At 40.3% G+C, this 72,089-nt stretch overlaps 3 protein-coding genes across 3 annotated transcripts; all 3 read right to left on the minus strand.

Annotated features, from left to right (window-relative positions):
* Window positions 1-13,275: 13,275 nt before the first annotated feature.
* On the minus strand, window positions 13,276-17,884 carry SPTSSA (serine palmitoyltransferase small subunit A). The gene is made up of 2 exons (XM_054275546.1): window positions 17,732-17,884; window positions 13,276-14,552 (listed from the first exon to the last, which is right to left on the minus strand). The coding sequence occupies exons 1-2, from the start codon at window positions 17,832-17,834 to the stop codon at window positions 14,449-14,451; spliced, it is 207 nt and encodes a 68-aa protein (XP_054131521.1). The 5' UTR covers window positions 17,835-17,884; the 3' UTR covers window positions 13,276-14,448.
* A 6,251-nt stretch (window positions 17,885-24,135) lies between these two features.
* EAPP (E2F associated phosphoprotein) lies at window positions 24,136-29,120 on the minus strand. Its single transcript, XM_054275733.1, has 6 exons — window positions 29,026-29,120; window positions 28,380-28,561; window positions 27,652-27,741; window positions 27,194-27,317; window positions 26,244-26,363; window positions 24,136-24,750 (listed from the first exon to the last, which is right to left on the minus strand). The coding sequence occupies exons 1-6, from the start codon at window positions 29,097-29,099 to the stop codon at window positions 24,489-24,491; spliced, it is 852 nt and encodes a 283-aa protein (XP_054131708.1). The 5' UTR covers window positions 29,100-29,120; the 3' UTR covers window positions 24,136-24,488.
* Window positions 29,121-29,301: 181 nt separating this feature from the next.
* SNX6 (sorting nexin 6) lies at window positions 29,302-58,939 on the minus strand. Its single transcript, XM_054275954.1, has 14 exons — window positions 58,881-58,939; window positions 58,673-58,720; window positions 53,067-53,171; window positions 51,216-51,326; window positions 49,669-49,790; window positions 47,588-47,711; window positions 46,271-46,366; window positions 44,906-45,011; window positions 42,416-42,491; window positions 41,126-41,165; window positions 39,931-40,017; window positions 38,866-39,025; window positions 37,726-37,811; window positions 29,302-31,194 (listed from the first exon to the last, which is right to left on the minus strand). Exons 1-14 carry the CDS (start codon window positions 58,884-58,886, stop codon window positions 31,141-31,143), a joined length of 1,221 nt encoding a protein of 406 aa, XP_054131929.1. The 5' UTR covers window positions 58,887-58,939; the 3' UTR covers window positions 29,302-31,140.
* Between the last annotated feature and the right edge of the window lie 13,150 nt (window positions 58,940-72,089).

The raw sequence follows: 72,089 nt of genomic DNA on the forward strand, positions 1-72,089 counted from the left end.
GGAGCTCTTTCCTAGCAATAACATGAGGCAGAAGATGAGCAGAGAGATGTTCAGGCTTTATGGCACTTACTGTTGAGCCGGCTCTGTACCCCACTGCTATTTTCATTGTTGAGTCACCCAAGCACTGAGGCACTTCTCACAGGAACAATTTGTATAGAAACCTATTTTGAGAAGGGTAAGGTTCACTCTCAGAGGTACAGTGATTGCACATCAGGCAACTCAGGCCGTTCCCAAAAGAATCACAAAAATCTCCTCACAAGGGTAAATGTCAAGATAGGCCGGCCATGAGTCACAGCTGTCATCCTCCCTCTGTTCTAAAAGGTTTGAATCCTTATGAATTGTCATTGAGACTGAGACAGAAGCATGATGCTGCTAAACTTGAAACACTGAAATTAAACATTTCCACGAGTCTGTCCTGCACTATTTCAGGCAACTGAGTTAGCAACTGGACCAAAAAGGTGAAAATTTATATAAATAGCAAAGAGTGAGAACTGTCACAAACTCAGTATCCCACAACAGCAGTACATTTCAAGTCTTATATGCGATAAATCTCATTTAGAGGTTGTGGATTACTGTCTCCCTTTTTATTTTCCTAAACATCTAGTATAACTTAGGAAAGGGGATTAGTCTGAATATAAACAAGCTAATCAAAGCAAAAATTAGGCAGTGTGAGATACTGACAAGGTGGTGTTACATATTTTTCAATCATCTTGTAAAAAGGGTGGGTCTCATTCAAAAGATACAAATTAACAACCAAAGACAAATTTAGCAAAGTTTTGCTTGTTTTTTCAAAAAAAAATAGTCTGTTCATGCCAGCCTGATACACACAGTGATATACTAATGGAAACAAACTAATCCCACTGTCACATCATTTGTAGTTTTGAATAATTTGCAGCTAAATTCATTGACAGTTTACAATGAAGCTTAATTTGCTCTAGATTATTGCATTGTATTTTGTACACCTGGCTTTGTTTTAATTTCAATTAGCATTGCTGACATTGTAACCCCGTTATTGCTATCATGCTGGCAAGGAACAAGTGTTTACACATCGTCTATCTGCCTCCAGAACATAAGCTCCATGACAGGCTGCAATGTTCATCATTACTGAGCTGACCACGCCTCAATATTACATTCAGAAAGCAGTAAGCACCCAAAATCATGCGCAGATTCAACCTCCTCTTTTCAGTGCTGACAGCTGCGAGCACCACAGCCAGCCCACCTGCATGCAGCATCAGCACCCATCCCTGGGGATTGCAGGGTGCACCAACAGGAAATAAGCACTGCCCTGGTACAGCACCACCCACATCTGCTTAACTTCTCCAAGTCCATCACAAAATCTAAGGAGGTGACAGAGTCACCTCTGTTATTAATCAATCACCACTCATTAATTTAATAAATGCACATTCAAAGGGGAATAGATGGAGCAGGGATGTTATGAAATCAGCACTGGGGGTATCTCAGGTTAGACAGGCATAGGTTAGATAGGTTAGAGTCTAGTTCAACAAAGCAGATGCTGCTGATCTGCACAATGGTTCTGCACTTGGATGAGACAAGAGCAAAGCCATGTCCAGTGTAACTTTTTCTGTGGAACTCAGATTTTGCTGTCCTAACATTGCCATTTTTCTTTTGTCTGTTCATCAAAACAAAGCACTTATTGATTTTAAAACCCACAAACGTGCAGAGCAGTGAGAGTTGCTTCCCCCTTACATCAGACTAACTTAGACCCTGAGCAAGCCCATCATTACACTGTCTGAAGAAAGGGAGTTAAAGGGGACTGCACTGGCCAGTCTGCTCAAGGTCACCTCAGCACTGGAAGCACAGGCTGGAACAGCGTCACACAGTGGTCCTGTCTGCAATGAATAATGTGGGAGTATTGCCCAAGAGTAGCTGAGACACTTCAAGCAGATAAAATATCTTCCAGATTAGACATAACCACAGTGCAATTAGAGGTGTGGTTAGGAGCATACCCAGGCAACACTGTGGGTGCCCAGCAAACACATCTGACACAGTAAAACAACCTACTTCTGCCACGTTTCATCATGGAGGCAAGATTTACGTGGACCTTTGAAAACTACAAAAGCAGGTGTTTGTTCTTTCCCCACACCAAACACTCCTGATAAAATTAGCCAGCAACCTGGTGGTACAAGCATTCGTCGACAATTCCCAATTATTAATTCAAATTCCCCTCACAATTAATAATTATAGTTAATAATAACAATTATTAATAATTAGACCTCTGTTAATACCCAGAAGCTGTAGCTGGGAGACAGCACTAGGTAATAATCAGGAGTAATTTTATGGCAGACCAAGCCAAAACAACATATGGACCCTGACTCATCGGGGGAGCTCCTAAATAATCTGTAACTAGCACTCCCCAGTTCTTTCCTAACCAAAATATCCACAGCTACTGTATGAAAATGACTTCAGCAAACAAACACAACACAAGTGTAAACTGAAATGTTGAGAAAGCTAAAAATTCTAGGCTTTATTTGTTACAGAGTATGCTAAAAATCAGACCAAATAAAACCAGAACAGTACAGTAATAAATATGGAGAGGATATCCATAAGTATTACTATCCTTGGTTATTAATAGCCTTAAAATAAGGCTATTATTTTATAGCTATTAAAATAAGGAAGAGTATAACCAACCAAAGACTTAGAAAATGGGATGAATTAGGAAACAGACTTTCAATACAATCAGAAAGAGCACAAATTTAAAACAGCATGGAAACTGAAAGTGAAAACAGTAAGGAAAGAGGGAAAAGAGGGCCAACAGCAGAAAAAAAAGCAGGAGGACAACAGAAAGAGCAGTCTTGTCAACTTTCATCTTTATAAAAATATCAATTCTGTCTCCAAAACATCATTACATTAAACTCCAACAAACAAACAAACAAACCCTACAGGATTTCCCCCTCCTCCTTCTTTTTCTTCCTTTTCTTTTTTTTTTTTTTCTTTTTTTAATTAAGAAAGGCTTAACCTCACTCTGTTTATTAAAGATTTTGACTGTGCAGAGCCTGCACTTGGGTGTGCCTTGTTTGGCACTGAGCCACAATACAAACAAACTCCAGCTGTGATGTATGAAAAGCTTAGGAGCAGCAGAGAGCTTAATGTCTCTAATTAATGTCTGTTTGGACCTAAAAGGAGGCATTGGAGACTCCAGATAAACTTTGGCAAGTAACACATTTCAGAGGGGAATTAGGAACCAGATAAATAGGAGTTTGTCACTACTGTGCCCTGGATATATTTTGCAAAATAGAGATGGTGATGAGATCAGAGTATTTTCTTCTGTGCTGTGCCTAGGCATCGTCATTCTTGTGTCTCCCTTTTACTGCATGCCAGGTCAAGAAAAGGAGAAAGATGTGAAAGAATATCATGTTTAGCTTAGCTTCAAACCTACCTTTTAAGCACTGCAGCTATGTCCAGATTTGACTTGAAACAAACCATCTAAAAGTATGAGTTTGTTCCCCTGGAACAGGTTTTCAATGCCAATCTGCTTTTCAAACAAAAAATTACTGAAAGTCAGCTTTAAGTGAGGATGAAAAAGACCACGTTTATGAAAGGTTTCATTAATCCCACAAGCCATAAAATAATCATAACCTTTCTGGTCTCTGTGCATCACGAAGAAGAAAACACACATGGAGTGTGCTTCTGCCTCTGCTCAAAAGCAGAGTGCATTTGTGGGCACAGGTGATCCTCACTCAGGTGCACAGACCTTGGCTCCATATTCTCCTGCTGAGGTTTCACTGGCTGTGGTAAAAGCACAATTAAAGGCACTACACAAATACTATCTGCCTGAACTTAAAGTCCAGAAGCCAAGGTTTTCACTCCTCACATCAATACCCCTCCTTACCAAGCAATGCTACACACTTCCATGCTTTGGTCCAACACCTAGTTTCTCCTTACTGCCTGCTTGCTCAGGCTTGACCACAAATACATAGATCCATAACAAATTCTAGAAAACAAGAGTTGAGCCTGGCCAGGGACAGCAGGGTGGTGGTGGCTAACTAAGAAGATCCTGTAGAAAAAAGGTTATTTCAGCTTCTTGTGCTTAAGAAGAGACCCAAGACAGCCAGCATGTGGCAGCAAATGTGTGTACAGTAGATTCAGCATAGAAATAGCATGCTCACAGAATGCAAAAATTAATTACCACAGTGAAAAATAAAATAGACACAGAGTCTGCGATAAGTCAATATAAAACAGAATGTCAGTCCCTTCTGTTCCCAAAGCAAATCAGACCACTGTGAACAATCCACAAATCCTTCAGCAGAAACTGGCCAGCACAGGGTTGGCTCTAACTCAGCACACCCAGTTAAACAATTTCCTCAGCTGCCCATTGGTCTGGCCTCCAGAAGGGGCTTCTAGGAAAAAGGAGTCAGTAATGCCTTCTAGAAGGCGCCATCTCCCCTCAGAAGCAGTTTGTGAACAGGAAATGTTGACCTCAGACATAGATAATCATTGCAACTATCAGTGGTATACAAGTATAGTGGCTCATAATGAAAACAGTATCTAATGACCAAAATTTGAAAACAATTTCCAGTGGTACTGTCATAGTTATGAGCTTCCATTCAGGAAGACAGAAATATTCAATACCAGGTAATCCCATCTTTCAGATTATCACCAGTTTTTTCAATTCTGTATAAATAAAATGGCCCACACTTCAACTCAGGGTTGAATCATCCTATTACCCAACCAGAAGCAGGGAAAAAGGTATGGACTTAATTTGGATTACCCAATTTTTGCCCCTTCGTTATGTCAAAACAGATTGTGTTTAGCACCACTACAGGTCTGCAGGAATTAAAAATCTGGTATTTTTTCTTCTCACTTATCCCTGATTACCTTCCACTTCTTCAGCTGCTGCCAAGCTCAGCATTAAAACTCGTGGAAATCAATGTGCAGAAGATGAGCAGTAGGAATCTTTGTCCCCAGCTTTGCAGGGCATGCCCCAGTCCCACCCCTCATATCTGGGCTGTGCTGCAGGGTGTGCATGGGGTAACACCATCACCTGTGGTGCAGCACGGAGGTGGCAGTGCAATAAGAAAGGGGGAGACATTTAATAAGGATAAAATGGAGTTTCATCTGACTTTGAGAGGTCTCAAACAGTATCATAAAGCTTATGGGAGTAAGCCCTACTTGAACACCATCCCAGGAAAGGCAAGAAGCCTTTTCCACACAACTCCCTAAGCACAGCCTGAAGTGCAATCTAAATGGAGAGGAGCTTTTTAGGCAGTTTGCCAGAGATATACTCTTTATGAAGTACAGCAAATGGACTCTCACCAGAAAGTATATTTTAATTTTATTCTTCACTGAAGTTGTCTACCTAACTATAAGAAATAAGGTAAAAAAAATTTCATGGAACTGCTCTGTGCTGCCATAGACTGAACCATTTGCTGTACTGTAGTCAGCTCAGGCTATCTGAAGTTCTCAGCCCTGTGCAGAGCTGAATTGTTAAGCCAAGGACCTTGCATCAGAAGTCACCAGTTGATGTGCCCTAAGGATAGAGATCTTTAGCTTTTTAGCTTCCAAAACTACAGAAGATTCAGCTGATCATGAAAATAGTCTCCTTTCTCTCCAAAACCATGCACTGCATGTTGCTGTGCTGGCAGTCCCCAAAATGCATCTCTAATTGGAACAGAGCTCTGCAAAAGCCCACAGCTGGGAGCAGCTGGGGAATCAGCCACTTGCAGACAGACAGGTGCCACTTCTTTTTCACCAGTGTAAACTCCACGGCTCACTTGACAGCATCCTTGTTAAAGAATAATTCTTGCAGGGATGTCATTTGCTGAAGGCTTTGGGAGAAGGTTGTTTTGACTAGAAACCTTAGACTTACAGCTCATTTAGAAGTGTAGCAGTTGTTTGATGGTTTTAATCTACTTGACATCCTGGCTTGTTATACCAGAACATCAAGATGGTATGACAAACAGGCTAATTAAATGAAGAGCAGGGACTATTTTCACAAGCTTCACTCCACACTGTAGAGGTGAGCTCTAATTCCTTGAGTGCTGTCATTCAAAACAAGTCACTGAATTTAGAGCTGTTGCCAGGGGCATTGCAGGGATCAGGTGAAGGTGCCCTGAGGTATATCAATTGAGTTGTCAATGGAAAATCTGTCTCATTCCCAGAGTAAAATTTTCAATCAAGCTGTAAAGAAAAACTGGAAGCTAATGTACTTGAGGCCAAACACACAGTGTGATCAGGGGATACCTAGCCTGGACACATGCTAAGAAGGATGCTACAGTCTCCCTGACACTCTTCTAAATTTATTTGGATGTGAAAGCAATGACTGGAAGCTGGGTTTCCCCCAGGTGAGTGACCATACTACTGCATTTTAGCTACCTAAGTTAAAGCTGACATTAACTTCAGCTAGAAAGGGTAACCACATCCCATACCCATTAGACTGGACATAAAGACAAGAGGAATTCAGGTTACCGGGATTCCCTTGTTTGCCAAGATCTCAGAGACCTTATAGTCCAAAGAAGCTAAAAATCAGCTCTAGCAAGAAGAAAAGCTCTCTCTCTTTTCAACTACTGCAAAAAGCCAAAAAATAAAGGGCTCCTCTTCGACAGAAGGCATCTAGGTGGCATTTTTAAAGTGTTCTGACTCCTACAACAAAAGAGTTCTTTACAAGATGCTTTTTTTTCTTGCTAAGGAAGATCCAGGGCTGGGAGATAACAGAGCATTCTTTTTACACAATTCTTAACCACATATTATTTGGGAATTCACAAAAGAACATTAACAGCAATTCTATAATAACCAAAAGGAAAGAAAAAAATTAGTCCATAAATATTTACTGCAAAAACAATCGTTTTCCCTGGTTTACAGTTTTCGACCTTTCATGAGAAGAACAAACTCCCAAAAATAAGCTATTTTCAAGTCCACATGGAACAGCCTCAAACTGAATGAGTGGGAATTAGATTCTTCTTTTTGTTCTCTTCCAGAAACAATACTTTACAGAAAATGAGAGGAAATATTTTGATTTCTCAGCAGCAGAGTCATTCAAGACTATGACATGTTAAGTCTCAAATATAAAAGTCCTCAAACATGAGTAAGAATGAATCAATGTTGAAGCCCAGAAGACAACTCGGGACACACATTCCAAGGCAAAAATAACAACAAACTACAGGGCAAGTCCATGAGACACCTGCTCTGGAAAAAGAGCTCATGAGAAGGTAAATAACTGCTCAGCTTGCAAGCTGTCCAGTTTCATAGGAAACATACTTGCAAAATACTGCAGCAGATGCCTGTCTTGATTTTTTTTCATTTCAAGCTCAGAAAATAGTTGGGCTTGTTCTGTTGGTTTCAGTCTTATAATGCTTCATTGAGTAAAAATAGCATTGAGAGAAATGCGGTGTTGCTGTAAAGATCACGTTGGAATCGTGTCACCAGTGTCACCTCAGCACGTTCCCTATCCTTTCACTCTGTCATCCTATGAGTTTCTAACACTGGATTCTGTATCATTCTCCTAATGCCTACTCCTTCAGTTGCTGTTATGAGCCACGTAAATACTTTTCTCACACTCCTTCACCTGACTTCCTTGTCTTTAAAGAACAACAGAAAAGCTGTTTTAAAAGTACTTCCTGAGATCACCTAGTCCAGCCTCCCTCTGAAAGCAGGACTAATGGCAACACTAGTTCTCATCAGGTTAGTCATGGCTTTGTCCAGAGGAAGCCTTGAATACTTCCAAGGAGAAAGGTTTCACAACTGCTCTAGGAAACATGTTCCTAACTCCTCATTTTCTTTATAGTCTCTTCAGGATAGTTTCTTGCCATACTTCTGAAATCAAAGAGCCCAAAATCAGACACAGTATTGCAGCAGCTGCCTTAGCACATGATGAGGACAAAAAATTTTCCTCAATTTGGTGGCTACATTCTCCTACCATAGTCTAGCATGCAAGCTGCCATAATTGTATTGTGAATTCACTGCTGGCTCGTGTTCACACACCACTGATTCCAAGGATCTCTCTCAGCAAAGCTGAGAACTTTGCACTTCTCCTTGTCAAAGAGCTTGAGGTTTCTGTCAGCCAAATTCTGAACTCAGGCTCTATCTTGCAGCATATTAATTCTTTTCCCCATAGAGGACCATTGACTAATTATTAGGGTCAGCTATGAAAATACTGAACATCAGCCCCAATATCACCTTACAGGGTACTCTGCTTACAGCCACTTTACAAATTAACATTGAGTAACTGCAGCGAGTACAGTGATCCATCCAGTTCTAACCACCAGTCCTTTCATGTTACTCATGGTTCCTCTGGTCCCCATGCAAACACCGTGGAAGAGTGCGTCAGAAGCCATTCTAAAGGCAGTGTGTGAGAATATCCACCACTGTCCTTGCTGATGTAACAAGTCATTTAATCTTATAAAGCCATCTGGTTGCCTAAGCAATATTTTTACACATTTATAGCCTGTCCTTATTATTTCCACTGCTTCAGCAGACCCTCACCACAGTATCACAAGTGATACTTTCCAGGTCTTGTTTTCTTTTGTTAATGTAATTCAATGCTTTAGCCTTGGTAACTCCAGTCTCCAACAGTCAAAACACACCTGGTAACTCAGCAGGTGAAATAAAATGGACATGGGTGGATTTCTGTTTCTCTCAGCCCTGTTTCCTTGGCATGTCTGCTGTCCTGTCTAGGCCTGAAACTATTTAAGAAAGCATACAGTGGTTGAAACCACTTTAATGCACAATGCAAAGGGTTTATCAGTAGTTTTATGGAGTTCCAATGTTGCTGAAACATCAGACAAAAGCAGATTTTCCAGCAAGACTGCTTCTTGCAGCAAGCAGAGATATCTGTATCACTGATATATCATGGGCTGTATATATATTGGTTTCAAAAGGAACGAGTCATCATCTGTCAAATTAGAGATTACCAATCAGTGTAATTGCACCTGGTCCCCAGATTGCAGTCATCAGGCAAAGGAGGAACAAAAGACTTGAACTACACTTGCCACCCTTTTGAACAAGCCTTAAGATTTTTCAAAAGGCACAAGACAGAACATTTGTGCTCACACATGCATGTGGCATTGTCAGAGGCAACATGGAAAGCCAAGATGTCATGCAGATACCTACAGGCTGTCTGCCCCACCACGCAGCACAAGGCAGAGACCACAGCTGCCATGATTTACTTCCAGTTCTTCATGATTCCTCACAAACACTTGAACTTTTTTCAATGTAAGTATAGCTTAATATAACTCTCTTTTCAAGGAAATGTAGAGAAGTGGCATAAGTCCTTCTGCAGGGCACTTCTGATCTCAGCATTAGGCAGCATCACATTGTGCAGGCAGACCCTGCATTGTCCTGACCCAGAAAGCCTCACAGTCCCACAGAAGTTGTCACTTATTCTCTGGGTACAGATAGTCCTTTGATCCCCTTCCAGTGAAGTCAACCTTTCCATTTGATTAGAAAATCAAGAGTTCAACAGTCCCTCTTTGTGGTCTAAGACAAACAGACTGTACATTTTATCCTCAGTCACACTGAGCTGAGCACTACTTTTTTGTCCAACCTACTGAAATACTCTACAGCACAGAAAGGGTTTTGAAGATTTTTTTGAAAACAAGTCTAACAAAAAATCATCTACTAATTCTATCCTGAGTTTGGGAACTATTTGCTAATTCTGATTAAAATTCAGGAAGTATTACTTAAGTATATAAACTTCTTGGATCCTGGGATGTGGCACAGGAGGCTTTCTCTCAAAAATGCTTACTTTGAGCTGGTAACATAACATGAGCAAAATAATAAGCTGTGAGCAGTCTAGCACTAGCCAGTAGTCTCAACTAGGTATTCAACTTCAGAGTGCATGCATGCCTGTGGATCACTCCTCAGATGAGCTAACAAGACAGTCCTATTATTCCAGCAAGAATATTATTCAAAGACATCTTCCAGAATTTCACAACCTTACCAGTGTGCATTAAACAGCAACAGAGAGATAGATATGTGTTCTGAGGCATTTGTTTCTTCCTTTTTGAAGTATGTGCAGTAACAACATCTTGAATATTTTCTTGGAAGAGAGCACAACAGCCAATCACTGCAGAGGCAAGAAAGGAACATAAACCTTGGCCAGAAGACATTTGGTTTAAATTCCAGTGTGATCATAGCTACATGATTTTTCTGCCTCAGTAGACAAAAACAAATTTCACAGAAAAGACAAATAATATCATTGCCATGGCAATTTTTTCCCCAAAGAAGTTCTTTTATATAGGGGTTATATAGTGCATCTTCTTGTCATTGTAAAATCTGGGCCCGAGAGATGTTATCCATCCCAAATTGCAGAGAACACAAAATGCAAGACATGCTGAGACAATTCCACCTGCAGATATGGGATAAACAAACACCAGATACATCATACAATAGGTGATCAACACTTTGATCAGTTCCAATGATGTGATAAGATCTTTTACTTTAGAAATTGGATCACTGACTAAGGTTTAAATCAAGACCTGTTCAACTCTTATCCAGCTAAACTCTCAGACAAGGTTCTTCATACCTTCATAACTTCTTTGTGTTCCCTCATGCAGTGCTAGTTAAGATGGATTGATGTGGTGATGCACTGAAGGTTATGAAAAGCAGAGGGATTTCTGCCCAAATCCTACACTGGAATCTAGATCAGACCTAGACATTCATCTCTCTCCATTACAAGGAGAGGGCAGATCCAGCTCTGGGCTATGATGCCAGATTTTCTTCTTAAGTCATCACGTCACAAACAAAAGGCAGAAAAGACAGGAGCTATTGTGTTCAGTGATGACTACTGTTGAAGGCTGACCTAGCAGATCAAACAGAAAAACAATGCATAAAGGTTTCAGCTTCCTTTTGTCTGAAAAAAAAAAAAAAAAAAAGACAAAAGCACCACACTGGTAACAAGATAACATGTCAGTCAGCAAGTGGGGAAAACCTGTCTTCCTACAATAGCAGTTGTAGAACACACAAGCAAACAAGAAGGTGCAAGGAATTTCTGGCACAGAAAAGCTTTATTAGGGTGCCAATTCCAGAGTCCACAGCTCTGGTATTTTACCAAAGCAGGATGGCTACTCTGTCCACACCTTTGTGCACAGCCTAAGGTACCCAATTCTCTTCAAGGTGACTCTTCACCTCAGTATAACCTTTATTTGTTGTTAGTCAACAGCAAGTACTCCTTCTTCAGCATTTATAATGCACACTTCATTTCTTCACCTGAATGGAGCAAGGCAATCACACCAGTCTGCAGTTACACAATGCCCATCTATCACCCAAGATTCCCCTTTGCAGTGCTATGCTCCTTTCACGCCTACTTCTTTTTAATATTTATGGATATACAAAATATTTTTCTTACAAAATTTTGTAAAGAAAGTCTCACTTTAGGATTCTCTGGTGTTTTCCTTCATAGGGAAGAAACCAGAAAAGAAACTCCACTGCCTCTCACTGTCTCCAAACTAATTGCTACGTAATAATTTTTGACAAGAAATAAACAGTATTTACATATATATACATACACACATATACTGATAAAACAGAGTTTGTGCATATATATAAAAAGATATAACTGATTAAAGCCATACAGACACTACACAGGTCCTGGATCTGTTTCTGGCTCCAGCCTGACATTCTGCAATACAATGCCTGTTTTGGTTAGAGCAGCTCCTTCTGCAAAGGTTTTTAATAAATAATTGTAGAGTAGCCAGCCCTGGAGGCAGCCAAGGAGCCTCTGCAGAGCTGGCTCTGGGAGCCCCAGGGCCTCCAGCACAGCAAGTCACCCCGGCTCAGTCTGCTGCCTCACAAACTGGAATTATCAGTTCTGCCATATGACACACCTAATGCATTTTTAAATGCTTATTTCTAATGATGCAATCTAAACCCCAAGAGCTACTACTATTAAAAGATTAACAGACAGTCAATTGCATGTCTCTCAGGTAACTTTTTTTTCTCATTTCTCACAATTGTTTTTTTTTCCAATTTTACCTAAATTACTAATGCCTCAATTTTTATCAACATGTTTGAACAACAGCATGATTGACCAGCTGCCTCGAAATGATATTTAAACTGTCTTTGACCTCCAGCTTGCACAAAAAAAAAAAAAAAACTTATGGTTCTATCATAAAGGATATGACAGCTGACATGACAATAAGGCAGACTGCAGTGGGAAAACAACTTGGTAGTCTTCTGATTCATTTATTATTATTCAAATGTAATGATTAATTAAATCCCTACCAATACTCCTACGTTAAAAAAGAAATCTCTGCTTTGCAATTATTACCAGTTGAACTGTTTCTTCACTAGCTCAACCTAAACAAAAGGACACACTGCAAAAACTTTCTTCTAGAAATTTAAACTTCAGCAAACACATATTTTATTAATGAAATTACTCCATCTTTAATAAAGTATTCAGAACCTAAAAAGAACTGTCCAAGACTAATAGATTCTTGATTTATACTAAAAGAAATACTGAAAAAGACTGTACTCAAATTAGCAAATTGAATTTAAGTATGGAATCAATCAAGCCAACATAAGGCAAGTAAGTGGAAAATTATGGTTACTCTTTTTTTTCTCAACAAAAAGCAGCTAATAAAAGTCAGTATACCAAAGGCCTTTTAAAAAGTATTTTACAATTAAAAAATCATGCTTAACATTCCTAATGCCACCACACAGAAGGGATTTTCTCACCCTCATACAAATAACATTATCTACTGCTGGAAAAGAGGTTATCAACCATGGTAGTAGTTTGCAAAAAAACATCACAATCAAGTATTGATTTAATTCACAGAGAGACTGGATTTATGCTATGTTACTTCAAAACGAGTACATTAACTTATCAATATCTCCATGTATACACTTATAACGTGCACATACAACTCTGGATACATTTAAATAAAACCACAGTAAAACACCACAAAAAATAACAAAAAACACAATCCCAGAAACCTATCCATGTTTTGTTGCCCAGTTATTAAGAAGTGAAAGCACTGAATTAGAGGGAGACTCCTACCAACTTCAGGAAATCTCAGGTTCACCTAAGAAGTTTAAGGCTCACTGTTTTTAGTTCCCAAAACAACAGCAGGGTTTTTAATCAAATACATATGAAGTTTAAATACAGGGAAAAACACTCTCTTCTCACGAGTACACATTTGAGAAAATGAAATAATCTGAAAGACAATATCCCTATAGATACTGTAAATCTACAATTTCTGATGTCAACAGATGTTGCATAAAAGATGTCACAGTACTGATTATTGGGCCATTAAAATCACAGTTCTTTGGTCAAGTGTCACTTTAGGGAAGTTCTGAGAAAAGCAAGCACTCGGAAACAGATTAACTTCTCCAAGAAAGTTTTGCATCAAAGCTCTGCTTTTTAACTTTTATTTTTTAAACAACAACAACAAAAAAATTGTCCACTTAGCAAAGTTAAGTTGTTACCCTCTTACATTTCAGAATACAAAACTGAAAAAAATCCCTATTAAAAAAAAGACAGGACTTCAGCCAAGTATTCAGCTACTTATTGCTGTAGTTGTAACTCAAGTCCCTTGAAAATCCCTATGTTTTGGTCGTTTGTAGCGAAAACATGTTTGGAACACTAGCAGCAATAGAAAACTCCTTGAAAACCTAGACGTAGTTACACTGTTGAGTGAAAACCAGCAGAAACCATAGCCACTGGAACATAATAAAGCATCCTGTAAAAGTGAATTGGTAGCTAGAAAAATGGTTGGTTTAAAGTGCTATCCCAAAGCCATATGTGGGCCACTGCCAGTAAAGAAAAGTCCATTTCCCCCCCACCCAGAGCCCAGAACCACAGCACTACTAAAAAACATAATGAATGCAGTCTTCACTCTGCTTCAATGCCTCATCTCCCCCTCCCTCCTCCCACAGGTAGAATACAGAAACTTGAAATAACTGCTGATTCCAAATTTAGGTGATATGCACAAATATACTGTTGAACAAAGTTTGGACAGCGAACAGTACACCTGAGTTCAGTCATACAAACTAGCTTTTGTAAATAGGATTAGACGAATATATCCATGTCTCTAATATGAATCTAGATGTATTTTCTTACAAAATGCATTAATAGAAATATCCAGGCAAATACATACCATACAATAGCAAAAGCTTTAAGCCCCATTTAATAAGATGACTTTCTGATTAAAAATAGAAGGCAATTAAGATTTACTCAAAAGTACAATTAAGAAAAGCTTTCACAGTGCAATATTGAAACTGTCACAAAGTTAAGAAAATACTGATATCAAAGTACAATCACAATGTTAAAGTAGACAAAACTACTATACAAGGGCATATCTTGTAAAATTAAAGGGAATGAACACAACACAGGGGACATCTCACGTCCCTGCTCTACGCATCTCATTTCCTAGTCTTCAGAGTCATTATTGTGTCTTTCAGACATCAGTAGAAATCTTGGTAAAACTGAGAGGTTCATTCTTCTTTGTAGACCAGATTTCAAAGCCCGGTTACTTCTTGAAAACATGTTCTTCATCACTGCACAATTTCAAAGTAGTGCAATATTGCCATGATGTGCTGAGGCATGAACACATAACCTGTGTACAGTGCCATTCCAACAATGGAAACTAGCATGGAATCTGAACTACAGTTGAGGAAAAAAGCTCTTGAAACAGAAACCACAGAAGACATCACAAACTACAGCATTAAAACTTTTGTTGTTACTATCTTATAACATTATGTTTCTGAAACAGACACAATCAACTGTATTCAGCAATTACAAGCCTGAACACTGAAAACCCGAATGCCAGTAGAAGCAATCAGCTGAACTGCAAAGGATGCCTTGCAAGTTCCCCACTGCCTTGTCAGTGACACAGGAGGACAGACGAGAGCATGGGAAGTGTGATGGAGAACAGAAAATGGGCACTGAGAAAACACACGTTTTCACATTCATCTTCTCAGATGTTGAGCAAGTCTTGCAGAAGCCAGTCTCATTCAGCCAAACAGAAAAAAATCAACCACCATAAAAATAAAAAACAAAACTACAATAATATGAGCAGCTTTACTGAATAAGAGCAACACCATTCTTATTTGTGGATGACTGCCTTTTTAAGCAGACAGCATAAGATGCTTTCTAACTACTTCACTCACAATGCCTCAGAGCATCAGCATAGTTTTGAGGCAAGGTGTGTACTTAAATAAACACACTCATTAGTGCTTTACTATAGGAGGTTGTGCTGCAAAATAAACTTCATGTGAAGCTATCTGCTAAAAAATCTGCAGATAACCACTTTATTAGCTGAACTCATACCAGGGAGCTTTTGTAAAACGTATATAGAGAACTGAGACAATAGCTTATAAAGTACATGTACAGTTGGACTTCAGAGAACCTCTAGGGCTTTTGAAGTTTTACCTAAACAAATTTTGGCATCACAAGAGACAGGAAAGCCCCCCCCCCCCCCCAAAAAAAAGAAGGGGGGGAAAAATGCCTTAGGTTTTAGGTTTTATATTTTTTAGATTCTGCACTGCTTTTGTGTGTAGTTCTGAGCTTCATATCAAGGGATGGTAAGCTCTCTTCACAGAGTAGCTAGACAAAACAATTCCTTTTCTAGCTTGGGACCAAGGACAACTGATCCAAATTTCAGGCATAAACAATGTGGACTGAAGAGAGAAAAACAAGAAGGATGGGACTTCATAAACTAAAGCTATAACTGGACAATTAACTCCAATATGCTAATGGAGCAAAACTTATAAAAGTGAGAGACCTCTCTTTTGAATGGTTGTCCCTTTTGTGGCCATTTTGGGTTCATCTTGGGTGTAGCCCTGGCTGGGCTCTTGTACTGCCCAAGGTGTATCCATTGAGGCCTTTTAATAAATATCTGCTTTATTCTTTGACTCTGTCTAGCCTCTGTTCTAGGTCAGCCTTGACAAGGCAACACAAAATGAATAAAATAAATCCGTTGATTCCATCCAACTGCCTGCAGAGATTCAGTAAACTTAGCCCCAAACACTGTAAAACACACTGGAGATTAACAAGCATGATAAGGCCAGACAGCAGCACTCAGTTTCCACAGGTGAAACCCGAGGAGCTGTGCGTGCTCTGTGCGACCAAGCCTGCACAGCACAGGCGTAACATGCGCTCCACGCCCAACTCGCCCGCGGCACAGCACAGCTATGAGTGCACCTACTGGAGCTGCCTGGTGTATTTATAGTCCCAGAGGATTATACAGTGAGATACTAAAATGAAGGTCAGGCCATAAATCCACATTTCCATATCAGTGCTCGCTTCTGATACTGTAGCACAGCCACGCACCATCAGTTCCCAAGGCCACTGTGCCCGCACTGCATCCATACAGCGCCAGCCATGACCCACCTACGGCCAAAGCATCCAGCTTGGGGACAAAAAACATCTTTGCTGATCTGACATCAGAAGTGATGTTTGTGCCACTCTTTACATTTGTACCTTATGTGGAAATTACAATATGAACATCTTATGAAAATAAACATCCACACGCTTTCATTTACTTAACTATTTCGCACAAGGTAAAAACGAAAAAAAAGTACTCAAGACTAATATAATTGCAAGGAAAACAAAAATTAGATTTTCTCAGGGATACAGGCATGGCATAAAAGGAAGAAGGTACATTAACACAGAATACAACATAAGAGCCCCTACCTGCACAATTGTGCACAGTAAGTCTATAAAACATACTACTTCTCTTTTCCAGTAATCGCCATTTCTACTGACTAGAGACAGGAAAAAAGAGACTGATCACACTGCTGTAACTTGGGCAACCGCTTTTACATAAGAAATGTGAGTTTCTTTACAAAACTAAGCAGAATCTCAGCAAAAGCAGCTTCTTGCTACTGCTTATACCCATCTCTATGTTCATGTTTTAATTAATTTCTCTCTCTATCGCTCAGCATTAACTGGAGATGGCTCACGGTCACTCATATTGCGACATCATTTTAAGTCAAGAACAAAAAAAACAGAGAAAAATACTTGTGATGCCACAGCAATACTTAAGAAAATGCACTGCCTGTACGAAAGGGCCAGGTAAAGGAGCAAACCTATAAACAGTCTTTATAGAGACGCCTTTACATGAGCATCTGTCAAGTTCTTCCACTGTAAAACAGCCAAGCAAACTTATCAGCTCGAGGATTAAACAGCCACGTAATAAAAGCCACGTGACAAAGCAGCATGAAAGCCTAGGTTTGCAAGGTCTTGCAGCGTGCACATTTACTTTCCTCTAGGCAAAATACAAAAGAAATCATTAAAGACACTTATCCTTAACAGAAAGGTCGGGATTTCAGTGCAAAAGCCACAAATGCCGTAAATCCAAACATATAAATTTATGCCGGACAAGAAACTGACTGGGCTGCCCGACGCCCGGACACAGCATGTGAAACATGCCGGTTTATTCCCAGCGAGGTTTACTCCCAGCCCGGGCAGGATGTTAGTTTGTTATGGTGAGGAGCTGAGTCCCCGCTAGCAAGGGGAGGTCAAGCCTCGGTCCCAGGCGGAGGCTGCCGCTCCTCCGGCCGCGCTCGGCGCCTCAGGCCGGCTGCCCCCGGCCCCGCTCCCCTCCCGGCCCGACTCTCCGCCGCCCCCAGCAAGCCCCGCCGGCGGCAGCGCCCCCAGCAGGACCCCGGCCCTGGCGCTCCCCGAGCTCCGCGCAGGGCCGGCGGAGCCGCCACACCCGCCCGGCGGCCTCGGGGCAGCCCCGGAGCCGCCGCCGGACACAGCGCGGCAGGGAGCGGGGCAGCCCCGGCCCCGCACTCGCACCCGCCCCGCCAGGCCCGGCCGGCAGAAGGATACTGAAGACGGTGCGCTCCCAGGGCTCCAGCATGTAGAGCGCGGTGACCAGCAGGTACTGGTAGTACAGCCACGACATCTGCTTCCACGCCGAGCCCAGCGCCATGGCGCTCCCCCGCCCGCCAGCGGCCCCGCGCCGGGCCCAGGCCGAGCGGAGGCGGGAGCGGCGCTGCCGGGACCGCCCTCCCCCGGCCCCGCCCCGGGCCCGGGCGGCCGCGGCCGGCGGCGAGGAGGCGCCGCGGCCTGTGCGGCTGGCGCCGCGGCCTGTGCGGCTGGCGCGGGGCGCTCCCGGAGCGGGGAGAACGGCAGGGACGCGCACCGCTTCCCTGTTCTCCCCGCTGAACGCCGACATCGGGCCCGATCTGATTAAATTATACGGCTGACCCTGGAGCTGGTAACCTCCCGGCCCGAGTCACACCGAGGAGATGGTGCTGCAACCTACTTTCTCTCATCCTGTTTAATCTGAATTGACGTTCTGGGAATCGCCAAAGGGCCAAAGCCAGTGCTTGGCAGGGCCTAAGGAAGACATATTAAAAATGATCTGCACGATTCTTCAACTTCGTTCAGTTGTCAGAGGGTAAAACCCACCCAAAAACGTGGCTCAGATAAATGCGACCTTAAGACAGGCCAGCCTTGACGAGATTAATCCATATGAATACCTAAGAGGTGATGAATCAGCTGTTTACCGTGACTGTTCCTAACGTTGCGCTACCCTAAGGCAGTGGCAGCCAGAAACCAGAGATTCCCAGAGACTGGTTTGGGACTGTGTGGTTAGGAAGGCCCCTGGCAGTTGATGCTGGCACTGTGGAAGGCACGGTTTGCAAACCCGCTGGAAGGGGATGTGCACAATCATCAGGCACCTTGAATGAGCAGAGCGCGTGCTGCAACTTCCAGGCCCTGCGTCCAGGCCAGTAGTCCAGACCACACATTCCAAGTGTGCACAGCACAGAGCAGAAACTGGAATTGACTCACTTTACTTACTCTGCTTAGTAAATCAATTTACAATTATGTCACTGAGCGATGTGATTCTGTCCTTGTAGCTGTCCCACCCCTACCTTCACCTGTGCTATTTATACAATGAAAAATAAGGAAGTACAACCGTAGGAGAATGCACTTTTGAGTTACTTATACAGCTGCAAAATACAACTACAGGACCAGGAGATAACTGGAAAAGAAAAGCAGCTGGCAAAGAAAACTAAAGAGTGTACTATTTTGTGTGGCAGAATTTGAAGTAGGATTTGATTCACCCTGAAGACATTTAGATACACCTTATCTATGGAGATTTATTTGAACACGAGGAGATTACTACCCTGACATAACTGCCTATGGGAGCTGTGGCCACTATCCAAGTCTGCTGTTGCTTGTTGCAGTCTCTGCTGGAGGAGTCCTGTGTTGGTGTTGCTGCTTGAGTAAACTGGTAATCATGAAAGGTGCCTTTCTGTATAAACATGCCCAAAGTTCAAGGACAAGTTCAATAACTAAAGCATTATTCCCATTCAAAGCTGCAGGAAGGGTATCAACATGGAGCACAGGGGTCCAGTCCTCTCTGTTCCTGTGATTCCTAACAAGATGCTCTGCAATTCAAGTGGTAAGGCAAGCAAAATTAAGGACCTGGGATGAGAGGAAAGGTAATACCTAGAGGCATGCCAGCTTTACAGTCTTGTACACCTATCCTAACCCACCAGGTAGGTGGCCCCTTACACTTTTTTGGTATGGTGCATACTCATGAGAGTTTTTTTGCTAGTTAGCCCCTTATGGAAATAGACATTATTCCTCTGTACAGTTTCCCCTCCTTCACCAGCTCCATTCTACCCCTGCTTAGGGACTGTCATCATGTAATTGTTTTTCCTGATACCACCTGCATCAACACTTGAGCCCTTGAACTACATTCTCACATGCTCATGTTTCCAGCAGGTCAATGCAAACATCCTTAACCTGGCACTACAGAGAGCCTTTCTGTTTCATCTGGAATGCAAAGAGAAGTAAATCAAGGCCAGCATGCTCCAGAGCACAGTCCATATTACCTATTACAAGTATTCCTCCACACTTCTACCAAGAAACAGTTCTTCATATATTCAAAATTTCCTGTGTACACCTCTTGGCTCGTGGCACACAGTAAGAATTTATCCCACAGCTATCTGATACTGCAAGTTAGATATTTCACTCTTGAGTCTCAATGTACCTACATTCAACAGCAAAGATGAGATTGAAATCTTGTCTCACGCATCCCCCAAGCCTCAGAATCAGTAGAGCTCCATTTTGTTCCCAGGTTGCATATGCAGAGGAAGGCACATCATACTGACCAACCACAGGTTCAGCAGCTGCATCAACAGTTCTCTACTTCATCAAGCAGAGGTTGTTTCTGCTGATTTGAGAATAGTAATTCTGTGTTTTTCTTATGTAATCCTGACAGAAGAACCAGCATTTTTATTTCTTCCTAATCTCATGTAACAGTATAGAATGACTGTGTAGATCAGTAAAATACCACATCAGGGACTACAAAAGGTAACCAAATAGTTACTATAATCAATGGCACAAAAGATGTTATTCAGGTTTCTACCTTCTAAATTCAAATATTTCTGACAATTCCTTAAAGCACATATAACTAGTTATTCCTAGTACTATAACAAGAAAAAACACAAAGATGAGATTTTTTTTCACAGACCCTTGTTTAAAGTACAGTTAAAAAAATATCTGGCTATAAGAGATGCTACAAATAAAAAGTAAGAGTTTGCCTCTAGGGCACACACCTGAATGAAGACAGAGAAGAATCCAGAATTAACAATACAGTGGCTTCATAGACATAAATACCAAGTACAGAAGCTCTTTGTGCTTCCATAAGGAAGCTGTAAATGTACTAAATAAACAGAAAAAGCAAACTAGTTTTATGGTAATAGATCTGACTGTGAATTTCTTCTTAAAATGTATCATCAAAAGGAAAAACAACAATAAATCCAGTACTTTCTTCTACTACATGTATGTAAATATACATATTTGTCACACCTTCCGGCTAGATGGTGACAGTGGGGTGAGGACAGTCCCCCTCTTTCAGGGCTCTGCAGGATCCCAGCTACCAGTGGAGGCACAACGCAGAACAAAAAGGCCACAGCAGCAGCTCGGGCCTGGGGTGGCACTGGGTTCCTTTATTTGATGTTACACTCCCCGAGCCTCAGGGTCCCAGGCATGAGCTGGGGCAACCAACAGCTTATAAAGGGGGGCAGGTCTCAAGGGAGGACACAATGTTCAACTAATCAAAAGCACTGGGGGTGGAACACAAGGGCAAGGGATACAAGGGTTAAAAACTGCTTGGGACAGGAGGGGTCAACAACTGGATGTGGGAGGAAGGGGTTTGAAATTTGGCAGAAAAGTAGCTAAGTAGCGAAGAGATAAACCAACACCTGGCTCAATTGAATAACAAAACAAGGCTGTGTCACTCTAAAAGCAGGGGGAAAAAAGGTCCAAAAAACTACCAAACAACAAATCAAACAACAACCTGCAAAATAAAAACACACTGCAACACATATTTATATGTATAACATTTAGCTGTGTTACTAGGCATTACTAGGCATGTTGATTTACCTGATCAGTGGCAGAACAGTCTATGCCAGCAAAACCAATATAAGCTCATCTTCCAATCAGTATAAAGAAAAGTCTCTTTTTTTTGAGATCTTAATGAACCAAAAATCCAAATATCACGACAATTCTTCATCAGTGTCCTGGTTTTGGCTGGGACGTGTTGTTGTTATAGTGCAAGAGTTCTATTGTCATTACATTGCAAGGGTTCCATATTGCTAGAGTTTCATACCTCCTTGATGTTTCTTGCAGGCAGCTCCTCCAGGCACTGACTCCTCCTTGTCCTCCCCTCAGCCAACCGATCCACTCTTTCATAGCACTCTTCTGATTGCCTACAGCTGTGGCCTGTTAACATCAGGCCTGCTCCTAATCCTTAGTAATTGGCTCAGCTGCAACTCTTTAGGGGGGTAAGTTTACTTGTTTACTTTCTGTACTACCTTTATTTACTTATGTTCTATCCCCCTACAGGGACGGAGTTCATATTCTTGTCAGTAACTTGGATTTAGTCTGAGAATAATGTTCTCATGAACACCAGGATGTTTTGGTTGTTGCTATGTTAACTACTACAGTCTAAACAACAGCCCCTGAGCCAAAGTTAACCTCTAGGTGAACAGTCCAGCCAAAAGTTATCTATATAAAAGTACTGTTATATGTATTCATTTATTTGCAAACCTTTCCATATCTAGAAACCTGGGAATGCCTTACTAGGGGTGTATAGGATTGAAGACAACTCCCTTGGTTCCTCCTGGAGTCCTGATGAGTGTCCCGTTCTCGGCTGTTTTTGATGGCCTGGAAAGGCTCGGGAAGGCCTTGGGACAGCCCGCGCTCCAAAGGACGAAAAGAGTCTTCAGGTTTTTTCTCGGTCTTCAGTGTTTATTAGTGTTTATCTACAAGATTTTCTCTCGGCCCGACAGAGGTCTGCACAGCACGCCAGCCATGGACACACTGTCTGCCTTCGGGGCAGTCACTTATCTTTATACCCAAAACTACGTATAAGATATTTACCTATTTTCCCCAATGCTTTTCACCCTTATTGACAAGTGCACTTTTAGTAAGAACCAATCCCAAAGTGCCACCACCACCACAGAAGATGGAGGCCAAGAAGAAGAAGAAGAAGAACAGGACACGCCCCAATTCCTCCATCTTACTTCTCTAGACCCCCCTGTACCGAAATTCTAAAACCTGTGTTTCACTCTATAATTAACCTATCCCTTCACCATTTATCCCAGTGTGATCCTCCCATCCTCATACAGGTGTCGTCTCCTGTGCAGGATCAAAGTCCAGCCACCAGACACTTCTGGCAACATTCCAGGACCTCCGAGCCCCCCAAGGGTTATCTCGGTGTCTCTGCACATCAGGGCCAATGTGCTGAGATCCCACAGGTGAGGCTTTAGGGAAAAGCCAATAGAAGAATGAAATTAGAAATTATGTCAGCTTGTTTGTTTAACAGCATACAATCTGGGCTACTTTCACAGCAAAGTCAGGGAGCCTGGATGCCTGCAAGGTGGACACACCACTGGAGCTCTGTTACCGGGCATGGTTCTCCAGTCCTTGGCTGTGACAGCTTCTCCCCACAGCTGATGTTTTGAGGACTCAGATGGTCAAGTAACAGGGTAACTAGTGATGTATCTTAATCACTGTAGGCATTCTTCCATAGTAACAATTAGGTGCATTGCTTATCTTCTCCTTTTGTAATTCTTTGCTAAGGATTATGTGCATTGCATAGCCTATCCTTTTGTGATTCTTTGTAGTTTTGCATTATAGTAAATTACACTGTTCCTTAAATTGGTGTTTGTGTCTGTGTTTCTGACCCTGCTCACTGGCAAAACACTAAGAGGCACTTAGGATAAGTCAAGGACTTTTCAGTGTCTCATGCTCTGCCAGTGAGGAGCGCCACAAAAAACTAGGAGGGAGCCTCGTCAGGACAAGTGAGCAAAGGGATATTCCATACCCTGGAATATCATGCCCAGTGTATAAACTGGGGGAGTTACCTGGAAGGCAGATGATCACTGGTCAAGGACAAGCTGGCTCTGGGTCAGCAGGTGGTGAGCAGTTGTGTTGTGGTGGATTGACCTGCCTGGATACCGGGTGCCCAGCAAAGCTGCTGTCTCTCCCCTCTGCAAATGGACAGAGGAAACACACACAAAGGTCCATGACTTAAGTATTGGGAGAGCTCACTCACCGAATACCATCATGGGCAAATCACACTGAACTTGGGAGCATTACCTGAATGTATTACTAACAAAATCAGAGCAGGATAATGAGTACAATAAATCTTAATTTTCCCTAACTCACCCTGCTTCTTGGGCTCTACTTCCTCTCCCACCAGAAGTGCAGGGAGACAGGGAATGGGGGTTTTGGTCAGTTCATCACCCATTGTTCCTGCCACTGGTCCAGAAGTCCTTCCCCTGCTCCAGTGTGAGGTACCTCCCACAGGAGACAGTACTCCACTAACTCCTCTAACGTGAATGCATCCCACAGGCAACACTTCTTCCAAAAATGTTCCTTTGTGGGTCATTTTTCCAGAGTGCAGTCCTTCAGGCACAGCCTGCTCCAACGTGGGCCTGCCACAGGGTCACAAGTTTTATCAGAACACCTGCTTTAGTGTGGGCTCCTCTTGCTGTGCATCTGCAGGTCCAAATTTTCCTCCCCACTGGGGGAGGGGGTGGAGGGGAGTGAGCAAGCAGTTGTGTGGCCTAGTTGCCAGCCAGGGTAAAACCATAACACAGACCACGTGTGCAAACCTACCAAGAACAACAGCCTATTGACATCAAACATTCTGACTGAATGTTGTTTATCCCTTGCTAGAAAATAACCAATGCAGCTATGGAAAATCAGTTACTATAAAGTGTTTATTCCAAGAAGCATTCTAATACACACTGAGATGATGAATGGATAGTATATATACAGGGAATGATCATAATATACAGATCTTACATGGTATTTACAAAATATTTCATCCCCAATGACACAACCTCCCAACGTTGGGAATGAATATTGCTCTCATATACACACAGTTAACTGTATGCCTTGTATAAACGTTGCAAAAAGTCCAACCATTATAAAGTTCTCAGATGAAAATGCACATTTTTAAGACCACATTTTCAAAAAGGCGAGTATGCCTGCATTTCTAACACTTCCCACGCTCTTAAAAACAGTACAGGATTTTCCCCCCTGCATTTCCACATTAGGAGTGGCTGGCCAGAACATTGAAGAAGTGAAAAACTTCATCTTTATCCATTACTGCTACTTCAGTTGAGCATTCAGTACACAATACTGGGTGATATATTTCCTCTTCTTCTTGATTTGATTGTATAGAGTCAATTTCTTTGCTGTGTTTCCTTTTCTTACTTCTCTTCACCTTCTTTCTGTATTTCAGAATTTCCTCTTTGTTAACAACGCAGTTCATCACAAACATTGCTCTGTACTGTGTTTTGTAAGATTCATGTCTATGGAGAAGAGAGAAAATGCAAGTCATACCATTCATACAACACTGCTTCCAAGAAATCTGTTACCATCACTGGGTATGGGATTAAAGATAGGAAGTAACATGCCAAAGGGCTGAAAGCCAAATAAGCAGGAATTTTATAAACAGAAGTCACAGCTACAAAAATAATAAAAACATAGAATTGCAGCCATCTGTTGTTTTTTAAGGCATTTTTAAAATACTGTCTGTTGCTGAAAGAAACGCCCTGGAGTACAATGGTATTGGTATTGCAGAATTATGCATTGCTACATATACCTCATATTAGTAAAGGATCAGGAAGCTGTGAGTCTAAATGACTCATCTGCTGGCAGTGACATCCTACAATGTCATGCAAGTCTGAAATTCCTTATTTATAAGTAATATCATTGACATATCATGCTAGAAGCAGCATGTCTATAATAAAACATAAAATTTCAGCTGTCATCAGTCTTAACAACTGTATATCTGGAGTATGTAGCAGAATTCAGTACTGTAGTTCAATTTAACACAATGTCCCTCAGGCTGCAATTTCACAGCAGCCTGAATGAATACAACAGTGGCTGCAGAAGTCCAATCCGGAATTCTGCTGGCTTATTGCTAGTATGACACTGTGCTGAGCTATTGCAGTGGATTAAACCCAGGAAAGACCAGTCTGACAATAAAAATACAGTTTTCTGTTAGCTTAGCAAATTGAAATGCTTAACTACAGAAAATGGTCAAGGAGTACCAGAGCCAGCAAAGCCAAAACAGAGAAAAACAGCAGTCAGTACTTAGATGATTTCAGGCTGCTGTGGAATTTCATCCTCTATCACCAAAAATACTCAGTAAATGACAGGTATTTTATTCCTCATTTCAGAAGATTTCTTTCTACTTTACTTCCACTTCTAGAGTCCTTTACTTAGCACAAGTCAGCAGCACTAACTACAGTGCAGTCAGATACTGAATAGCAGCAAACCATACTGTGGACTCTCACCTAAATACCTTCCTGGCACTTTTAAATGTAACTGCACTCAAAACCTAACTGCTGAGACTCAAACCAAGCCAGAATACACTATCTTTATTTTGCTTAATCCTCCTTTAACAAGACATTTTTAGACAAAAATAACCTAGAATAGTTTTATGCCTCCAAACATCAAGCCAAAATATATATTAGATAGGTATCTCTAAAATCCCCAATCTTCCTGAAATGCCTGTTGAGTCTTCACAATTATTGTTTTTTTTAAAAATTTACCTACTCCACTATGCTAACGTTCTACCCTATTCTTCCCCATCTCCACACTGCAGGTTAAACTGATCATCACTCTTACAAACCAGCATCTAACCCTAAATCTGACTCACATCTACCTGCCTTCTCGTTGTTAGGGCTACCTTGTGAGACAGAGTTGATAAAAATCCACAGATCAAACTGAAGATGCTAACAATACTACTGACGGAGAAAAAGAAATGACAAAAAGACCCCTTATTGTTCACTGTTACCTCTGGCAGTCCAGGCATAGTGTTGTCATGCAGGCAGGGCAGTTCAGAACAGCATCACTGTTTGGAACAGCTGCAGGCTTTGCCTGCCTCTGCTGGGGTGCTCTTCTCTGGTTCCGGTACCTACCAATTCGAGAGAGGAGGAAGCAGAGACAAAAAGTGAAATTACATGCCCTTGCTGTTGGTCATAATAATTCAATGTCAAACCTCTCTTTGCATTAAAATTCACCAATTAATACTTGGCTCATTCTGGACACCTTTTGCATTAAGTCAACATAAATGAGAAGGTGAGGGGAAAACACACACCAGTATCTTTTGATTTACAGAGTATTTTCATTTGGTGAGGCAAATACATCTAGAATGAGAATTTGTGCCTAACAGCCCTCTCCTCTGAAAAAGCAGGTATCTCAAGTACCATCTCTGCAGGCAACATTCATTATCTTAATCAATAAATTTAGATGGAAAATTTTACTTCTGCTGCAGCAGTCATTTTTCTACTTCAACCTTCAAAAAACCCTCAACAAAGTACCTTTGTATTGTTCCTGTTTTCTCTGCACATTTTGTGGCTTGCTAAGTTCAAAGTTTTCCAAAACCAGAAATTCACTATTTATCAGGAACAAATATTAATCGGCAATCAAATTATCTTGCAACAGTTTAATTCATAGCATGGTTGTTTAGATGAGGTCTACAGAAAAAACTGGCTTAGAGAATTTTGAAATCTTGATTTTAAAAATTTTAAAGTTTTGTGTCGTTTTGAAGACTCAAGTTCTATTACATACACCCAAAACATTTTACAGGCTTTTAAGTTTCTTATGCTTTAAGTTTATATATAAAAAATAGTTTCATATAATGGATTTTACAGCATTGGCTTTTTCTCTACATTTACCATGTTCATTTTAAAATTTTCAGTTGATATTAAGTATCTTACAATTCAAATATTTATGGTTGCTTACCCTCTCCTCTGTGAGTCTACCCACTCTTGGTCTCTACTGTCTTCCTCTGGGTCATACAGCAGCTCATCATTGGAGAGAATCCGCCGTTGCTGATGTTTTCTGTTTTTCCGGACATCCTGTGTATCTGGAAAAAATGTGCAAGAACATATTCCATCCATCAGACACAGATTATCAAAATATACAATTTCCGATTTTCAATTTCCATCCTTGCAATAAATCTAAACTGAAACTTACATGCCTGGCTCACCTCTCCTCCAAGTGCATGACCCCAAAGCATTACACTGGGATACATCATAAAATTGCAGGAGCTATGCTGAGATGATATAGGCTGATAATAACCTCAAAAATGCTGCCTTCAAAAACAGCCTCCTGACCCCTCATCCCCTCAGAGAATTTTACAGGATCTGAGAGAGTACGCGGCAGGATAAAGATGCCCTCCCCTTGCCTCTGTCATTTACCTATTTTATCTTCATCCTCTGAATCAGAATCAAAGTAAATGTCATCATAGTATTTTGAAGTGCTGGCAGATCCAGTACTTGAGGAAGTACCTACAGGTGAAATTAGAAGTGGTAAGAACACCCTGCTAAAAGGACAGCAAGCATATAGCCACAACAAACCCTTACTTTCAAGTTACTCTGTTCAGAGTGCTCTGTTCTACCTGGGTGTGTTAAGTAACAGCGCTCCCAGGTTATTCCCACACCCCTATCACTCACATCACTTGTGTTACTTCATTTACAGGCATTCTCAGAGCAAAGCTACTCCCTTCTCCCTCAAAGATGACCTCAGGTACCATCTGAAGGACAGTTTCTCCCAACACTTCTTTTAGACACAGAGAGCACCACCATCATTCTGTAGGGCCTGTCTGTGCCCTACAGAATACACAAGACATTTTTAGTCATGTGAAAGAAATACAGGTGTGGCACATTGTTTCACAAACTTTGATTACAATAAAATTCACTAAAAAAGTCCCCCAAAATTTCAAGGCCACAGGAATTCAAAAATGCCAACATGAACTGCCAAGCAGTCACAGCCACTCTGCATCACAATTCCTATTCTGTGCTATATGGATGTGGTGATGTAAATACTGCTACATAATCTTAACTATACAACCAAAACCTAAAGATTATTTGGCCACTAACACAAAATTCAGTATTTCATATATAAGCAGAAGTTAAGCTTGATCTACCCATTTCGGGTGATTTCCATTTGCCTTCCATAGTCTTCATGGTGGTGTTTAGTTCTGCTTCCATCTCCTTTTGGAACTCATCGTCGCTGGAAGACTCGCTCTCGCCAGTCAGGCACTCCCGTATCAGCTTCCGCTTCTGGTCAGGAGTGCCGTGCAGGAGCACGTCCACCTCATCCTCGGAGCTACGAACAGCCAAGCGGTACACACCCAATTATTACAAACAGGCTAAAACGTGGACATAGTCACTGGGGAATGAACATCCGAATTGTGTGGGTGCACGGGAAAGCCCTTACTCCTATGCTTATGGGCAATGTACATATTGAAACACTTTATCAGCTTAGGATTATTAAAACTCTGGTTTAAACGCAAAGGAGCTAAAGCCGACGGCGCGCGGCCTGCCACAACGCCCCGGCAGCTCTCGCTCCGCGCAGGGAGCAGTGCAGTCAGAAATATAAATACGCCGGTTTCATGGAAATCGCCGCGGATGATGGAGCGAGGCCGAGGCCGGTCCTCCTGCACTCAGCGGGCCGCCCGGGCTCGCTGCCCACGCCAGCGTCACTGCGCGCCCGGGCCAGCACAAGCCAGGCGGGGAGCGGGGCCCGCCGCCGCCGGCCCGAGCCCACCCCCGACCGGCAGCTCCAGGCACCTGCTGAGCGCTCGCTCCTCGTCGCTGGGCTCCTCCACCACGTACGGATCATCCTCCTCCCGCAGGCGGCTCATGGCGCCACCGCTGAGCTCGGCCCTGCCCGGCCCCTTCCGGGAGGCCGGCAGCTTCCGGCGGCCGAGCCCCGCCCCGCCCCGCGGGGAAAGGCGCCCCCGCCGGCCCAGAGCGGCGCCCGGCGGCTCCCGGGCCGCCCCGCGGCGAGGAGCGGGCAGGCTCCTTCCCTTTACTCCACCGAGCTGCAGGTCCTCGAGTCACGCTTGAAGCACTTTTTACCAGAGTTACCGAGCCACAGTTAGAGCTTTAAGAGACACACCCAATACCAAGAGGCTTGGAAAAAATTTAATGAGCTAGTAACACTCAACAGCGAGGACTAATCTAAAAACTGTTCCCACATCCTACTTAAAATATTTACAGTATTGTTAACTATATATACATTGTCATCGTTGTCCCTTGTAGTCTATTTATAGATGAGTTCCTTAGGAATTATACCTGTTATATCTAGAAGATGAACAGCACAGTATTGGTGCAGTAGGCATTGCTGGGAATACTCTCTGTACTAGCTAAGTTGCCAAGACCCACTGGGCACTGGGCATCGAAGCCTGACGTGATGGGTACATGAATCAAAGCACAATGCAAACTTCTCTGCCAGTGCAATGTTTTGATGTGCAAGGCAGCAAGGTAAGTATACAACACTGTGCAATTTACCCTATCTGAGAGAAACAAAACAAACCACACGCCTCTGTGTGGCAGTACAGGGCATCTGTAATTGACTTACAATGATCTGCATTTTCAACCATACCATTCACCCAAACTTTGCTGCTCCACTGAAGGCCTGCAAACAGCATATATTGCTGATAAAGCAGAAATCCCACTGTGAAGAGTGATTCATCAAGTAAAGCCTCATTTTATGACATTGTGAAATCACACAACATAGCAGCACCTCTTGGAAAAGGGTCATAGTTCAAGGAAGAGAGACCAATCAAGACAACTAACAATACTGGATTCATAGCTCTAAGTCTTAAGTCCAGTTAGCAGAATGAGATCCTCTTAACACACTCCTTTACAGGGGATACCTTCACTTTTTTCCTGAAGCAAAACATTTTATCTGTGTGACAGTGGGGCAGTATTACTTTTCACTGATTTTTTTATGCACCTTCTGAACTCCCTTCTGCTACTTTATTTCCCCTTTCTCAGAAGAAACCCAGGAAGTTCTCTCAAATCTATTTCTGCCAAAGAAATTGCAGAGTCAGCCACCAAGCTCAAAACAATTTAAGTACAACACTGGGTAGGAAAGTCACAGACAAACAGATAAAACCTGAGAATGCAAGTGAAAAGTACTGGGCGAGTAGTGTCAGACCAATCCAATACTTAATCAATGGTTTTTACACGATGAATAGAGAAAAAAACAAATTAATCTAATTTACTAGAAAATACTAAGCTTATATATGATACAGTGTCTGCATCATTTTAGAAAAATCACTGATTTCATGGTTTATTTTACAATAATTGGATTAGTCTACAAGTTAAGGCAAACATACTAATGCATCTGCTTTTCTTTTTAAATCATAGTTATAAAGGTTACACAAAGTTCTCCAAAATTTCTAAGAAATGTTCACAATTGAAAAAAAGATAAGTTTTTTGATATAAGTACATGGAAAAAAAACTAAGACAGTGTATACAATGCCATTATAGTAACAATATTCAAATATCTAATGGTAATATTTAGGCCATTTGAACAATGTGCTTCAAATGGTGATCTTCAGAAATTACTTACAAAGGTAAATAAGATTGCAGCCGTATCATAGTATTCATAACATGAACATTATTATATTGGCTATTTTCACAAAACCCGAGCATTTGGTTTCTGAACAATGAAAGCGTATAATGATTAAATAAACATGAATATGTATGTATAACAAGTATGCTGTTCATATAGTCTGGAGCTACTTTCACATGTTTAATTCTTTTGAAAGAAGAAGCTTGCTTATGTGCACTTTATCAAATGTTTTCTCCAGGGAATTGTAAATGCCTATTTAAAGTCATGAAAACAAAATCCAGAGGAGGGCAGCCCTTGTTAGTGGGAGGACGGACCGTAGCTTATGTGTCACCATTTAACACTGCCAGGCAGCTCTGCAGAAGCTGTAAGTTACCCTGTAAAAATAAAGAAAAATATCACCACATTTGTCTTCTTTCTTTTAAGCTTGTGACATAACAATGTTTTTTAAATAGCAATGACAACTAAAGAAGAATGGACAGGTTTTGAACTTATGGAAAAATATGTGTAACTTTTTTATTGAAAGTTTTTTTGAATGTAGGAATATAGTGTCATGGAAATAAAGAGAGCCAATCTGAGATTCAAAAATAAGCACTTAACACCCTTTCACATTTCTTCCTAGAGGTCTAGTCTGGCCACAAAATCTATTCACTGCAGAGCACTCTCTCAGCAATGAAATTCACAGTTGCAAAGTTTAAAATATTTTATATAGCAGGGCCATTGCTCTGTTTCTAGAATGAGATCCCCTAAGTCTAAGTATTCACGTGTTACTGAATACTGTGAATACTGTATTCATCAGCAAATATTAAACAATTCATAGCACTCGGGATCTCCTCACTTACAGCAGCCATTTGAGCTGACAGCTTTGTTCAAGGAGGAGGCCCTGTTAGAAAGACAGCAGACTGACTGACATGCTTAGCCAGGTGATTCAGCCATCGAGTTTAGCCATTACAGCTGGAGCTACAGCAGTGATTATCAGAACATTAACTCAACTCTAAGCCAAGCTCTGGCCGCCTTTCCAAACACAGTTTTTAATCTTATTTAAAGCATTCTGGCTCTACCATAAAAATATACACACTGGTTTTCAGGTATCTGAATGAATTTAGAGAACTGATACTGTTTTGATTTAAGCAGATGTGATTAATAAGCCAGAATTTACTTTGCAGGAAAAAAACACCACCAAAACAACTCAGTATTCGTATGTTCATTCATGTATGCTTAGATCACTTTAAACAACTAGCTATTCACTATGAAATACCTGTACTACATTTGTTCCCAAATCTGAAATCTCTATGTAAGAAAAAAATGTTGGGCTGTTGACAGTGATAAGAGTAATTCCTATCAGGTTCAGATAAAACGCAGGAACAAAGCAGTCTGAATGCCCAGTTATGAACATGGAAGAAACTGCTGACTTCTAAAATAATTTCTGGAACAAAAAAGAAACGTATAAAAAATTCAGACACACAAAAGCATGTAAGTATCTGTGATTTCCACGCCTTTCATAAACAGTCCACAGAAGTCCTTAAGAATTTGTAAATACTCCTTCAGTTAAAAGTGCTCCAATGACTTGTGATAGATAAGCAGGACATTCATCTTTCACCCCCAAAAGCTAAAATCATAATTCTATGCCCACTTCAGGTTCTTATAATCCAGATTAAGCAATTAACTGATTTAAAGGCTTAAAAACAGATTCCCAGTTATGCCTACTAAATCCTTCTCAGTCTTATCTAGAAGGCAGCAATATCAGTTACAGCTTCAACAGCTTTTTTGTCTCTTTATGTCTAGACTGGCAGAGGACAGTGACAAGGTATTTTTCAGAATGCCTGTAATTTGGTGAAATGAATAAATTCTATATAAGCAAGATACATGAGGACATGTACCCATCTTTGTGGTGTACAGGATTCATAAATGTAAGGTCTCTGCTACTGAAAAGCTGATTCTTGACTATAATGATCTAATGAATTGAAAAGAATACTTCAATCTGAAGTCTTCAGTCTTCAAATGGCATTCAATCTGAAGTACACTTATGGGCTGCACACATCACCTGTAACTAAAGTGTGACAATAACCTTTTGGCCATCTTCTTACAGAAGCATGAAGCAGATTTGTAATTTACAGACCATTATGTAGCACTCTAAAAAAAACAGTTACCAGAACATCTGTGCTGGGCTGGGGTAGAATTAATTTTCTTCTCAGTGGCTAATATGGGGATATATTTTGGATTTGTGCTGAAAATTATGTTGATAAAATAGAGATGACATAATCATTCCCAAGGAGCTCTGACTCTGCCTTTCCTGCTTCTTGTACTGGCACGCTGGAGAAGTGGCTGGGGGTGCACAGATGGGAGGGGACACAGCTAGGACAGCTGACCCCAAGTGACCACAGGGATATTCCAGACCATATGACATCATGCTTAGTATATCATGTGGGGGAAATAAGAAGGAAGAGGGAGGCATTCAGACTGTTGTCCTCTCAAGTCACTGTCACACATAATGGGGCCCTGCTCTCCTGGAGATGGATGAACATCTGCCTGCCCATGGGAAGCAGTGAATAAAGTCCTTGCTTAGCTCTGCTTGTGTGCATGGCTTTTGCATTCCCTGTTAAACTGTCTTTAACTCAACCCACCAGTTTTCTCACTTTCCTGAGTTTTACTTGCCAGCTGAGGTTAAACCATCACAACATCTTTTACACCTCAGTCATTTCCAGACTAAGCCAGCCAGTCTACTCAAATTTTCCAAACAGGCACATAATTCATTGTCATTAGATCAAATTTACAAAGTTCACAAGAACCACCTTATTTAAATTATAATAAATCAAGGACAATAGAAACTGTGAACCATTACTCCTTGTGGCTGCAGTATATGACATACTTGACTTACATCACTACAGCTTGAGAAAGTCCAATACATTCAGATTCAGAAAAGTGTTTCTTGCCAGCTCACACTCCTAAGCTGTAGATACTAAAATTATTGGCAGAATCACAGTGACACAAACATCCTTTTCAGGAAAGAAAGAATTACTGACAAAACATTTCAGCAAATCCCTTAGCACTGCATTTTGCTTACTTCCTTCTTCTATTGGCTCCAAACAGACATCTGTTGCTAGTACACAAGAAATTCTTTTTCCAAAAAACGCAGAGAGGCAAGAGTATATATGTTAGTATTTGTGGAAAATAAATGTTTCTGTTTGTTTACATGAAGGAAGTGGCTGTGTTACTCAGTTACAATTCAATGTCAAAAGACTCCAAATGTATAGCCAAGGCTATGAATGCTATTTGATTGTAACTGTAGCAGTTTCAGCAGCTATCAAACCTCCCTTCCTGAACACAAAGTCCAGCACAGGAATACCTCAAAATCCAACCATTTAAAATGCTGAACTGTGTACACCAAATTCAGCTTTTGCACCAAAATGACCAAACACTGACTCAGGTCTTACATGAGCTACAGCTGCATTAAGTCAAGAAGAAACACAGAACTAGCAAAAGAGAAGCTAAGCACTACCTAGCGGGGGTGATCAGCCAGAATGGCCACAGAAAAAGAAATATCAGCATGTTTAGAGTAGGTCACTGACCAATGATAATCTAAAGCTTCAGTTTGGCAGCTGTTCTAAATAGATCTAGTGTACATGCTGCTGCTAAGAAAGCAGCTCTCTTTTATTACCAGACCCTCCCAGACAAAACTGTGTGTTTTGATACAAGGGATGTTGTGAAAACAAGACAAAGAAAGCTTAGGAAAACCCAGAGCAACCTTCAGCCCTTCTTACTATGCAGCTGCACACATAACTGTGCCAACATAAGGGAAAGGAAGAATCATGCATCATCATCCTTCCTGGCAGCAGTCTGCCTTTTCATCATCTTAAAGCAAACCCAACCCACAGTCTGATTTTTAGCTTTTTCAAAAGTCTTGAGTTGTTATTCAAAAGGAGAAGAGGATATTAATACTTCCAAGAAGTATGTTATAGGGAAGTAGTATGAACATAACTGGGCAGGGAGGGTTTACTTAGAATTTGTATGTACAGTGTCCCTGATTTACTGAGTTTATTTCCCTATGGCCCTCAAGTCTTCTAGAGCTACAAGCAGGTATAGTTCACAAAATGCAAGCTGTGCCTCAGAACCTTCTCTCAATTCTTTGGTCACTCTTGACTTCTTCTGTGCAGCAACCTCTGTATTTTAGGATTTGTGTTTTTCTTTCCACACAGAGCAAGTAACTTTAAACTGCAAGTCAAGCAGCAGCCTTCATTGTGTCCAAATTCCTCCAAAAGAGCCTCTCAGGTGAGTTCAACACACAACTGCTACATCATATTTCAGCTCTATGTTTTTTGTGTGAGGCAGCTCCAAGTCCAGAAGATACACAGCTAAGACTGATTCAGAAACAGATGCATCTGCATGGCATCTAGTCTGGAGGCACTCACTGCTGAAAAAGACAGCCCATAATAGAAGACTTCTAGCAAAAGGCTGCAGCAGTATATCCACTGTCCCCAGACCTCCTCCCTACTTGGCATTTTTGCTGGAAGCACACACGTACATACACTTGGGCAATAGCTCATGTTGCAAAGTTTGTCAGCACTGTGCTCCACACTCCATTGACCAAGCAATTGCCATTTTGCTGCTGCTAAAACTTCACATGTCTGCCTCCAGGAAGTGCAAAAGCACAGAGACAGAGACTGCCAGCATCAGGCAAAGTATTTTGCCAAAAACCAAGAAGCAGGAGGCTTTTAGGCTGATGTAATTAATTGACTGCCTACATGAAAAACACAGCTTTCTTTTATACTTCCATTAGTCTTCCAGAGCAATTAGGTGTCTAGAAACAGCCCAGCTTAGCCCAGTCAAAACCAGGGTTACCTAGTCCTTGAAATGGAAGCATTGCTCATGATTTGCATTTCATATTCCTCTAGCACTGCTCTTCCCACATCAGGGCACAATACTATATAAAAACAAAACAAAACACAACCCAACCCAACAAACAAGTCTTTTAATATCTTATTATCTTCTTTTATGGAACTAACCTAGAAAGTGTCCATCAAACCATTTCATCCTTCAATACTCTTATAGACTAATAAAAATTAAAAATTTATCCATAAGTCCCTCTTCAAATACCTTGGTTACTGCATTAATAAGAACATTTCCCATTATATAATGTTGAAAAGTACAACCCACTGTACTTGTAAATTTTGCAATAATCAAACTCAGAATTCACAGAAAGAAAAACATTGCAACCAAACTGATCCATCTGTAGCTTTGCTTGTTTTTAAATTTGAAACAGTGGCATTGAAAAAGAGAATCTTCAAACCTAGTGAGAAATGAAACATCTTTCATTCAACAAGTTACAGCATTTGTTAATGTTTCAAGACTTATCATTCTTAGTCAAAATGACCTTTTATTATTGTAAAGCTTTAAAGATTAAAAACTGTCTGGTGAATGGTGTGCTCCATGATAAAGTAGGTGAAAAGGGTCAGCAAAAAAAATTCATCTTCAAAAGCAGAACTACAATTCAGAGGTTCTATATCCAGTTCATGGACTCCTTGTTATTAAATTTACTAAGACAAGGTAAGTCACAGAGAGACTATTCATAAACACAAGCTGTGACAACAAACTAAAGCTAAAAATCTTCAAGAACTTCCAGGTACTGAGGACACAGGAAACATGTATCAAGTTGAAAGCTACATAATTTAAGCATCTTCCCCCTGCATTCCACAGTTATTAGCTGTCAAAATTAAAGAGAATATTATTCCAACATTGTGACTTGCATAGTTAAAAGAAGTGATTCTTTAATAGAAGACAGAGACATTGTCTAAGCATTCCACTTCAAGGCATGTGGAGACTTCAGCAAGAGTCAGTTACAAGAGATGATGAAGAGTCAATGACTGAAGCAGGACAGAAGCACTCCCTTACTAAAGCACAATATGGCAAATCAATAAAAAATGTTCAAGGAAGATTGCTAGGATAATTTAAAGTAAGGACTGTTCATCTGAAAAAAAGAGTGCTGTGTTCCATACATTACTGATTGCTTTACCAGCAATACATAAATATCTCAATTAGCTGAACTTACACCTACAAAGATCTTTAAAAAAAAGTTCCCCAAACAACTCTTATTACTGCACATGGGTTTTACAAGCAATGGGTTTAGCAGAAGGAAGAATGACACCATCAACACTACTGAAAAGAAAGTAAAGCAGCAATACACCTCTTAACAAGTCCTTTCAACAGATATATTCTGAGTTAATTCACAGCTTCCTAACCAATGCAGTTTCAGATTTGAAGAGAAATGCTAAAGAAATGATTTTTAAAAGAAAGCTGCCTCCAGCTGTAAGACTGTTCAAATAAGAGACTGTTGTAGTCATCCATGAAACCAAATACATTGTGAAACTTAAGGGCAGTACAGGCCTCCTAAAGTTATTTTCCCACAAAAATTTTTGTTCCTGAAAAGGCTATCTGCAACATGCCTCTTTTGTTAATGGTTTAGAGCTTAAAGGCAAAAAGGTTGAAAAAGCATATTCATCATACCAGAGAGGCCAGTGTGATCTCATGCTTAATATCCTATATATCAAGTCCCAAAATCTGGCTAACAGGAGAAACCACTTTGTTTCTTATAGTGAAATGGAGAGATGAAGTTTTAAAAATAGGTAAGTTTTCAAATTCTGTAGATGTAAATATCATCAGACAAACACAAAACTGAAGGCAAAATTCTCTTCCAGGATATGAGTTTTCCAAAGGCGCCTCAAGCATATCAATCTCTGAGACACTTCACCTATACTTCATTTTCTCTTTATTAAAGAAATTAATCTTTCCGGACAAAACTTAAAATTCTCCCTCCTGAATGTGAAGTGTGTATCATACAACAACTGTAGCCATTTTGGTTAATCAAATATTCAAAATCACTTGAAATATAGGCCAAAAAGGATCACAGTTACCTTAGCATGCTTTAATTCCAGTTCTGCTAGTTCCACCAGATTTTTTCTGAATGCTGCAACTCTTCTTGTCTTAAAGTCTATCAGTTCTACAGAAAATAAAAATGGACTCATTAACAGTATCCCTGCTAGTGACCTCAGCTATTAACAGATAGATATTCCTTCAGGATGGAAGAGGTAAAGGGTGAGAGAAGGAACAAAGAAAAACCTCAGGTTTAATCTCAGCACATTCTGGGCTCACAAATGCTGCCACTCAGTTGGAAGAAAGGAAACCACCACGGCAGCTCCTCACCTCTAGATAACCTTTTGTGGACACTAAGCTCTTTGGAAAAAAAGACTGCCAAGTGGGTGCTTTTAACGTTTATTTCTCTTATTCCACTGCACTGTTCTTTCAAGGCTGCTACTTGAAAGTCTTCAGGGAATAGCTAAGCTAAAACTAGGGTGAACAACAGTATGCCTTCTGCATATACCATTGTGGCTAACAGGATCACTCATTCTCCACTGTCTCATTTACAGGAATCATTAACCAGGTTTACAGGCTCAAACAACTCTTCAATGATAAAAACAGGAGAGCATAGTGTTTAAACCTTGAACAGATCTGCCACAAATGATGACTCAGACACCTACTAACTCACTGAAGTTTAGCCTAAAAAAGACAGTAAGTTTCCAGAAAAGTAACATGTAAATAAGGTTCGTTTTCTCTACTAACTCTGTAATTCAGTGAAATCTCATTTCATTATTTCTCCCTCCTCTAATGTAGTATTGTATCTGTGACAGACTGGTCAGACTGGTGCCTTCACAGAAGAAAGCATAATTCCCCCCAAAAGGGGAATTTTAACACTAAAATATTTGTTTGCTATTACTGCTAACTGTTATCATTTTATATCCTAGCTTATGTATGTGGGGAAAAAAGCTTAACAAGCAATTTGCACCTAGACTTTGCTCTACCTATCAGAGCTATAAGAAGCCAAAGAAAAATAAAATTTGAACTTTCTAAAATAAGTAAATAATAATTAAAAAATAATATTCCTGCTTAGGAAACAGTACAAAAATATATTCTTATTAATTACATTAATTCTCATTAGTAACATACTATAATGTTAATTTCAAGTAGTAACATAGGATCAAGGACCACCCAAATACCTTGTTTTGCTGATTCAGAAATTTTCTCAAACTTCTGACAGCATATTTGCTGAGTAGTTTCAGCTTGCAGCACATCTTTATTTTTTGCTCTTGCTTTATCCAATGCCTTATTAGCATTTTCATAATCCACCAGTGACCTAGATCGTCTATATAGGAGATCCTATTAAAAAAACAAAGGTTGTATGGAGTTTATAAGACTCTACCCAAGGATTTTATTATATTCCAAGTAATTTAAAAAATCAAATTAATTTTAGTCCTTGTTGCTGTATTTTAGTTCTTAGTAAATTATTTGCATTCACTGTACTTCATCCTCCAAGTCACAGGAATGTCCATACTAGATAGATCCACAACATAATACTGTTTGGTCTCCATCTTGTCTGACAGAGGCTAGCAACAGATGGCTTAGATCAAACTCCAAAAAGCCAAAGAAGGCAAACCATGGGAAATTTCACAGCTTCTCAGATTAGAAACAAACTACATTTAGATTATGTATCTGAAATACACACAGAGCCCAAGAAGCAGTAGTAACATTTTTTGTGCAACAGTTTGTGATCTTGTAACTACAGATGTTTACTGTCAAATGCTTGCTCATTCTGTGATATAATTTAATCATCTCACATCAAACAACAGTAAGAATGAAATTTTCTGCAAGCACAGAATATCAAATTCAGCCCACGTGTTTTCGTATCAGCACTAGTAGATTATATGGAATATCCAATTTTAATATTTAAAAAAAAGCAGAATTGCTTGCAATTACAAACACCAAACACACTGCAAACACGAGAACAGCCCTTCCAGTGTTTCTTGTTACTGCATGATTTGGCCTTGACAAGTGGCTTACTCAGTTCCACACAGTCAGTCCCACATCAGCAACTACTTTGTTACTCCTTATATTCAACAGAAACAGGTTTTACAGCCAAGGGGAAAATTGCAGGCTAGAGGAGGCAGCATTTTAATCTATCTGTGTTGTGAGTTGATGAGCCCGTATCACTTTCTCTCCTTTATTTTTTTTCTTTTTAATGTTAAAAACCCCCAGTTTCACTGAACAAAAACCCATAGATTCACCTTAGCAGCTTGAGATTCCCTAAGGTAATATTTCAGAAGATCAGAAAGCTTAAGATCTTCATCAGCAGATACTCGAGCCTCTATTTTCTGGAAAAACAAAACAAAACACCACCATAAAACAAACAAACAAAAAAACCAGTAAGCAAAAGGATCAACCTAAAAACAACCAGACTTTGGGTATTCATTTGTATGATACAAATTAAATGTACAATATGCAGTACACAACAGATGGTCTTTTTCAAAAACTAAGATCAGGCTTTAATGATCAGATACTTAAAGATGCAAAGAAGCAGTATTAGGATTTTGTATTAAAATGTAAGGAATAAGCTACTCTGCGAGCAGTAATTGGCAACTGGCTTTCTGTATTAAAAACTGCTTTTTTTTCCCAATAGTAATTATATTTATCATATGCTAGAAAAGATGTAGAGAAATAAACTTATGTTAAGACTTGCATAAGCAGTTTTATATTGTTGAAATCAAAGGAAAACAAATTTTTAAGGCACCTTGGCAGACTAATTGTGTGACTGCATGTGCTAAGTGGTCTAAAAACCAATAAACTAATTTGCTTGCATTTGAAACAGATTAGAAAGAGTCTTCAAGTGCATTTTTTAAACTCTAATTTAAAAAAGATAAATTCTGAAATGCAACATTTTGAGTCAAAGCACAAGTAATTCTGTCAATTTTCTTTAAAGTATGTGTTAATGCAGATACAATTGCCAGTTTAGGAAATGCACATATTTTTCATTTAGAAGTTTTCCTGATACACGGCATACATCTTCTCTCTACCAAGCCAAATAAGTAAGGCAAAAGAGAAGATATATGAAAAACTGGTTACAAGCATAAGCAATATTACTTTTGAGTCAAATAACTGCAGAAACAGATCTTGCCTCCAGAAAAAAAGCAGCATGACCACCATTGTTTTGGATTCAATGTCTTCATTTCTTTTATCCATGTGACTCCCAGTAACAAGTATGGAAGACCTCAATGCATTTTAGAGGAACAGAAGGGTATTACAGCAGACTGCCTAGAAATGTTTGGACTGAGGAGTCCAAAGGTTCATTTTACAAAACATAACTGAAATCTTACACTTTCTCATTCCATACCACACATTGCTTAAATGCTCCATCTAGAAGCACCCATATTAATTCACATATTAATGCCTTGTTGAGACATGAGTCCATTTCACAGTACATACCCTTGTTTTGTCAAATAACTCTGACACCTTCAGAAAAAACCTGTGCAAAGGAAACAGCTCATATTACAACATTGTTTTGAACAGTCTAAGTTCCAGAACTCACACTATAGCCTGTGTCTGGCAATAAAGATTGCAAAGGCATTGCTTACAATTATAATTCACAGAACTCAGAAAACATACTAGTATCAAACTTCAAACATGTGGGAACTGGGCAATGTAAGAAAGGTAAGGGACAAACAAAGCATAACAGATGGATATTTTCAAGTAAAGAATAATTGCTCAGCTCCTCAAGGATTCTTTATGCTTCTGTGAATTAAACCCCTAACACCAGCACCATGGTCAATGGTCTTACACTATTATCAAGTGTCCTTTACAGAAATCTGAATGTACTTTTCTTCACCCAGTAAACCTGACATATGTCCTACTAGGAATTCAGGGATGCTGAGCAACAGTGTGGCAACATCTCCACTGCAGAGACAATACAGGGCTTCAGTCCTAGAGGAGACTGAATTACAGTCAAATGATACTATTTTGACAGAGGACAGATGTGATTTCTGACACACCCTAATGGACTACAACAAACATCAATACCATCATCAAAGTACCTGGTATATAAGCTATCACCACATCTCAGGTATATTAGAAAGTTAACTTTCATGTCCTACCTGTCATCACACTGACACCAACATCACACTAACTATGTGTGTATGTTGACAAGCACTGACTTCTTTAAGCTAGTAACTAAGTTTAATAGTCAGATACACCAGGTTTCATCTTCAAGCAAATCACTGAAAGACTAAAGGACAAACATCTCTACATAGAGATACTCTTCTAAAGTTCTGGGGATCCCTGAAGATTCCTTTGTTTTCCTAAGGGCAGTAAACTTACCAGAACAGCAGAACTATTTTTCAGGATGTTGGTACACTCAAAAAAAAATCCATATACTCAGACTGAGACCTGTGCTGCTGCATATATCAAAGAATTTGGAACATTTTTTTTAAATGGTGAAAGAATTGTGGGTTTTTTTCCTTATTTGATGAGGACTTTCCCATCTCAACTATCCAATTTTCTACAGACTTTAGAAATTGGCATTTTTTTACAGACGAATATTAAAACAAAACTGTTAAATGCAGCCTGCTAAAGCAATGAAATACTAGAGGAGAAAATGATTTAATGTCATACAGCTGTAATAAGTTCTGGTTTCCTCCTAACAAGAGTTACCAATCTCACAGGCCACCATTAAGACTGCTACACAGCAAACTGCCCCATAGGTTATTAACAATATCTTACTTGCATATATCTGTGGAGTCCTGCGTTCCTAATGCGTATAACGAAGAACCAATTCTATTGTAGTCATCCGCCACATCTAGAAAAACAAACAAGCACTTGTTTTACTACCTCATTCCTCTTCTTTCTGAAAGCCTTGAAATTCCTTTCTTCAAAAATAGGTATTTTTCCAAAAGAACATGCTTTAACACAGAAGTAGAAATAAAACTGCAATCTCATCACTTAATAGGAAGGATAACTTCACACAATAAAAACAGCGGTTTCACCAAATTGTGCAGTCTGTAATTTATCTAGGAGTATTTTATGCAATTACAACCTGCTGGGGGAATTAATTGTGCAATTTTTTATGTTTTATTTTGGTGGAAGATGTACAAACTTAATGGTTAAAGTCTGAATTTAAATATTATTTTAAAACCATTTGGGAAAAAAATCACAGTTTAACAGTAACAAAGCCTGTGTGCTTGAGAGCAGTTAATTGACTACAAACCCCAAACTACAAAAAATACAGCACTATATACACAACACATTTTCTAGCACATCTCTGTTTTTGGAAAACCTTTACCTCTTCAATAACCAGTTACTGGTTAAAGTAGCATTCGTGTTAAATCACTTTAAACAATAAATTAGAAGCAACATTTGTAAGAAGGCTGCATAATTTCACTAGTGAGGTATTGCTATATAATATAAAAAACATAAAAACCAATTCTTTGCATACAGACCTTTTTAAAAAAGCTTTAAATATTAACTCAATGGATGATGAAAACTAACAGATCCAAGCAATGAACAGGAAAATACATTTGTTTGTTATTTCTGAAGTTTATATGCCTTTAAGCAGAATTATTTTTTCCTAATAACACAACCTTAACAGATTGAGTGGGTCAGCTTGCACATAATTCATTACTCAATACGTTATCAATGCAGCTGGTTACAGTGAAGAATGGTATTAGGAAGCAATTAATCTCCCCTTCTATTCCTCCAATTTCAACATAAAAATTGATTTTTCTGCTGGAAATAGCAAGTTGGTGTCTTTGCAAGACCTGCAGCTTTCTGTTGATCATGTTATCCATAAACTACAGATTGCCCATTTCCAAAACAGGTTCCCCAGGTCATTGCTCTACTCCTCTAGCCAGAATTCCAAAAGGTGCCATTTGTCCCAATTCACAGTTTGGCAGAAGTTGACAGTAAACACTGTATGTGATTTGAGCCTGGAAACCAATGAAGCTTTGTCATGAGTTTGATCAATCCTTTCCCATCAGATCCTCTACAACCTAATTTCAAAGGATTTTCCCACTTCTACAGCCAATGTTAAAGCCTTTCTCATTCTGTAAATAAATCTTGGCACTTCATTACCATGAATGAAGTTCAGTTCTCATTTTAAGAAAGCAACCAAAACCACCAGAAACCACTTCAGGTGGGAACTGAATGCAGATACAGGGCCCTTAGCTCATTGAGCCATATCTGACTCCTTCCATCTTCTAGCACAGATACTAAAACTACAAAAGTCTCAGCATTCATCTAACAGCAAGAGAAGCATCTGAAGAACTCAGTAAATGCTTGGTTTAACATCTCATCCAATATCCATTTTAGAGATCTTATCAATGGAGATTCATGAAGGGTTTGTGACCTGGTTTTGTATGAACTATATTACTGTAGACAGCAAAGACAGTATCTGTAAATCAGACCCAAACTTCAAGGAACAGACAGAATCTGGAAGATCAATTTTGATTTATCTGGGCAGAAAAACTTAAAATCAAAGGCAACACAGGCCAATTTATTCTGAGCATCTCAAAGCACAGTAATCCTAAATCAAACACAATAGTCCTAACCCAAAGATTTTTCATTTTCTCAAAAAAATGAATTGCACTTGAGAAGGCCATCTAGAGCTTTCAGAAATCACAATGGCTAGCACTCAGCTCACAAAGACAAATCACAGGCAAGTGGTAAATCTTGTCTCAGGAAGAAAAGGGATCCTGCCAACCAGACTACTCAACGTACACATTGCTGTCTCCACTCTAAATGACTTAAAAATGGAAACCTAGTCAGAACCAATGGCCCAAACAGGAGTTTGCTACAAGCAAAGGTAACTTTGTTAGTAAGGTAATGCAATGCTCAGTTTGCCAAGAGATTGCCCTCAATGGAATCAACCACATCCAATCCAGAACAACTGCACTAGGAGTAAAATCACCTGTACTGCCATATTACCCATCTCTACACCTAAATGACTGAGTCAGACTTCAAAAAACTATTAATACTTAAAGTGTAATTCTTTTCAAGCAGACAGCAGGAAGAATAGTAGGCTCTTCTTACTCCATCTACTCTACTGCAGCAAAGCCTAAACTCAGAAATTCAGACTGAACTTCTTTAGATAGGGAAGGCTACACTTGGAGAAATGAATTCACTTTTTATATGCAAAAAGTAAACTAAAAATGACTTTTCCTCACTAACAACTTCTGTACACTTTAACCAGTACTATTTTCACCCTGAAAAACTCACTTTTATGTGATCTTGTCATTTTATCAGATTTGGCAGAGGCATCTTTGACTCGGTTGTGATATTCTACAAGGAATGTTCTCTCATGTTCAAAGAAGTCATCCACATCCTACAAAAAAAGGGAACATTTAAGAAAAAGGATTTCACCCACTCTCCACAGAGCAATTGCAGAGTAAAGTTGCACATTTCACTGCTGCTGTGACAGGAAATGCATCTGGTTTCATTCTCTAAAACACCATTTATATGAACTGATTTCTTCTCCACTTATATCATGACCTTAAGTTTTATTAAGAGTTTAGTAAGAATTAAGAATCTGCAACAAGTATCCTAAAGGTCTATATAACTAAACATGAAGGAATAGCAAAGGATCACCAAGGGTGACAGACAAATAGAATCCATGCAATCTACTCAGAAAAGGGGAGAAGGGATGAAAGTCACCCAGCAGCACAGAGGCTGAGGTCTCAGACAAGATGATTTGAACTCCTAGCTCAGAACACTGATCCTAATGACAGACTTCTTTCAATTTGGTAAACAAAGGTAAATGTTAATATTTTCCGTATTATAATTTGAGATAACTGGCTTATACTTATTTTTAAAAACCCTCTAAAATAACACAGATGCTCAATACCATGGAATAGCCTACAAATTGGGCTTTGAACAGTATCATGAAACTGGAAGTTATTTGGACTTCATATTTTTCTCCAAGTCATAATTAATCCATGGTCACATCCACTTTCCAGCAGTTTCAAAAAAAAAAAAAAAATTAACCTAGACATTTTTGACTCTTGTAAAAATTGCTACCAAATGGAAGGTCACTACTAGAAAGAAAAGAGATTAAAAATCATTCTCTGCAGAATTTCTGCTTGCTATAAAAGTATCTTGTAGCTTTTGGAAAAGTATAAATGAAATCGAATTTTCATTACTTTTTTTTTCCTCAGTTACATTCTTACATCTAGGAGATGGGAAAAATCATATAACCTCTACTGCTTCTCTTTGAAACAGCAGACAGATTCTAAAAGACTGGGAAAATTCACTCCATTAGTAACTTCTGAACAGAAGCAGTTGTCAGACCTAGTTCTTCTTTCCACTATATAAAATGGCAGGGCTCAACAAAAAAAAACCCAACAAGATTATCAGTTATCTATGTATTAAAAAGGTGATTAATTTCATAGAGTACTGAAAGGCCATAAGAAAGCTCTCAGTTCATTTCTATCCAGACCACAAGTTCTCACCCATGGTTTGCCACTAATCCTTAAGTTAGATATCACGATAAAAATCCATTTTTGTACCTATGTAAAATTCTGCTTCATTAAAGAAGGTGACAAATGTTAATACATTTTAAATCTTGCTATGTGAAGCAGTATTCACCTTTACTCCTGAAACAATGACACCATCTGCTGATTTAACCATATTTTTGAAGAAGTCTTCAAGTTTCTCTTTCTTATTTTTCCCACGAACACTCAACTGAAAAACAAATTAATTTATGTTAATTCATATTCTGGAGGTAATACAAGCTTTAAAAAATCAAATAGAACTACATACCCCTACCAGCTGTACTAAAATAGTTCTACTGTTCTCTGTTTATTCTTATACTCTGCACTAATGGGGACAGGGCACCTTGCATACAGAATGAAGACTACCTCATTCACTAGATTGTTTATCACCTAAAACACCATTCTAGGGAAAAAAAAAAGAAAAAAAAGAGATCAGCACCATTCTAGCACCTGCTGTACAGAGTGCACATTTCAGTTACCAATAACACAGTTTTTATCATGCACAGTATAGCTGAGTTGCTGTAACAATAGTTGAGTTAACACAACCATGTTTTACTCTCTGGTGAATGACAGATCTCTGACTTCCAGAGGATCGTGCTGGTTTAAGCCTCCTCACACTCTCTCTTCCTGTCCATCTAACTACTCCCAGTTTAAGTAAACTGAGTGCCTGAACCTGTAAGCATTTCTACATCAAGCAACAGAGGAACCTCTGTAACATATTTTGAATTAAGTATGCATGCAGTTGAGCCAGTCTGTGTAATAATTTCTTCCACTTAATGTTGATTCCTGCAATTTTAAAAAGTAACTGAAACTCTTTGCAGAATAAGAGCAAACACTGTCTCCAACAACAAAAGCTTATGAATCCAAAAGTACTCTCCATTATCTCAATTCATTGTTACATGTGGATAGCCACACTAGTCCAATATTCAGAAAAAAATTAACCCCATTTTCACTCACATCGTTAGCATTATCAAAATATTTCATCAGAAATTCTCTCTAGTTTTGTTAGCAACAGAATTTACACCGAAGTTCCAAATGCTAAAAAATTAGTGTTCCATTTTGTTACATCATTCTTCTCCACAGCAAATAAAAATAATTCAAAGAGTGGAAAAGTATACTATCAAGTGAAATCACCACCAAAAGCTAATCTTTTTAATCCAAAATATACTAGATTTCCAGTAATCTTTTTGATGCTGAGGTTAAAGCACAGAGTGCATTTGGTTCCCCAGGTGGCAGAAAATGAACTCCTACAGACTAAATGAATTTCTAACTTTTATGACACAAGTATGTCTGGCATGAAGGAATTGATGTAATTTGCTCCAGGAGGTAATTCCCTCTTAATCAGTTTTCCATCCCACCATAAAAGCACATCTTGATTTCTCTTGCCAGCAATTCAGTTTTCAATACTCACATCCTGATTATATTCCAAGAATACATGGAAATTTAAGTCCTTTCTCAAAATAGGATGTGCTGCCACACGACACAAAAACACTTCATGCATTGCAACTGTCTTCTTGAATATTGCCAAATATTCACTAAAAACAAGAAATAAGACAGACATAAGAATTTCATATGAAGCAATTTAGATTGAGATAAACCTAGTGAACAGCTTTAAGAGATCCTTAGTAAGGGTACAAAATTACAAGCCAATATATTGGAGTTTATCACTCCAATGTTTGATATAGACATAAATAAATACTGCAGTGTTAATACTAGGGAGAAATTTGAAGCCCAAACACATTACAGAGAGACTTTTCATGAAGATTCAACAAATACACTCTAATTTTTATGGTTAGCTAACAGACACTGGTTTGCTGAAAGTGTAACCTCATTTCATTGTCCTTTTCCAAGCACCCCAAAATTCAAGAAACTAAGGTACAGACTACAGTCCCTCAGCACTGTGTATTGATGTGCAAATTCCTTCCTCCCCATCTCCATCCCCTTGCCCATTTGCACCCTCCTTACTTATTTATATGTTTATGTAGTTTTGTTAGCTGTTTAGACAGTCTTTTATTTCATGTTAAAGCACCTAGTCTTTTTGAGCCAAAGCTTACATTGATGTCTCACTTCATAGTGGTTCTAGAAGTGAAATTAAGAGCTGTTTTTGGTAGGTACAACAAAAAAACCCCATTTAACCATAACAATCACATAGTTGCCCAGTTCAGCCAACTCAACTTCAATGCAATCACTCACTTGCAATTTAATTAAGAGGAAGGCACTCTTATCAATACAAGTTTGCTAGACTTCATTGTGCTTTGCAAATTCAATGAGTAAGATGCAACTCATCTAAAAATGAGGAAAGGGCTCTTTTTCCCATTCTGAGGTCAAACAGTGAAATTAAAATCAGTGCTTTTCCTTCCACTATGTGCAAGGAGGTTAAGATTTACATACCAGCAAACCAGCAGGGCCAGTGTTGGGAGATGTTTGATCTCAGTGAGAGTAGTAGTCATTCAGTGAAGACAAAAAAGGAGGATGCAGAGGATGGAGGTGGCAGTAGAAGAAACCCAAAGTTTTCTGTGTTATCCAACCCCTAACCAGACCACAAGAGAATCATGATCAGGGCCGCTGGAAAACCAGATTCTTTAAAATCTATAGTGTTCTGCTCATTTCCAGTTTTCTGCATATGAAGTGTATATCTACTCTGCTATAAATTATGTTGTACATATCACTAATACAGAGCTTTTTAAGACATTTGCTCACAGCAGCTGAAGTTCGGAGAGAAAGCAGCAGTTGTAAGAGTTCTATGTACTTTTCTTGCCAATTCAGAGCTCTTGATAGAAGCAGTCTAGAAGCAGCGTAAATATACACTTGAAAACTGAAACCAATGACAGGAAAAAGATCAAAGAAGTGAATGCATGATAAAGAAAATGGACGAAGCAAGGAGAAACTTCACTGTGTAACTCAATATGGAACAAGAAGCTTCAGAGCAGTTATTTCAATATAAATTAAATTCATAGTAAGGGAAAATAGTATTTTCAGGAAGTATATTCTCCTTGTGCAAAAATTTAAAAAAAAAAGTGTCAAAAAAGGAATCTTTGTATTTCTTGGGGAACAGAAGGTTGGCATCTATGTTTACAGTACCAACCACATGCACAAATCCCTACTCCCAATCACTGCGTGTATTACCCTGAAGTCTAATTATACTTATCAAATGTGGAATACCAGAACTAAAAAAGATAGAGGTTATCTCCTCCCTTTGCAGATGTTCTGTGAAGAACAGGATCTAAGCACTTTCCTTCTTATGAAAGAATGCTCCAGAACAAGCTAATTTATTTCCTGTTTCAGAAGATCTTCCATGAAATTATTTCTACAATTTTCCTAATGGCACTGATCATGATCACTAAGAGTAACCTTGGTTATACAACAGCTGGATTCTCAAGTCTATGTTTCACAGAGAACCATTACAGTGAGATCAGAAACATGGGACAGCAAACAGCACTAAAAGTTCTGGAATATAAATAAATTAATAAAGTAGTAATCAAGTCTACATACGCTTCCAGTTCTTGTTTCATCTTGGTGAATTCTTCTTTAGTCATTGATCCTTCCCCTTCTCCAAGTTTCTGCAGTTTCTCCCTGGAGGCATCAAAGTCAGGCCTGGGTGGTGCTGGTGGAATCTGGAATTTAATCCAATTTTTTTTAAGTTCTCATTTTCTCAGTGAAACAACACCCATTCACAGTACAGGAACTGTAGACTGCCTGCAGCTTTTTAATACATGTTTCTCTCTTTCATCATTCATTACAGCATTTCTGGATAAAGTCTCTTTTTCATGAGTTATTTGTGCTGCATTACTACACCAATTTCAGTCAAGTGTCCTTGAAGATTACTAAAGTATAAAGTAATGGCTTCAGTTTAATTACAACAGAAGTCAAATAATACTTCATTTCCCATGACAATGACTTAAAACTTGAAAAAAATATTTTTAATTTATTTTGGTTTAGCTTATTTGGTAAGGATTATTTCTCATTTAAAGAAAGAAGAAAAAAGAATTCCAGAATTGTTTTCACACCATCCATTTCTAACTCCCAAAACTTGAAACCAAGAAAATCATTCCCTATTGTTTGCAGGCACTAGCTCTTTCTTGCAGCACTGCTGACATTAAAGACATATGTGTTGAAGTAACAAAGCCCCCAGTCAACAAGGCTCTAGGTTAATTTTGTAATACAGTATATTAACACTGAAAGAGGAAACATCAGAGTCAAACTAAACCTGAATTGGTGCTGGGAAAGGAACACAGAACCAAATATGTTTAAATTTTAATTTACTGACATGGGCCCATTACAATAACATATTACAAAAAAAAAAAAAGAAAAATCCATCTAGACAGTCAACTGTCTGGAACTAGTTATTACCACACTGAAGGTCTAGTCACTTCAAATAGCTTTTCTGACTAAGAAAAGACCAGCTCAATAATGGTATGACCATCACAGATTATACTCATTATAATTTACCCAGTAATCAATTAGAAATACCTGTTTACCCTCTGAATCAGCAAATACCCCCCAAACACAAAATGAATACCAAACTTTCACACCAAGATGAAAAATATTCCTATTTGCAATTAACATATGAAAAGCAGCACCATTTTTAATATGCAGTATCATATGGTGCCTGTTTAGAGACCTCTGTTCCTGGAATGCCTGAAATTAACTTCAAACTGTAAGTTATTGTATGTTGAGGTTCCCCATGTAACTTGATTAAACATTAGCTTGCAGAAACAATACCACCAAGTTATACAGTTCAGATATACTCTCCCACACTTTTAACACAGTGGCATAAAAATACACTTGGAGACAAATTAAACTACTCACTTCTTAGGAGTAAAGGGCAAGAAAGTATGACAGCTACTGTAGCTTTCTTCCAAGCTCGCTTCAACCATTAATTTTGTGTAATTGCATAAAATGACGTATTAGAGAAGCTTATCTGATTTTATAAGGAGTGAATACCTGCTGTTTCCACTGCATTTAAAAGCAGTCTCAAGTAGTTTTGATCCAGCCCACAGAAAATGGCACATATAAACCAAAAGAATACCAGTACTTACAATATAGCCAGCATAGTCCTCGTTCTCAACAAAAGAGTCATGAAGCCAAATAAACTCTTCGTGTTGCCGGACAACAGAAAATTCATTTTGTTTGAAATTTGGTAAGGAACTCTAGAAGGGTAAAAGGAGGTAGAATTATGGGGGGGAAGGAGATACGGAGGAAGAAAAGCTCAACAAAAAACAAGGTTTTTCATTACTACATGAGAAAAAACCTTGAGGGAACAACAAATGTTCATACCACAGTAACTACCCTCATCTTAATTAGTGCAGCAATCAACTGGCATGGGTTGCCATAAGAGGTTGTGGAGTGCCTGCTCTCATCAACACATCTAGTATGTGTTGATGAGAGCATCGTTATCAACTTAATCCTGGAGTTCCATTTAGTATCTTTATTGATGATCTGGATGAGGGGACCAAGTGCCCCTCAGTCAGTTTGTAGATGACACCAAGTTGGGTGGAGGTGTTGATCTGCCAGAAGACAGGAAGGATCTGCAGAGGGATCTGGACCAGCTGGATCCATGGGCTGAGGCCAACTGTAGGAGGTTCAACAAGGTGAGGAGCCAGGTCCACACTTGGGTGTCACAACCCCAGACAGTGCTACAGGCTGGGGACAGAGCAGCTGGAAAGCTGCCCAGTGGAAAAGAACCTGGTCCACAGCGGCTGGGCATGATCCAGCGTGTGCCCAGGTGGCCAAGAAGGCCAATGGCATCCTGACCTGTCTCAGAAATAACATGGCCAGCAGGACCAAGAAAGTGACTGTGCTGGGCACTGGTGAGGCCACACCTCGAGTGCTGTGGTCAGTCCTGGGCCCCTCCTGACAGGACAGACACTGAGGGGCTGGAGCGTGTCCAGAGAAGGGCAACAGAGCTGGTGGCAGCTCTGGAGCACAAACCTGATGAGGAGGGGCTGAGGGAGCTGGAGGTGTTCAGGCTGAATAAAAATCAGGGGTAGACCTTATCACTCTCTGCAAGTATCCGATATGAGGCCGTAGCCAGGTGGGGGCTGGTCTCCTCTCTCAAGTCATAGGTGAGAGGATAAGAGGAAATGGCCTCAAGCTCCACCAGGGGAGGTTTAGATTGGATATTAAAAAAAATTTCTTCACCAAAAGGGCTGTCAAGTTCTAGAAGGGGCTGCCCAGGGTAATAGTTGAGCAACCATCCCTGGAGGTACTTAAAAAACATGGAGATGTGGCACTTGTCCCTACATGGTTTAATGGTGGACTCAGCAGTGCTGGAATAATGGCTGGATTCAATCTTAGAGGTCTTTTCCAACCTAAGTGATTCTATGATTCTGTAATTGAAACCCAAATGCTGAGCACTGTGCTCTTGTGCACTCTAATTTAATGGTGAGAGTGAGAGAGGAGATAGGTTTAAATGATGTCCAGACATTTTATTCAACTTCAATTATTCTGTCACTCTGCAATCAATAAACATTCAAATCTAAAAAAAAGCCATAAACAACAGTAATTAAAAATGATCCCTGAATGTAATACAATTACAAAATAAGCTTTTAGAATCTGAAACTATAAGATCTAATCAAATTAAAAAACTATACTGAAGTATATTCATGTATATTACAGATTCTACCTGCAAACAGGCTAATTAATAGGCATGGGAATGGCATAACAACACATCAATACAAAAAAAAGTGAACATAACTTTCTTCTAAACAGTTTTCCAATTCTTTGTCACTTTTTTCTTATGCACTGCAGCTACACAGTCTCATAAACATGAGATAATTCTACTTTCTCATTTCCTCTGGATTGTGTTACACTTTGTTTCAACAAACAGTTTAAGAAAACTCTCTTTTGTACATAATTAAGAATTTTTGCATGTACAAACCCAGGTTTACCTTTGTATGGACTGTGAATTTCACTTTATCCCTCTCACTCAGTGCATCTGAGATATCCACTTGCAGAGCAGCATCAGTCTGGAGATCTACATTTATTGCTCTTAGCTGCAGAAAAATATATTTAGCTTAAATTTTTTTAAATAAAAGGTAAACTAAATTTCCATTATTCTTCCTTTGAAATGAACCCTGATCCTACAATGCTGAAGACAGGTCACAAAACCCCCCAACATTAAAAGATTATTTCCAACAGAAAAAGAAATTCCAGTAGTACTCCTTATGAACAGCCATACAAATAATAATCACCTTTACAGTATGCCTTGATAGTGCACTATTTTCATTTCTGTAGATTGTTAACTTGCTAGTAATTGAGATACTCAGGACAAAGTACATTTCCAAATAGCAACAAGTTTGCTAAGTTTTTCTCTTTATTGTCCCCATTCCTCTGAACTGACAAGCTACTGTAAATATACTTGCAAAGGCAATTATAAAGATATTAACAATTGGAAAAGTCCTTTTAAGGGGAAAAGTGGTTCTATATTTCAAAGAAGCAAAAGCAGTTAAAGACCTCATTTACTCACACTGTCTTACACTATTCTGTTCAACATATCTCATCATACAATGAAAAAGCTTAAAAGAATATCCTGAACTTCACAGAGCTAAGTCTTCTTGGAAATATTGTTTTTCTGAAGAACCCCAAAGCAAAACACTCAAACCCAAGACTTTGATGTCTTCAAAATGAGCATGAGAAATGGCAAAAGTGCAAGGAATACATGTGTTTTTTTCTACAAGACATGAAACCTGAACTTTTTCACAAAATAATTCCAGTCACATTGAAAAAAAAAAAAAGAGACAATGATAAAATATAGCAAAACTGAAATGTTATCTGAGCACCACAATATTTGGCAGTAACTGGACCAAAGGCTTCAGTACTTGGTGTAACCTCATCTAGAGCCCAGCTGGAAATTCAAGTCCCCTCACCCTTGCACCCTTGTTGTTCTAGAGGAATTTGTCCCATGACAATTTCATCATCATGGCCAACAGACATTTGGAATGTTTTTACAAGCACTAACGCTAACCCTGAAATCTTTTCCAATCACATTGTCAAAAAATATTTCAACATCATGCTCACAAGGCATACCTGTTACTGAGACATGGTGTTTTCTCTGATGCTGCTTTTTCTCTACAAGTATCCCATTCTATAGTATAAAAATGCTTTACCAAACAGAGATTTGGACTTTTCTCCATAATTTTCTCCAGGATTGCATTTTTAAGTCAATACTTAAGTACAAAAATGCTTTAAGTATTCTCAACACACAGTAGGGAAGTTACACACGAGCAGATTTTGAAGGTAACACTGTGAGGCACTGGAAAAGCTCTAGGACAGAAGCATCAACTGCCACATCTTGTTTTCCATAAGCTACCTTTACATTAAATCACAGTGGTCAGGTCCCAATCCAGTGTTGCTGTTAACCTCAATGCATGCACAACTCTTGCCTATGCAGCAGCACAGACTCATGGATCTCAGAATTAGTGTGTTAAAGCAAACCAGAATTGTGCAGTCCAGCATTTTCTGCTAAGGCTAGCAAAATGTAACTGTTCAAAAGCTCTGACACACAGCTTTTCCTTACAGTGAAGTTGGAAATCATTAAAATGACTGCACAGTAACATATTCACACACGTGATTCAGGCACTGCCTTTTGTTTTGTTTTCCCAAGGTTTAGAGGGTCACTGCCTCACACAAAGGCATATTATCATGCCATGGTTTCTTGCAGATCACTTCTCAGAGGCACAATCTCCTAGCTCCTACTGAGCTTCCAAAGTGCTTACCATCTAATTTAGGAAAGAAAAATATAATGACATACCAATGTCTCTCTTATGTCATGACACCACATTTTTCAGCGTGTAAAAAGGTTTTTGTGGTTACCCTGTCGGGGGTACTGTTTGTTTTCTTCTGGTCCCCCCAGAATACATTAACAGACTGAGTACTCTCAGCAAATAATCTGGATTATCTAAATGGTATTTTTTAAATCTTTCACAGGTCACAAATATTTCTACCAAAATACTTTTGCACCTCCGTTTTTTTTTTTCAAAGTGGTACTATACAAAATTCCAGAATTCAGTGTAACAGCTGATCAAGTTTGCCATTAGAGCACATCCAGTGCAGTGCAGCCTGATCCTATGCACTGTTCCCAACTGCATATACAAAAGTCCTATCAGTGCTGAGAAAATTAAGAACTAAATATGACAACTTCACCCATGACATACAGCTGTAAAGGACTATTTGTTTGATTTATACCAAGTTAAGTTTGTAACAGTCTTGAAGAGTTTAATCACACGTTAAGTCATGCCATGTAGTCTGACTGCCAACAGGGAATGTTTTCATCTGCAATGGTAATGAAGCATTTATGAAAGGTGTCAAAGACAATCAGAAAGTTGAAGGACTTTAAATATATTCATGTGACACAATGAATCACATTGCATTACTAGAAACTGAATTCACAAACAACATCACCATACCACAAACTTAAACAAACTCTGCATCACTACTTCCAAAATAAAACTGCCACCAATGGATGGTTTTTTACTGATAAAGGAAGTAGAAAATGAAAACATAAAAGAAGTCTGATACAGACGAAAACTGAAATCAAAGTACATTAGAGTAAGGAAAAAATAGAGATGGGTAATCTTGCCCCATCAAGTCTAATACATACAACAATGCAAAATAATTTTATGCTTACATATGTTATCTACATCCATGCTGAACAACTTGCAAAACAAAACATGATTTAATTACATTACAGTTTCCTACACTATGCCAAAGCTATACCAAGAATGTCCTAGTTCTCTTCAAAGGGTCTAGGAAACAGCAGAAGCCAAAACGCAGGCCAAGGGATGTTACAGTACTAACTGAGAACACAATGCAAGGAGAGGGTTTAACATCTAAGCTCTCGCTTAAGGATCAATTATACTTCAAATGATAATGGAGGGAATCTGGTACAGACAAGAGAAAACAACCAAGTGTTACATTCCTAGGTAATGTCATCCATTAACAGTAACTTCCCTGCTCTAAGCTCTTTCAAAAATGTTAAGAGTAAAAAGGACCCTATCTTCAGCTGCTTCTTTACAGGCAAATACACAAAACAAGGGGACAAAGAATACCTTTACACAACAAAAGCTTTTGAAGTGTTTTCACAGCATTAAGCTTCCAGCAGACCTGTTCTAAAGGATAGCTCATTTCCACTGAATGAGTGTTACCTAAAGATTATACAGATATAAAATACACAAGGCAGTACTAATGGAGCAATACTACACCACTTTACAAAGATGTGTTGTTTATGTTAGAGAGAGCACAAAAATCCCAACAGCACCCAAGTTACACCAAGCAAACTCAATCCTATCCTATTTCCTAAGTGAAATTCAGAAAAGCAATTCTCACAAGTTCATTTTATGCAGACCATTTATAATAAGTTCCTTCTACAGACCACCCACTGCTACTTCCTCAAAGAGGATTCTCAGTGCTCTGTTTTACAGTTCTCCAGAAAAGGCTCCATATGGTGTAACACCATTGTCTGAGAATTACTGTTCTGTGTGGCATCAGCATAAATTCCAGCCCTCTTTCATCCCACCACCCCAAGTTTAAACTTAACACAACTGGAGCCAACAGACATGTTCCTGCAGCAGTAGAAGTACAGTTGTCACAGCAATATCTGAATTCAACAGAGGCAAGAGTATTGATTTTCAAAACTAAAAGCTCAATTACTCCAACTAGAAGTCACCATCCATGCTTTCAAGTAAAGGCTTGACCGACTCATTATTTAATTGCAGAGAAAGGCAACAAATCAGAACTAGGGAATCACTTTATGAAAAGATGCTTATTTTTACTACTTCTACTTAGAAAAAAGTATTACAGTTTTGAAGATTAAAGCATAGCAAATCCATTCATGAATAGACTGCCATATTGCTTTTGATTAACTTGCTGTACTACAAACAAAATCATGTAGATAACAACCTGTGTTTTAACTCCAGGCATTTAGACAGAAGAGAAAAAATTAAACCCCCACAGTGATCGGTAATTGAAAACAAGAAACCCTTAAAAAACCAGGGAAACGAGAAAGCCACTGTTCTAGTTTAATTCCTCAGTACTGGATGAAGATGCAGGAGATAAAAAAAAAACCTACTGCATTTGGCCAGCTGAGATGGTAAGTCTTACAACAGTGCAAACAAAACTGCTAAGAGATTTCTTAAGGTTTTCAAATTACCTTGTGAACTCTTTACAACCTTTAGCCTTAGAGGGAAAACTAATAATCAGCCAAACAAGTTTCACAGGAGGTCAGATCCACATTGTTATGTTCTACCTGCACCTTCAGATACAGGCAACTTAACTGTGCACATCAAAGGCTGTTCCTAAGTACAGGGAGAACCTGTGTAAAATACCTACGTAAATAAAATTTCACAGTTATTAAGCTCTTCGATCCTTGCTCTGAAGACACTCAAAGGACAACAACGACAACCTCCTCTCTCTTTTATCCGATGTTCTTAGTAAAGCAGTTGAACCCATAAAGGCAAGAGCTTTATAGTGGCCAGGATTGGGCTGATACAATATTAGAATACCTTTTTAAATTTCTGGCCAAAAACTGGAACACAAGATGCACTGAATTTACCGTCTGACGATGGTGTGCATGATAAAACATCACACCAACACAGCGTGTCTCACAGATTTTAGTATTTTTAGTAATATACTGTATGCAGTCACTTCAATAACCACCAACAGCCAAGGGAACCCAAGCGACCCTGAAGCTGCTCTCCTACCTTGCTCACAGTTGGTCTTTCTCAAGATACTAAGTGACAGGGATAATCAGTCTGACTAAATTATACTGGGTTAGCTGATTTGTTGCTTAAGTGAGGCAGGCAAGTTAAATAAAGATGGACACAGCGGTCAGAAGAGAAACTAAGGCCAGAAACAGAAGGGCAGAGAAAAGGGTTTTCTCAGTAAGAAACGCAATTGTGGCATCCTGTCCCAACAACAGAACTTCTCTTCAATAAAGAATTTATTATGCAGCATGTGTCTGCAATGTAAATGTCCCATTGTTATCTATGGGAGAGCCCCGTGGGCCTGAAGGGAGAAGGGAGGGCAGGAGTGCATCACCCAGGCCCTGGATCGCGGCTGGCGATGGAAGCTGGCGCACCCCGGGGCTGGGCAGCCCGGGCAGGACCGGCCCCGCCGGGCGTGTGCAGCGGGGAGCGGGGGCCGCAGGGAGAGCATGCATCTCCGGCCACAACCCCCTCTCAGCCATTCCAACCACAGCATCCAACAACTGCCCTTCCAAAACTTGGGTGACACAACAATGAAGGGCACACGCACACAGACGCCGATATCATTGGGAGGCTGTGCCAGTAGCAGATCCCGGCGGGCGGGCGGACGGACGGACGGACGGACGGACAGACGGACAGCCCGGACGCTCGCAGCCCAGCATCCCGCCTCCGTCCGACACCCACGCGGCGGGCTCGGGCCAGCAGCGCCCGGAGGCCCCCGAAGAGGGGCCGACCCCGTTTCCCCCACGCCCAGCCCCAGGCGCCGGGTCCCGACGCCTCCCCGCGGCACTTACACCTCGGTCCTCCTCCGAGAGGAAATCTGGGCCGTCGTCCGAGCCTTCCTGCTTGGGGGCGAGGCGACGGCGCAGGCAGGGGGCACGGAGGGGCACGGCCGGCGGCGGGGAGGGTGAGGGGAGACAAAGCGCACAGGTTAGCGAGTGCCCGGCCGCGCCGCCCGCCCTGCCCCGCCCCGGCCTGGCTCCGCGGCCGCCCCGGACCCACCATCATGGCTGCTCGCGGCGCTCTGCGCCCGCCGGAGCCGCGGCCGGGCGGGGCTGCGGCGTGCGGGGCGGGCCGGGGCGGGGCGGCGGCGGCGGCGAGCGGCGCCTCTCGCGAGGGAGCGGCCGTGAGGGGAGGGCGCCGGGCGGCGCTTCGGCGACGGCTCCGGGCGAGGGAGGGGAGCGGGGCCGGTTGCAACCAGGGCGGTGGTTGCTTGTGTGGCGGCCGCGCGGTGTTACCGTGCGCTGCTGGGGCTGGCGGCTGCCGGGACGCGGCTGCTGAGGGCGCTGGGCGTGCCCCGAGCGGGGAGCGGCTCCGTTCGGTGCGGGCAGCGCCGAGCCCCGCATTGCCGAACCCGCAGCTCCGGGCGCCGGCCGGGCCTCCGCGCTGCCCTGCGCCGCTCCCCGGCCGCGCACGTGTGTGCAAACCTGGGTGTGAAACTGTGCGATGACAGCGAGAAATTAAGAGGCTTTGATCTTTAGGCAGTTACATGACTTAAGATTGACAGCTGCCTCTTTCACACCGTGGAGTGGAGCCTTTAAATCCTGCTTTGTCTAATGGCAGTGGGAAAGGTCAGCATCCGCACACTAAAGCGGATGTTAAGCGTGGAGGGGCTCTATGCCCGAGGTTGCGTTTTTGTGTGAATCAGAGCTAGAGCGGCCAAGAAGCGGCCCCAGGGTGCGGTTTCATGATCAGCACACTCCATCTGGGTGTTGCCGAGAGATGCGGGCCGGTGTGGACATCAGCGCTCCCGTGGGCCTACACTCACACGGAGGAGTGCGGGCACCAGCCCGCCTGCAAATTATGACTGCAAGAAATTCGTGGTTTCCATCCTAGCTGGCTCCCTAGCCAAGTCCATCGTTAGTTACAAGCACGAGTGGGGCAGGAGCACCGCTTGCCACAGCAGCACCATGTATTTAAGTGGAGTTAAGCCCATCAGGAAACTGCACCTTGAGAATGGTGTTTGAGTAGCCTCAAGATAAGTGAAGATAATGCTTTCTGAACTGCAAACTGCTTAGAAGGCTGCTTTAGGACTCAGAAAAGGAAATTGTCTCTTGAAAATTGTTCTTAATATGGAGAAATGTATATGAGTATGCATTTTGTAAATAATTTTAAAAGCTGTTCTTTAAACAATTTTCAAGTATGCAGCCTGTTTCTGTCTTGATACAGACGTGTGCAACATCATCCAAAATACTGACTTACTTCTGAGGTCGTGAGAAATAAAAATATTTTATGAAGTATGGAGAAAGTATGAAAGACCTCTGGTTAAACACCAACTTTGTCATTCTGAAGAGGTAAAGACAAAAGCACACAGGAAACTGATTTCTGGGGATTCGCCTGTATCTGTTCACGTTCTGGGTTCAGTATCATATGCCATTCCATTCAGCAAACATCTATTTTTATGGGGAAAAAAAAATTTGGGACAGATTAAGTTTGCTTTCTTAATATTTATTATTTACTGCTGATACAATTTATTAGAACCAAAGAATCCAGGTCAAAAAGTTGAGGAAGTGCTTCACGTGGAACAATGACACGATTTTTTCTTATAGGGGAGAGCTAAGTGGATCAGCTGACTAGTATGAATCTAGCAGGATGACCAAAGGTTATATAGCTTTCCAGTGTGGAAAGCCATGGGAGCATGGGCTGGTCATGTTTTGCTTGGCACAGAGGCTCATAAGGGACCTGGTCTGGTAAAAAGTGTCCCTGCATTCAGAGGCATTCAAACAGGTCATCTTTAAGGTCCCTTCCAACCCAGCCTATTCTATGATTCTGTGATTCTATGGTATTCCATAACAGCAGTGGTACTATGGCTCTAAAATTTGATACCAAAAGATGATTAAAACAAATATGAATCTTTCATCCTGTCCTGATCAGCTTATCCCAGGCCCATGTCTTGCCCCACTTTTCTCCCCATGCTCCTCCCCACTGGCGGAGCAGCGCATGCTGCCTGCTGTTCCTGCTGCAGCAGCCAGGACAGATGGTATGTGCCATGGGGACACCCTGGCCAGGAGGTGGGAGAAGAGCATTACCTCTTCTCACTGCTCTTCTCTCAAGACTCACTTTAATAAACCTGCTCTGCAGCTGCAGGAGCAGTTTCCTTTGACAGCTGAGCTCACCCTACCTAACGAGTTCCCATCTTGACTGTTTGCACACTCTTTTCTATGTCTATATAACAAGAATAAATCAAGTCAATGAACTAAATATAACACAGGAAGAATTACAAGTTGCAACTGAGACAATCTGACAGTCCTTTCGTATGACTGCATTCCCACCCTCCTCCACACACCTGGCTGTCTACACCAACTCTGGTCTTCAAGCAGGCCCTTACTCCTGTCAACCTATCTCACCAGCAGGAAAATTACATGGGACAGAGGAGAGGGAAACTCTTTCAACAGTGAGTTCCACTCTGGTAAACTGTATGGATGGACCATATAAAGGCAGTTCAAAACCAAAAGGAAAGGAAAGTGTTGGGGTTTTCAAATGACATCTTGAGAAGAACTTATTCCCTTTAGTAGCAACATCCTCCTTTAGCTCCAGGACACACTTTGACTCACTCAGCTACTCATTTTTTGTCTCATTTTTCCTCCCTTTTTTCCTCATTTTTTCTATTCAGATACCATGTTTTCTTAGTCTCATTTCAGATGCTAAACCCTTGGGGCAAAGATCAGCATTATCTTGAGTTTACAGAGCTGTAAATACAAGGAGGAACCAAACCCGTGCTAGATGGGGGAAGGAACGCTGCCGCGCTATTGTAACCCGTAGGTCTCCCGATTTTGAAAAAACATCCACCCGCAAAGACCCATAATGTCAGTAGATGGTGCTACATCCATATTTTTCGGAATTCTTTTCGGCCGAGGTTTGTCCAACCAGTAGCATTTCCTTTGTGTTTGAGCGTGTTATCCCTGGAAAATCAGAAGCCATACAATTTAAGAAATATTTGGCTTTTATCAGAGAATCACTGGGGAGATCTTCAGTCTTCCCACTCCACAGTATCATGTCATATAGTACTGTCTGCATTGGATGACTCACCGTGGAGTGATTCAATGGATGCAAGCGTTTGATATAGGCAGGAACTGTAGTTCTGATATTTCATTAGCTGATATGTTTGTTTGGTTGGGGTTTTTTTAAGTATGAGGAACTATTCTTCATGCACTTTTTTCTTTTTGAGAAGTTTCTCGACTTTCTAAATCTAATTACTCAAAATTTCATTCAAACTACCTCATGCACTACTGTTCACGTGAAGCTCAAAAAGAGCCTCTTGCTGTGGTTGTAAGGACCAGCTTTCCTGTATCTCAGTAACAGATTGATTCCTCCTTTTGTTTTGAGATAAAAACACTTTATACCCTTACATACTTCAATTTTCTCTACTGATACTAACTGAAACTGCATTAAGGACCAATATCATTAAAGCTTGATGGTGGTGCTTTTTTCTTTTTTTAATGACAGAGCAGATAATTACAGTTTGTAAAAGATTAATCAATATTTACCTTTTATTTCTGTGGAAAACTAGACTTCTGAGTGTACTGATCTCAGAAGTTAAAGGCTGAATGAGAAAAGGGATGCAAAACCTTATAAAATCTGTCTAAAAAGCTCAGTTAGCAATAGAGGCTTTTTACCTGTTATGGAGATAGATCACTTTATAGCAAAAAAATACTGTCAAATGGATCATATTTCCTTAGAAACACAAATAGGATGTGATATGTAGGATTAAAAGAACAGACAGGGAAAATTGTATAATATTATACAGAAGAAAGAGAAACATAGCTTAGTACTGCTCAGTAACTTCTAGACACTCTGAGGAGCAGTAATTTCCATAAGAAAAGAAAAGAAATATCTGTTCCTCAGTGTAGAATAGTCTTCTGTGAATTCCAAAGCATAATGGGGACATATGCAAATAGTAAGGATGTGTGGGTTTCTATTCAGACTGCAGGGACCCAGAAAAGGCTCGCTCTGCAGTTTTAAAAATCCTGGCCTCCTTGTGCAAGATGCTGACTGCATGTATGAAGTTATATTGTAATGCAATTCAATACACTTCTTCCTAGGAAAGAATCAAATTCTTTCTTTTTAAAATTCATTGACATGGCATTATAGACACTGTCTGCCATGAATGACCTAATGCCAATATGCACTACACTGATGCAGAAAGTTGAACTATCTAAAGCCTAATTTTTCACCAGTGCCATGAACTAACACCAAGAAGCTGTAAGGGGAAGAATATAGTATGCAGTACACACAGGTAAAATTCACTTATTCTCAGCTCTGAACATATTGACAGTTTTCTTCTTCTCCTTTGGATTGCATGCTGTTATTAACCTAATCATCATATTTCTATAACAGATTGTAGGCAATCACTGATCTGCACTGATCTGAAATTCTTCATTACAAAAACATGCAAAAGGAGACTCCCACAGCTGGGAGATGCAGTCTCGTATTGCATGCATTTGGATTGTCTGGGAAGGAGCCTATAAAGAAGTTCTCTCCTCCCTGGTTCACAGGGATGCAGAGAAATGTTTATAAACAACGCACATACGGATCAGCATCAGCTGCCTACTCTGGTTTTAAAGCATTTGAACTCATCTCTTTTCCTAAACTCCAGTCCCTTCTTTATAAACCAGTTGAAACATGGAATATTTCAGAGAACATTCTGGGAGAATTCTTTTTAATCATTCTTCCCAGTACTTAATGTCCTTTTTTTAAGAGAAAGCCAAAATTTCCTGCCTCACCTTTGCTCCAGACTAAGGGTTTTACTTGTACCAAGCACAGCACAAAATTCTTTAGTTCTTTATTGTAGCAAAATTTATTATTATAACAGAAAAAGAAAAACCATTTTGGTGACATGACAGCTGAAAACAGGGAGATTTTTTTGCCATGTCAGTTATCAGGTTTTTAGTTTTAGAGCTGCCTGGTTTAATCCATGTGCTTGGAGGGCAATAAGAATGTTTAGGATATCAGCTTCACAGCAGTCTTAACTCTGTCAGTCAGTAGCTGCAATGGTAAGAGCATTATGGGAGACTTCTCCAAAGCAGTGTTATTACTCTTTTTGTTTAAGATGTTGAGGTGAGTCTGAGGTAAAAATACCAGAAGACCATTTACAGTAATGCTTGTCACAGCTAGGGTGTAGTAAAATTGAAAAGAGCCCTCAGTATAAACAAGGCCTTGTTGATGAAAGTGCAACCAAGAAGGATAAGGAGCAGATTTGCTAAGACTGACCTCATGCACGTCATTCCTCAAAGGCCAGCTCTCCCCAGCAGGGCAGCACCAGGCAGGGAAGACAAAGCAGCTCTTGTCATGTCTTGTCACTGGTACAATAGTGGGTATCAGGAAGGACTGCACAGTGCTGCTTATGTTGTCAGAACAGACTGAATGACACTTTCTGCCTAATTCAGTATATATCAGTATTGTTGGGGACTAGTAGTCTTTTGCTCCCTGTTATCGTATTGCCTTTTATGCTAATATTTGTTTTCTTTTTCCCCTCTTTTTTTAATATTTAGCATTTTACCTTCCTAATATCTTATTCTCCTTCCAGTCTGTCTCTTCCTTTCTCTTTGTTGGACCACCCCATTCCATACCCAATTTCCTTTGGTTTTGACTGAGGGCAGCTGTCTGTTCTCTCCAGCTTATTGCAAAATTGCTGCTTTCCCCTCACTCACAAATCTTTAGGTCCTCTGTGTAATCAGCTCATTCCATTTTTCTCTCTTCTTAACCTCAGTCTTAGATTCAGTCTTCTCCTATTCTGCTCCTCACCGGCTTCTTGGTCACTGTTTTTTGCTGTTGTGCTCTGGGAAGAGACACTCTTCTCCTCTGAAAACCTTAGATGTCTCCCAGTGCTTCCTCTGAATGCCAATATTAGTAGGACATCACTTGCAGTGTGAGAGGATGTGATGACCACTAACATGTTCTGCTTGAGGCAACATTCACAAGCCAGCCAACACTAACTGGGTGTTCTTTGTCTTCCTGCACATATCAGGTGAGCCTTACCTGACCAACATTCTAACAATTTTCTGACCAAAGTGATCTCATTCAAAATGATCAAAGATAAGAAAAACGCCAAACATCTTACTTCTGACATGTTTACCAGAGAAAAGCTTTGTTTGATAGATGCCATCGAGCAGCATTAAACCAGCAATCATCTGAGGCATTATTTAATGGCCAGGAACAGCTCTTCAAATGTGACGATATCTGACCCAAAAGCAAAGCTGCTTCCATCTCCAGGTAAATCTGTTGTGACATTCAAATTATAGCACAGCTGCACCTAAGACACATCCTATGTTTTGTTTATGGTCTCAAACTCCTGCTTGCTCAAAGGTCCAGTAAAAAAAAAAATTCTACGCTGCATCCAGATGTGTTCCTTTCTATGTAGTATCTGCAGAGCCAGAGGCATTAGGACTTGAGGGGTAGTCAGAAAAAAAAATTGGGCCATGGAGACATTATCTGGGCAAACAATCACTTTCTTGGTTCTCTTTTTCTGACTTAACAGCTATGGAGATGCAGATGCTTGTTAATTTTAAATTGTGTTGGACAGCCAGTTGCAATAAGAGGCATGGGCTAAAGTGCAGCCACAGAAAGCACTCACTGTTTAGCTTCACTGCAGTTTTATTTCCAGCTGTCTGCTTTTGAGTTAACATCTTCTGAGACAGCTTGACTCAACTGATGGTGCTCACTGCAAGCAGCCAAGATGTGCAGGTTTATCATAATAGCTACACTTATAACTGATTCCCACAGTGTGACCACCAGCACTTGAGCTGCAGCCCATGCTTCCAGACAGGCCAGTTCCCTCCATCTGGAGATGATGAATGGAAAACAACCAAGGGTGTAGTTTGGATTAAGCTCATTGTCATCACTGAACTCCAGCTGGCAACTAAGTACCACACAGCTGCTCACTCACTCCCCAGCCCAGTGAGCTCAGGAGCAGAATCAGAAAAAGGTAAAACAACAGGGTTGAGATAAGAGCAGCTGAATACTTGAAATAAAATAAAATATAAACAGAACTCAAATTTCTTTTAAAAAGTGATGCACAATATAATTGCTCACTACCCACTGGCCGATGCCCAACCCATACCAAGCTGCACTCTGTGCCCTTCCAGGTATCCCTTCCACTTTATATACTGGGTGTTCTGTGGTATGGAACACCCCTTTGGCCAGTTTGGTCAGTTGTCCTCACCATGCTCCCTCCCAGCTTTTTGTGTACCTCCTCACTGGCAGAGCATGAAACAGTGAAAAGTCCTTGACTTGGGGCAAGCACCACTCAGCAACATCTAAGATATGAGTGTGTAACCAACATTATTGTCATACAGAATCTGCAACACAGCCCTGTGCCAGCTACGAGGCAGGAAATTTACCCTATCTCAGCTGAGGCCAGGACACACATCAAAGGCCATGCTCCCACTAAGGGGGAAGTCATGTCTCTCCATGTCATGCCTTTACTGTCTCTGCTGTCCCAGTGCTCCCTCAGTGCAGCCCCAGGGGCAGAGAGATGAGGGAGCTAATCCAAGTTACCTGTTTTTCTTGCAGGATCACTTTCATTTAGGCCATCATAATAAGAACATAGGGAGGGTATTAAGGGTAGCACAATGCTTTTTAGCAGCAGTACAGTTTTAGGTTGGCTCAAACCAATCAGGAAACCTCTTGTGGCATTGCTAGTACATTACTTCATCCTGCCCTTCAGGTACATTACAGTAAAGCATCCTACTGTGAAAATCCAGTGAGCTCAGCAGGAAAAATTTGTGCGGCTTCTGCTGTGATGTTTTAGAGTAGTGCAGTGGTTTTCACTGATGGACGACAGGACATGCCATCAGGCAAACACTGAGCCCATCTAAGCACAAATTCAGCTGGGAGAGCTTGTATGACAGAGAGGTCTGCACAGAGCATGCATGGCTAAAGATAACAAAAGCACTTGCCCATCAGCCTCTAGGCAGCACAACTTTATGATGTTCTCCAGGCCAGGCTATAATCTGGAATGAAAGTTAATGAAATAACATTTGGGTTTCCATTAGCACTTCATTGAGTTGCAATAGTCCCACGGTCAAGGCAAAGATAATATGATACTGTGAGAGGCTATATACTTGTATGTAGAAATCAAAACTGTAATTGTGTACTTGAGCACAAACAAGCCTTGTATTGCAATGTGGGGAACTGAAATGTTTGGTAGTTAAGCCCCTGACATGCACTGCGTGTGGTCAGACAGAGAGGTACTGGTAATGTTCATGAACAGGTCCAGGGTCAGCTCTTCCGTGAAGAACCAAGCAGTGTTAAAGATGCTTTGTGTCCCAGCTGGAAAATGTGTGTTGGAGGGAAGGAAAGAAAGCATTGGTGTTTTGAGTTCCTTTTGTTCTTTTTCCACATTAATGCCTTTTGATTTACAGATTTTTGCATCTGAGTGGGTAGATTTGATGGTGAGCAGGTGAACCAGCCTAAGTGAGAATTTTACATGTGGCCAAAGCCACATGTGTTGTCATTATAGTGCAAGAGTTCTATTGTCATTACATTGCAAGGGTTCCATATTGCTAGAGTTTCATACCTCCTTGATGTTTCTTACAGACAGCTCCTCCAGGCACTGACTCATCCTTGTCCTCACAGCAGCCAACTGACTCCAGTTCCCCCCAACCAACCAATCCACTCTTCTATAGCACTCTTCTGATTGCCTACAGCTGTGCCTGTTAACATCAGGCCTCCTCCTAATCTTTTATCATTAACCCAGCTGCAACTCTTCAGGGGGTAAGTTTACTTTCTATATTACCTTTATTTACTTATGTTCTATCCCCCTACACACATGGGTGGCTCTGCAAACAGAGACTGAGCCAGCCTAGAAAATGTTGCTAGTCCTCACACTGGGATGAAAGTTTCTCATTCCCAAGCTACAAAACCAAATCCAGAACATTAGTTTGGGTTTGGGAATCTCAGCTCTGTTATCCTAACTGCCGTGTCCAGATCTGTCCACAATTATCACAGTAACCATGACATGTAGGGCCAAATCCTGCTGATACATGGAATAATATGGACTAAAAAAAAAATCTTCAATGAGGGCAATGTTTGACTCTATGCAAAGGGCAGGGAGTTGAGTATCCTGTTCTTTGCTGCTGAATTCTCAGGTACCCCCCTCTGCCCCTGTGGTAGATGCTGTACAAGTGCACAAAGTAATGCATACCAGCAGTTGGAGAGGGGAGCTGTGCCTCAGGACTGGTGAGGGATCCTCATCCAAATCAGGGGGAAAAACGACAATAAATTCAGGCTCCCCTCTGGAAAGTGTTCTTTGCCCTTTGTGCAGTATTACTGTTACAGCTTTGTCACTGGAAGTGTAAGGACCTGCAGAATGGAGCTACAAAAGAAACACAAACCCTTAATAATCTCTATTTTTGATAATTATTTCAGGAATATTACCCACATTAACAAGGCAATCAGTAATGCACCTCCTTCCACTCAGCTCTTCTGCTAGTGCAAATCAATGTTTTTCTATTAAAGTCAATGGAGCTTTGCTGATTACATGAAGTCAAAATCATTACATACAGTTTACTGGCTCTAGCCATTTTATAATACTCTACAATAGGAAATCTTTTATCTCTGCTTCTTTTATAAGATACAAAGGACCCCTGCAGTTTCAGGTCATTATGTTTGTTCTAGTCCCACCTTCTCAAAAAATATCCTTTTGCTATCTCTTGCTTGAGGGGGCAGCTATGACTAAGTGGCTGAACAAAACCTTCAGATTTACCAAACCTGCAGTGCAGCTTATTTCCCAGCATTTAAGGCAATGCTATTTTTGGAATTCAGACTTTGAAATTTCCCCACCCAGAGAATCAGCGCTTAGGACAAAGAAAGGCCTTTACAAAACAGTGTAACCTTCAATTGCCAATGCACCTAATAAAGGTCTTTGCTAAATTTTGCCTTTCACTTCTCACAAAAAACATTTTATTTGCTGTATTTCTTATTTTAAATCTCAAATAATCACCCAGCTGTAGCACTGAAGACTGAGGAGTTACAGTAATATGTTCTGGCAATGGATTCTCCCTCCAGTCTGGGCTGATTTTTCTTAGCTCTGGACTTCATGTAATTCTGTGTCCCAGGCATATAGTCAAAAAATCAGCTCTGAGCCACCAACAGCTAAGAATTTTACTTAATTGATTACTGTATCTCAGTGTGTACATTAATTTCTGATCCATAAAACACGCCAGTGTTCTGTAGTGGTACAAGATTGTATCAAATCCTGCAGACAAACCAAAACTGAGTTACACCACGTCAGTACCTGTGGGACAGACTTATGGGAAGGAGCTCTAAATGTGCCATCCTCATGATTCATGAGCTCACACATCCCTCTGCAATGCCTCTGACCCAATGTCCTAAGGTACACAGCTCTCTGATTTCCACATGAATCATAAAATGGTTTGGCTGCTTTTGAGATATCATGGTGTGTGACCTATAAACTTTGTATGAACTAAATCAAATTAGAAGAGCAAGTAAGGTTCAATCAGATTCAGTAAGGCTCTTTGTTAAATCAACACATTTTCAGCTTAAGTCCCATCCCAATGCTCTACCAATTCTTGTAACCCCCTCCCCTTTGGGTCACCTGCTCTTTACATCTGGTTCTGAATCTAAAACACATCAATGCTGAAATTTATTTTAAGGATGTGCTATGTCACAGCTGAGTCTGATTGATTCATATTGGGTGACAAGGCAGTCATGGAGGGCCCCACAGTGAGATAACAGCATGCTCCTTAATTGAAATTTGGCTAAATGCCGTTCACAGAATTTATGAATGCCATCCACAATAACATTTATAACTGTTTCATTGTTTTCATATTTCCCCCTTTACACATTTCTGAAACACTGTGTAATAATTATTGACAAAATGTTAGAAAATAACTTAATTTTTACTTGCTTTAGCATTTTAATTTTGAATGAACAATCAAATATTTGGGGTTTAATTTATTAACAATAAAATTGAGATCTCAATGTCTTAATATTAGTTTTTAGATTTAACAAAGAAAGAGAGTAAATTACTAGGTAGCTGCCAAAGTATGTATCTGTGAGCTGAATAGCTGAATAATGATCAGGATTTTATGACACATTTGGAAGGGAAACATCATAAAAGATAAAGAAGGATCAGAAATAGGATAAAAGTACACCACTGTCATGGATAAATTCTAAATTCTAGACTTGTTTGATACATTTATTTGATAAAATATTTTTGTGTTCTTTATAGAAATAGATTCTAGACCTAATCCTGCTGGACTCCTGAAGGTATTTTTTATAATATTAATTAAGATGAAAATCAAGACTAACATATGAACTGTAAAGCATATAATAAACTGACTGAAGAGTAGTCTTCTGTCAGGAGAAAGGGAATTATTAATGGAGTTTCCTAGATTCACTTTGGGAACAGTCTTATTTAATCTTCTCATTAATGATCTTGGCGCAAAAAATAAGAGGTAAATGAGCAAGTGAAATCTGCTAAAACAAAAAACTGGCAGGTACTTCTGATAGAGAAGAGGATTGGAGTATCATGCAGGAACACCTTCACGACCTCAAGGACTGCAGCAACAGAAATAGGATGCAATTTTTAGCAAATATTGCAAAGTGATCATCTGAACAGGCCAAAAGAAATTTCTGTAAAAGCAGAGGAGAAAAAAGAATTAGATATACTAGTCATGTGATATAATCAGACTTCTGTGCAAGAAGGCAGAGGATCCTGTGATGCAGAGAAAGCAATGCATTAATATCTTCATAATCTGTAGTGGTAAAGCATGGTCAAATGTGTCCTGAAAAGATAGATTCAGACTGGACCAGGCATCAAGAGGTGCTGCTAGAGCATTGAAGGGGATGAAGGAGGCTATCTTACTAGAAATATCTTGGTGTGAACAGATGAAAAAAGGGAATATAACATCAGAGAATAAAAAACAGGGAGGGGAGGGAAGGCTACTCTAAATAAAGAATGGTACGGGTACAAAATGCAATGCCCAAGAATATATTTTGGCTAGTATTTAGATAAGGCCTCAAGGCACCAATGCAGGATTCTGAAACATCATCCTCATCATAGTACTAGGGAAAAAAAATTAAGTTGCACTTGTTACATTCGAGGGAGGGGGAAGGAAGAGCGGCAATATGGCCTGATTGCAGGCAATAGCCAATGACTGGAGTGAAAGCTCCATTGGGTGGGCCCAGGTTCTCTATTCCTGTCAGATTTGCACAGAAAAACAATGCGTGAGCTTTCCCATGTGCTGCATGGAGTCCTGATCTGTAGCACATCTGCAGGTATGGGGCTCTGTGGCCAGGCTTGCAGGCATTTTGGGTGCTGTGGAACAGCACAGAGCTGGAATCTGGGTACCTTTGTGAGCCTGTGTGCCTTTGGCTGTATCTTTGGCAGCCCTGTCCTTCAGCAATGCAAAGCACCAAGAAATTCCCGTGTGAGAAAGTGTGACCTGTTCAGTGAGCCCACCCTGGCAACATGTGAAGTGCTGAATTCACAGCAGTAACTGATTTTTATAGCAATAACTTACAGGGATGCCTATCTCACTTCCCAGATTGTGAGTGCATGGAAATATTTCCTGGCATCTCAGCACTGGAGCTTAGGCTGAGAAAAACACGTTTACTTACCTCTGATCAAAGACAGCGACCAGAAGATGATTCCTGAAGGAATGAAATTAAGCTCACGGTGATGTTAAGCCATCAAAACAAATAAAGAATTGTTCTGACAACTGAATATGATTTTTCAAAAAAGTTCACCTGGCTTATTAAAGAGAAGTACTAAACAGACAAATAACACAAGTAAGGCATGTGTTAGATGTGGAGATGTTCATGTTATGATCTCTAAGAGCTGAATCTTGAAGTGCCAAGTGAGTTAGATAGGATGATATATCATCACCACAATGATACAGACATCACTGTATCTGGTTTCTAAATGTCTGCTCCCTTATCACTAAAAAACAGAATATTTGTAGAGTTCTGGAGGCAGAAACCAGGGAAACACGATCCTGACCAGTAACCAATGTCCTTCAAGATGCAAAGTTACACTGCAGTCAGTGTGAGGGTGTGTTAAAGCACTGATTTGTACCTTGGCAGTATCAAAGATAATATTATATATTATCTATATAATAGATATAAATGGCCACATGGTAACAGCATTTATCATTGCTTTTGGTACATTTAAAAAGTGAGAGCTATTAGGTTAAATTAAAAGAAATTTGATTAAAAGGATCATGCCTGCATTTCTTGTATATATTG

Source organism: Melozone crissalis, unplaced genomic scaffold, assembly GCF_028551555.1.
Source record: "Melozone crissalis strain CALT ecotype California unplaced genomic scaffold, PUWL_Pcris_2 ptg000018l_1, whole genome shotgun sequence".
NCBI lineage: Eukaryota > Metazoa > Chordata > Aves > Passeriformes > Passerellidae > Melozone > Melozone crissalis.

What these genes read in the sequence shown, in the direction of transcription:
- SPTSSA (XM_054275546.1), bottom strand. Translation starts at nt 17,834, where the DNA reads ATGGCGCTGGGCTCGGCGTGGAAGCAGATGTCGTGGCTGTACTACCAG. An exon ending in CTGGGAGCGCACCGTCTTCA is followed by an intron (nt 14,553 to 17,731) that starts GTATCCTTCTGC and finishes ACTGTAGTTCAG; the next exon opens with ATTCCATGCTAGTTTCCATT.
- EAPP (XM_054275733.1), bottom strand. Translation starts at nt 29,099, where the DNA reads ATGAGCCGCCTGCGGGAGGAGGATGATCCGTACGTGGTGGAGGAGCCC. An exon ending in GAGGAGCGAGCGCTCAGCAG is followed by an intron (nt 28,562 to 29,025) that starts GTGCCTGGAGCT and finishes GGCTGTTCGTAG; the next exon opens with CTCCGAGGATGAGGTGGACG. An exon ending in AGAGGATGAAGATAAAATAG is followed by an intron (nt 27,318 to 27,651) that starts GTAAATGACAGA and finishes CATTTTTTCCAG; the next exon opens with ATACACAGGATGTCCGGAAA.
- SNX6 (XM_054275954.1), bottom strand. An exon ending in ATGAAACAAGAACTGGAAGC is followed by an intron (nt 47,712 to 49,668) that starts GTATGTAGACTT and finishes TCTTGTTTTTAG; the next exon opens with TGAATATTTGGCAATATTCA. An exon ending in TCTTGGAATATAATCAGGAT is followed by an intron (nt 46,367 to 47,587) that starts GTGAGTATTGAA and finishes TTTGTTTTTCAG; the next exon opens with TTGAGTGTTCGTGGGAAAAA.